The sequence below is a fragment of the Mytilus californianus genome, unplaced genomic scaffold (assembly GCF_021869535.1).
Source record: "Mytilus californianus isolate M0D057914Y unplaced genomic scaffold, xbMytCali1.0.p SCAF_2, whole genome shotgun sequence".
NCBI lineage: Eukaryota > Metazoa > Mollusca > Bivalvia > Mytilida > Mytilidae > Mytilus > Mytilus californianus.
This window is the reverse complement of record NW_026262668.1, coordinates 53,178,622-53,242,888: the sequence shown is the minus strand read 5'-3', so window position 1 is coordinate 53,242,888 and position 64,267 is coordinate 53,178,622. Positions and strand designations below refer to the sequence as shown.

Genomic DNA, 64,267 nt, shown 5'->3' with positions numbered 1-64,267 from the left:
TTATTTGGGAATTATTTTATTTTTTATTACAAAATAATTACCGACAGACATTCCGCAACGGTTAACCAAGCCACGATGGCGCCCAGAACAGAAGAGAAGACCTCAACACAAACATTAAGAAATCTCGGTTCAGTGCTTTCATTGGAAGCAAAAATCATTTACCAGGAAACTCCTGATAAGTAATCTTATTTATGGAATATAGCAGCAACTGGGAGATATATACGTATTTGTTGTGTTGTATATATACAGGTTACACTATAATAAACCATTTATTTATTCATTCATTCATATATATCCCAAATGTTGCTAGTGTATTGCTCATAAGAATGTAAAATTAACAACTGGAAAATTGAAGTAATTTATTAAAAGCAGTTATAATCTGCTTATTTCTAAACATATTATTAAAGTATAATTATATAAGCAAATATTGAAACCACACACACATAAAATTAACAAATTAATCATTATTAGAATTTAAGTCCTGTAAGTAAATTCGGTTATCACGGTGCGCTGTACCATATATGTTTTGTTTGGTTAATAATGAAGTTAAGTACCAGAATCTCATTGGTGGTTACTGAACCTTAAACTCTGACGTCACGGGCCTTTTTCAATTTGGATCCAAGGAGGAAGGCAGAAGACAATTCAGCTAAAATATAAAACCAAAAACCCACCCTCCCTCCCAGTAAATTGATTATTTTGTTAATATAACAAGTGTGAACACAGAGTTGTGTTATCTGATTAACCAATTTTTGTAATGACTTGTGCAGGGGTTGATTCTGCAGAGTGTCGGTAGGTGCACATGTCATTTAAATCAAAAATGTTGTTGTGTTGTTTGGTTTGCAAATGTGAACACTGTTTTACATCGAAAAGGAAAACAGATACTTAAGAAGCAATAATACACTAACAATGAAGGACATATCTCAGAAGAAACACTTGAACATTACCATAACTGATATTGTTCTGCAAATATGTTGTATATTTAATTGTCATGCCCTAAGAATCCTTTAAAATACCAAACTGAAATATAAAGGATTAAGATAAAATAAATGTTATCGAATCTTTGAAATATGAAATTTAATACAGGAAAAAAGCGTCAATACTTGAGAATATCAGTAAACAAATGCGTTACTGATACTGAGAATGCAATGAAAAATCAGCATTTTTTTCTGTCTTTTAAATATAATTAGAATTAGAAACTGCTTTGGTTTATGTTATCTTTTCAGGTTATGTTTGAGTTGACATTTCTGGACGCCTTCAAGTAGTTTGCGAATTGAACAGATGAAGAATTCCGATTGATGTAAAATGAACTGTCCTCAAAGAATGATTTACAAATATACTCGGATTTGCAGAATTCGCTGCACCAAAAAAACGTTTCGTTTTATAAATGGTTTCATTCACTACAGATGAACAATGTAAGGGTTTTGATCCATCACCTGTGTTCCCAAGGTGATCCAAATTGTTTTAATCTTATATTCAGTTACCACAAACTGTGGTAGTCATTTATATATATATTTGATAGTAAGGTTGCCATGATCAGCGATATGCCGGTAACCTCATATTTTCAGATATACAAGTGACAGTTAAATTGCCGGCGATCTGCGGCACATACATACATTTAAATTGAGATTACTTATATACAATATGTATAAATTAAATAATATTAAAGGCTGTGGCCAAATACTGCCAATCTGTAGTTGGGTTTTAACAAGCATCTGGGATAAATAAAAGTATGTTAGCTGACCGCTAGCTTGATGTCTAGCTATAAAAATAAAAGTATTTAAGGGCTTCAAGGAATTCAAAAAAGAGTTTACGAAAATAATTTTGTTCTGAATTTCCAACGACTACAATGTATCCCTCAATCAGTCAACTTTATCGTGTATAACTGGGGATAACAATTATTTTCGATGCATTGGCATTCCGCAAATAAAATTTCGCTTTCAACGAGATGACGTGAACAATCCATTAAAATAAAAATCGACCTATTCAAACTATTATTACAGGTCCATGTGCTGTTTCAAGACAAAATTAATCGATGTGTTGTTACAAAACAAGTTTTAATATATTCCTCAATCTTACACTATTAAGTCATACACATTATATTAAGGGGGTGGGGGTGGATGTCATTCACTATGGATAGTGAAGGCGACGAAGTCCTACAGCGGAATAACTTTTTATAAAGACAAAGACATTCTGAACATCATTTCTCAAAATAAAATAATAGTAAAAATAAAGGCATTGAGAGAATAACAAGTTGTTAACTTTGAAATATTTTTGCCCAATGTTTCATGGGTATGCAACAATATATAAATATCATGATGCATGAGTCTTATGTAGACGAAACGCGCATCTGGTGTAACAAATAATAGTAGCCTAGTATATGTGAAATCAATTTTCATGTTTTCAGAATCAAAAACCAGGAAAAAAATAAAGTCTTTGAATGAGTTCCAGTGAATATGTAAGGAATGTTATTGCCCAATATTGTGTCGAGAAGTTGATATCAAAGCTACATGTAACAAAACATAATGTAACGGATGCTTAATCGGCATACATGAATTAACTTGTAAAAGACAAGACGATATGAAAGAAGTCATATTTAAATATAAGCAGCAACTTATATCAATTTATATTATTTTTATTTAAATTTTCTTGTTTAATTTACAATCTATTTGGAACATTGCACTCGGCATTTAACATTAAATCATTAGAGAAACTAATTCTATTTACCCCGTTGAAAACAATATTCATCTAATCTCAATTATAGATAAACCAAAACTGGTTTTCTATGCTCGATTTCATCATCAACGAAGTGCTGTGGTAGAATGTAGATATCTTTCCTGTTTTTTTCTCTTTGACTAAACTCTCGTACAAAATTTTTTAAAAAGATATACCATGTCACTGCATATAGTTAATAAGGAAGTAAAGTGTTTCTTAAAGATAAAAAGAAGTTAATAACTCGAGAAAGACATAAAAAAAGGAAAGATGAGATAGTCCAAGGATTGAAAAGATTTATTGTCGCTTGAAATACAAAAGAAATGTACCTTAAGTACAATTCTCAATTGGTAACATGGTGATATAATTGACTTCAAATTAGGTAAATTTATCTGTTGAAAATGGCATTTTAATACCTTCTAGGTGGTCGAACATATTTTAACATATGACCTGAATTGTTCTTAATCTTTCATAATATTCATCAGTATATAGTTATCGAAATATTATCGTTTAGCCTTTACAGACTTTAGATGTGAAGATGAAGTAAAAATCAAGTACTGATATATTTTTTATAATGAATTTTAATATTAAAACTAAAAGTATCTGTAAATCCCTGACACCACCAGACGTTAATTAATAACTGTCAGTTACAAAACAGAAGGAAATAAATTTAAAAAGTATAAAAAAAATTGTAAACTGCATATGGATGTTTGAAAACACATAAAATCCTCGCGTTGTTGGTTAGAAAGGAGACAACGCTAAACACTGTATGTTTACAGTTTACAGTGAGAACAGAACTGAAATATTCAATGACATGGTTTCTTTGTGGTGGTAAGCTTCAAATGTACGTAGGAACGATTCTGTGCATTCGCCAATTTTTTTTTTAAAGTAATAACATTTTGAAACTAAAAGTACGCCAGAATAATCATGTATGTTTCACACTGTACACAGCTGATGTACTGGAGTCATCGTAGATCATATATCTTGATTTTTATATCATTGCATATAAAAAAAACGTGTTACTACTTTCCTTACCGATTGTGCCTATTATGACGTTTAAAAGGTGACGATTTTGTATATAATCTTTACGTAGATTACATCTCATTTTAACTGTATACTAAGTACAAGTATACTTATCCATTTTTCATAATTTTTCATATTTATTTTATAAAAAAAATAGTCACAAATATAGTATTAAAATCAGTCCGTTATTTATCCTTATGAATTAAGGAGATGTGTGTTGTTGAATCAATAAGACAGCAAACTGACGACATAAACAACCCAAAGACATCTAGAGGTCAACATTTAATCTTCAACAATAGACAGGTATCTATACATTATGCTCTAAATCGCCCTAGTCTTAAAAAAGATAAACAGGTAGAAATGACAATGTTTTTTTCACTAAGGACATGAACACGTAGAGGGTTAAACTATTTTTGACATATCAAATTCTAAACCATCCCCCTTTTAATCGGTGGACTAACAAAAGGAGGTTAGATGCAAGAATATTCAACAAAAGCCTGTTTACATATTTCACATAATGTTCACTGCATAGGAACCAATCGATTAGACGGGTTTTTGCGGTTCTGTTGTTTCTTTTGGTTGCTATGCTCTAAATTGTTTTATATTTTTTGTTTTTCCAAACTTAGTCTCAGGCGTACATAATAAATGTTATTCCAGAGACACGTATTGTGAGTACAGAAAACAGTATTATACGTAATTTTAATATCTTTTCTTTGACAACAAAATTAATGATAATACGATAAATAATCTTTTTGTATGCACGAGTTCCTGGAATGTTAAACAAGTTACCAATTCTCATTAAACTATTTCTTTGATATACATATGCTTAAAGAACTCATTTAGTTTCTCGTAAGTTTATATCCTACAATTTATTACAAAATGAAAATGAAAGAACGGAAAGTTAAGTACACTAACATCTTTAAAATGTGTAAAATGCATGTGAATTTCATTTGCAATTTCATTTCATATTTTGTGGAATTAAAAGAAAAAAAGACGATAAAGTGCTGTTTAAAGTCAACACGGAAAAACCATTTAAATGTTAAATAAATTGAGTGAATTTATCAAAAACACTTGAGATTCCTATATCTACAAGTGACGTATAATATTCGCTCATACTATATTAATTCTGATACCTGTATATACAACGCAAAGCTAAACGTTTGTTTCCACATTATCATAAATAAAAACGCGTGGCTAATTTTGAAAATTTTATCTGTAATCATAACTTCTTGCGACACGAACATGGGAACATTGCATATAATGAAAATTCGCACCATACCTCATATTTTGTTATTCATTTGGACTTTTACATATACAGAAGCATTTTTTCCTAACCCATACGGACAATATGTTGGTAAAGATGACTTTACCCACGCAGAAATAACAGAAATTGGAATTCTGAAAGCAGTAGCAGCCTTTTATGAAGAAACACCGCTTACTCCTGGAGGATCAACACCAAGCTCTGGTTCGTTGACGGGAATCCAAGACATTACTGCTAAGAAGCTATACGATAAGGTTTACGCAGGTAAAACATAATTTCAAAAATCTATGTTATCGGACTAGTTCTCTGGACCAGATAGATGAGTTATACATGTATCATTACCAACTGGATCAATTCCTACATAATATTTTTTTTTTCATTATTGTAAAAGGCCCATCTCTTTCTAACAAATAAAATTGAATAACATCCTATGAGGGAACGGCAAGTCAAAACAACATTCGCCTTTCATAGTTGCAGTTTTAAGCATATCTTTATCCAAACAGAAAAAGATAACATCATTTAATAACTTTAATGGTTAAAGCTTTTCATCATAATAATTCGTCTTGGATCAATTAGTAATATATGATTGCAAAAATTAAACCTTAAATAATTATATTACTACACTATGGTTTAAACAATTGTCCAAAATGTACTGATCCTATGAGGTATTAACACATATTAACTAGTGTCTCGATTTGTCTTTCTGAATATTGAGATATTGACTTTATCTAGTGTTCCGATATCTTTTGTTTGTAAATTCGATTTGATTTGATTTGATTTTTGGTGTTTTAACGCCACTTTTAAGCACCGCTTTTGGGCTATTTCGTGGCGGCCAGTTTTTATTGGTGGAGGAAGCCGGAGCGCCCGGAGAAAACCACCGACCTTCGATAGGAAAACTGACAATCCTAGTCAATTAAGATTGGAGTCGAGTGCACCCGCACGAGCGGGGTTCGAACTCACAACCTCAGTGTTGACTGGCTAGTGATTACAGTAGTAACTACTTAGACCACTCGGCCACCGAGACCCCCTGTAAATTCGAATATATATACGTTTGATTTTTACTAGTAATATTTTTCCTGTTTGCTTTCCGTTTGCTGTTTTGGTTATGATGGATTAAATTTTCAAACATATTTTAAAATTATAGACAACCATCTGACACACCATACGTGTACACTATAAAAAAAACTCGAAAATGCATATTCTCAAATTGTATAATTATTTATCCTTTTATTATACTAAGACTTATATTGTATAACATATGATTTAGTGATGGATATGAAATTAAATACGGAAAAAACATTAATAAATGTCACATTTTTATTTTTCAATCCATTTTCCTTATAAAATCTTATAACACATATGTTACCATACAAAATTATCAATTTTTACTTTTAAATAAATGATAAATGTACTTACATATCCGGTGTATACTTCCTGATACGGCATTATTCGGCCCTGTGTGTTATTTTAGCAGGACTCTAGTCTCAGTCTTCAATACATGATTTTTCTATTAGTTGTTATTGGCTTTGAACTAGCTGTCAGTAACTGCGAGTACTATCAGATCTGTACTTAGTGTCTTTTTTGTTGTGGGGATGTGTAAATACCCTGCCACGTCCGGTTTGTGTTTTTGTTACTTGTTTTTCTGCTTTGTATCGATCTGATGAGTTTAGCCCTTTTCAAGTGATTAGTTTGTTCATGTGTTATGCTGTTACACCACTGTCCCAGGTTTGGAGGGGGGGGGGGGGGGGGGGGTTGAACATAGTTTAGGTTGAAATAGTCCTCTGTTTAAATAGCTTTAGTTTTAGTTCACTGTTAAACATATTAACTTAAGTTGCAAAAGTATTCTGTTGTACATAGCTTTAGTTGTGAGAATTCTCAGTTTTTATAGGTCTTTACTTGCATGTGTATCTAGTTTATCTAGTATATATTCCTTTCTTTTTTTATCAACTTCGTCGTTCTTTGTGACCCGAATTTTAAGGTTCAATACCTATTTTCTTCTTTTGTGCTTTTTGACCCAATGTTGAAATAACTAATACGGTAGTTGACAAATTATCATGTGATCACTATGAAAAGAATTAGAATGAAAAGAAAATAGAAAGCTTTTGGAATCAGGTGGACTCATGCAACCTCAAGTAATTCACTTGAAACAATTTGAATGCATCAGCTAACATTTAAGGCAGTTTTGTGAATCTTTTACGAAAATTGATAAACAAATGAATGTTTTATGTAAGACGGAGATAATGAATTACAAATCACACGTAACAAATTAAGAATGTTGGGTTTTTTGCATGTGTTCTACTCATTACACCTTAATCATACAATGCAGCAGGTACATGTATCCAGCTCCAAAACCTGCACCATGTTTAAGTTATATTTCTATAATGTACTTATTTTGCTAGATTATTAGATACTATTTCATATCACGTATAAGTTCAGGTAAAAAGACAGGTAGGTAAAGTTATCGTCATTTCTGAAATTATCAAAAACAGTAGAGAAATTACTTCTCCCATGCGTGCTTGTACAAAATACACTGTATAGTTTAGGTTTCTGTACACTGCAAAATGAACTGAATTCTCATTTGACAGTAGATATTCAGTTGAACGTACTATGTATATGCTTACTATACCATTAAACACGAGCTTAAAAACATTGCACCAACATTTTATTAATTCCAATTTAAAGTGCCATGTCACCGTACGAATCTAAGATGATTGAGTTTGGAGTACCAAGTTATCATAACACATTTATTTGATTGTGAAGTAAACTTTGCTTTAAGATAACAATATTTGTATACTGTTCTTCAGCGGGTGGAATTTAAAGGAATTCGTGTGGGGTTTTCATGTTTTCACAGCCAGTAGCCTATCCCTTTTTCAAGTTAATTGGTTATATATACCGTACTTTTGTCGATAGGAAACCATCACCACATAAAATGGTAATGTCGGAATGTTTGAAAGTTTTTATCGCCCACTTCATTATTCTTAGAAAACGTTCATATATAAAAAAAATAAGGAGATGTGATATGATTGCCAATGAGACAACTATCCACCAAAGTTCAAATGAAGTGGATGTTAGCAATTATAGGCAACAGTGCGACCTTCAACATCGAGAAAAATCCTATAACGTATAGTCGGCTCTAAAAGGCCCCGACATGAAAAATATGAAACAATTCAATTGAGAAAACTGACGGCCTAATTTATAACAAAACAATTTACGAAAAAACAAATATGACAGACATGAACTAACGACAACCACTGACCTACAGGCTCCTGACTTGGATTTGTGTTTATAAGGTAGTTAACAAACTTGGCTTTAGCAAAATGATAATTAAAGTTAAATGTTGGGTTGTGAGATTATTTCTACTGTATAATTACTCTCATCGTAAAGTAATTGCATAACCTTCGATGAAAACATAAGTAGGTATTTACTTTCTTTGTTTGTTTTCAATTGTGACACCTTCCTCAAAGTATTGTTTTTGTTACGATGCAGACACAATCTAAAAAAATTAAATAGATTTTTTACTTTATACGACTTCCAAATCAATTAATGGCTATTCCTCAAAGGCGATATAACTAATCTATAAATATGAACATATCAAACCTTACTTCTCTGCAGAGGGAATCCACAAGCTGTCAATTCCAAAATATTTTTTTACCTGAAACATATGTGCTAGAAGTCTATAAGACAGGTTTTAGCGCCCTCAATGGTCATATTTTGTTTAAATAATTGAGTCTCATCTATGTTTTGTATGCATCAGGATTTCTATTCTTCATACGAGAAACAAAACAAAGCTATACAACATTTTGTCATAACCGAACATATTGATAACTACTGTAATTACATTAAGTTCTTGATTTGAAAAACATCATTTACCAGTCGTATCTCTTTTTCAAAAAATATCTGACTATCAGTTATAGTGGCCAGAAGATATTTTATTTGTGTACAGTTTATCCCTATAAATACTGTACTGAACAGAACTTAGTTTTTCAGTTTCATGTAAACATTTTGTATTTTATTTGGTACGGCGGTCTTGAATGAAATGTACTAGCTTTTTTCTTGCTTGCGAGTGTTTTAGTACTCTCCTTCTATGACTGACCATCAACTGATCACGAATTTAAATTTCAAAAAGTGTTTCGAAAGTACCATCCCACATAAAATACGGCAACTCTTTTCACAAAAATCTTTAAAAAAATACTCTTAAGTTATCAACATTTTTGTATATTTTTACGATCAATTCTAATTAAAATACTTTTAATTAGAATTGATCGTAAAAATATACACATTTTTGTATATTTTTACGATCAATTCTAATTAAAATACTTTTAATTAGAATTGATCGTAAAAATATACAAAAATGTTGATAACTTAAACTTTTAATTAGAATTGATCGTAAAAATATACAAAAATGTTGATAACTTAAGAGTATTTTTTTAAAGATACTTTTAATTAGAATTGATCGTAAAAATATACAAAAATGTTGATAACTTAAGAGTATTTTTTTAAAGATTTATTTGTGAAAAGACCAACATATAATTGCATGTATAAACAAAACTCATCAAAGATACCAGGCTTATAGTTTGGTATGCCAAATCGTTATTTCATTGAAAGACAAAACATTTTTACAGCTGATTCCTAAACATACACTTATAAAAATAAAAACAATTAAGTTATTACATATAGATCAGACATATCGTAGTATAACGTCAACAGAATTATTCGCAGAATATCATATTCATCAACTGTGAACAAAAGACATTGCTTTGATAAGAATGTCTAAATCCTGTTTGAAAAAGGAAGAAGATACAATGAGGACAATACCATATCAGAACAATTCCTGAAAGAAATCGGGGGCATATTTGAATGCGTTTAGTGTTTACAATTTCAACGAAATTTACATCCTCGATCATTTCTGGATAAAACCTTTTAAAATTGCATAGGACGACCTTAATTTGTTTGCCGCCATGTTTTTATTGGTGTTGTATACGTGCGCATGTGTAAAGATATTTGTTTACAGCTATTATATTAACTGAAAAGTACCTTTTTTTAATTTTAGGAATGCCTCCAACCCAATATCTATTGCATTCCATGAATTTCATGGTGTGTATGGAAATTATATTTTTATGAAAAAAATTGTGGATTTAACATTCAAAACTCATATCCAAATTATATCATATTTATAAACGAGCAGCCATGACGTGTGATAATCAGTTTCTCAGGAGGGCCCGCAGATTTCACGGAAGAATTTTCTTAACTTACATGTAAGCTATTTTGAATGGCTTTCATTAGTAGTTACAAATTCTCTGATTGACTTTTATGATCTGCACAACAGTTCTTCCTGCACTGCCAGACAGAGAAACATCATATTTCTACTCACAGAACATCAAACATCTCATTAATTCAAATTGGACAATGTTCTGCTTGTATGTGAAACATGTATAGTTTCGGATTTCTTAATTGGATATTGCCATATAATTTCTGGCTTCAAACTTCAGTATAGTTACTTATGATTTTCTTGACAAATATTGGCCTAAACATTTTGGAAGGCATGAAGTGCAGGTTGATCATTTATATCATATGTATGAGTTATAATCATTGTAGGCACAATGTTCTTTCTTGAATTTTGCGTTGGACCCATTTTAAAATGACTCATAATACAACGTACGGGTTTCATATTTCATATATAAGAGACAAGATCTGCTGATAACATCCCTGTTTTTTTTGGTTGTGGTACGTGTCATTTTGAGCCTCAGTTGCATTCTCTGTGTGAGTGCACCGTTTCATTTTCATCCGTTCACCAGTCGTTTGAATAAATTGAATATAGATTTTTATGTTTTCAAATTCAGGTTCAAGATCACCGAGGCGCTTACAGGATGCAATTGACAACATTGTCAGTTACAACAACAAAGTTGACCAGGATCACCACAACGTAGCAGCGTGGCATTTCAACGGCGAACAGATAGAACAAAGTAATAGTTTTGTCATTCTTTGGACATTACCTATCTATTATTTTTTTTATTCTCAATGTAAACACATTTACAACTGTTAGAAAATTACGCGTAATTTTGACAATTTCATCACATGCAATAAGGTTCCTTACTTCAGCTAATTCGAAAACATCTTACCTTTTTCTGTGATTAATCATCAATAAAAGGAGACGTGGTATTAACCTAAATATGAAAACAAGACCCAAACACACAGATTTTCCAAGCATGAATATCGCACGACTTTAAATAACGTGAAAGAATAGAACTGATAAGACAAAATTGGCGCAAATGTATGATTGTTTTACCGGCGCAAATGAAACCTATAGTTTTCTAAATGAAATGGCGCAGAAGTAGCATTGGTGCAAATAAGTTGTGGCGCAAATGGATTCATTTTTGACACAATGAGATATCGGCCGATATCCATAACTCAGACAAGATGTCTGATCTGGAATTTGTACATTGACATTTTGAGAAGTTAAAACTTCCTTATTGTGCAAATTAACCTTCGGTCTCAACGTTGTTATATATTATAATGAGCTGATCTTATGAAATATCGTTTACTTCGTAATTATCTACTAGTGGACTTTTAGTCCCCGATAAGATCACCAGTCTAGTAGCCAGTACTTCGACAAATGGCTTGAATATACGGTTAAAGTTTTGTAAATCATTTTGAATTAAAGAGTTATCTCCCTCGTGTATATTTCTGGTTCCAAGTCTTGGTCCGGCTATACTTTTGGTCCCTTTTGGTTTTATCAGCTCTCCAACGTTTGTTTCAAGCTTTGGACGTCAACGATGTTGCATCAGGTATAAAACAATTGGTGCCATTAATTTATATTGTAAATAAACTTTGTTTGAAAAGGTAGTGTTACATCAACAGATGAATTAAACATTATACATGTTTAGATATCCTTACGAATGTCACTCCTCTGTTTTACTCTTACTAGTGCATTGTAAATTTTGTAATGCAGTTGTTGTACTTTTTTTTTTATTTGTAGGTAACTTAAAGCTTCAGGGTATACGTACACAACTTCTATCGGAACTACACAAGCATAATCCTAATTATGAATTATCACGACAACTTATTGGGCAATTTTTACATATTTTACAAATGTTTTACTCAAATACCAACTGGATTGAAGAGAACGGCGCAAATAAATATCCCGCTGTCGGTGAGTGTTCTTTTTTTTTTTTTTATCCTATACTATCCTCTGTTTGTCATTATTGCATGTTAACGTCATTCTCAGTTTAAGAATATTTATAAAAGACGAGGGTGGGGGATGGACAAAAAGATGCAGATACCAGTTCATGGCAGATAATTGTCGAGTAATAATTAAAAGATCGAGATAAGGCTGAAATTTGACGCTTGTGCAATATACATCCTTAAACTTGTATTTTTTGTTCACAGTCATCTTCTCGTAATTCTTTTTTTGGTGACCTCATCACTTAATTTGACGTTTTATTTAAAAGAAGAGGGAGTGGTGTAAGGGCCTTGGATCGGACATCTTTTATTCTACTGGTCATGCAAGATTCGACGTTATACAAAATGGTCCGAGCTTGTCGGTAATAAGTCAAATCTGACAAAACAACGGAAACGTTTTCTCAAATATGTGTTAAAATATCGGACAAACAATTACCTTGCAGCATGATATAGACCATTAAAATAATTAATAATAGTTCATAATCATACAAATCTATGACATTCCCAACACATTTGTCGTGCGGAAGTTATATACGGAGTTAATCTTCAATTAGTACTTTAATATTATATGTATTTTTCTGCTTATAAATGTTTAAATATTATATTTTACAAAACTTTATGTTTTCAGGTATGACAGGAGTAACATTATTACCAACTGCAGGTTCCAACGACGACGCTTGTAAAAGTTGTTCGTATGTATTTATTCTTCTGTTTTTAACAATTTAGACGTAAAACTGTTTTCAATTAGAAAAGTTTCAAGTTTGGAAGAAAAATGCTCTATTCCATTATGTTTGAAACCAAACATTGGGAACCGCAAAGGTTAAACAGAAATAGAACTCAAAATAACACAGAATAATGAACGTATTGCCTTTGAATTTAACAAATTTGAAATACAATTTCTAAAGTACTGCAATCTTAAAGTAAAATTCTTGTATCCTATCCAGATTAAGTTAATTTTATTTAAGAATTGAATGTTTCTTATTTGTAATTCTATTAGGATGCAAAAGCGTTGATCGAAGCAAATTTTGTGGAAGGAATAAATATTAAAAATGTGCGCTCGATCAACGCTTTAACAACCCTATAAAATTAAAAAAAAAAAGCATTCAATTCTTATAATTCAAATTTAAGCTATAACCATATAATAAAGAGTTACATTTAGCTTTTCGTTTGTTTTTTTCAATCCATTGTTTTAACATTGCCACGGAAAGCACATGCAGTCATTTCTTTTGTATTTTATACGGAAATAAAATATGATATTGAAGTGCCTCGCGATTGTAGTCAGCCAATCAAAACTACGGATTGTAATGAAACATACATGTTATGTAATTATACGGAAATAAAATATGATAGTGGAGTGCCTCGTGATTGTAGTCAGCCAATCAAAACTACGGATTGTAATGAAACATACATGCAATGTAATAAGTAACAAATAAATAAACAGATATAATCTTGACTCTTTTATTTATACTTTAGTGCAGAAATGATCCATACCCTCTTGAACACTTTTAAGACACCTTGTAGCAAAATATATTTCTTTCTTTAAAGTTTTAAAATCTAAATATTCTTAATATCAAGATCTCGAAATGAGGCTAATTGGAAGTTTTGGAGTTTTGCATTAAACTCGAAACATCGAAGCCCTAAAGCAAATGTGTAAGTCCATTAATAAAGCTAAAGCACCAATATCTGAAAGACTAATTAATTTCTTGTGAAGGATTTGATGTAGTTGCGTCATACTTTTTGATTTTTCAAATCCAAAGGGTCCAAATAGTGGTATTATCATACATGTACCGTCATCTTTTAACAGAAAGTTACTTCGTCCTTTTGTCTATTTCTCAGTATCATTCTATGCTTTTGAAATAGTGACGAAATTATTATTTAAAAAAGTTACAAATTAGATTCCTTTCATGAATATTCTATCTAACATACACTGTTTGAATATAGTTTTTCAGACATATGAAAAATAGAATTTCTCACGACTAAATGAAATCTATGTGCACCAAAGTTTTTCCTTTTTAGAGGAGTTTGTGTATTCAATATAATCTTGCCGAAAAAGCAGTTTTTGACAAGCGGTTATAAATCAGGACAAGACATTCAAAAGCCATACAGTAAGTATATTATATGTTTATTTCAAAATGCAAGTGTTCTCCATTTAATTACTGAAATTACAAAACATAAACTAAAATTTAGAAAATAAAAAAGGTTCATAATTTTTGAAAATAGAGCTGCTAGTTTGCTAGCATACAAATGCTAGCGATATATGTTTGATAAGAAACTACCATCTTCGAAGCACCTGTGTTCACCCTTGTTTTTGGTGGGTTTCGTGTTGCTCAATCTTTAGTTTTCTGTGCAGTATTTTGTGAACAGTTGCTTGTCATTTAGACTTTTTTCTGTTGTTCACGGTGTTGCCTGTGGTTTCTGATTGCCCCATTGATATCTTAAACCCCTTTTAAGTCAATCAGAAAAAAATAATTTAAACAAAAGCAATACATTTCAAGTAAAAGTACATTATGTAGAAATTGCTCTAACTTCATGGGAATAGAATATCCGTGAACATATAAGTAAAACGAACAGGTACATCGACAGTGGAAACACCGTCTGCTTTAACAACAAAACACGTCTTAAGAATCATGTAGATTCGGTAGTGACGGATAAAAAGTCTTAGCATCGCTTGTGGTGTGTATTAATTGATTTACTCATGATGACGGACGTTAAACTTCTTAGCAACTTCTCTACGGATAACGGCCCCCGGTCTTCAAATTTTGCATTTTTCTAAAATCGCTACCTTTCAAAGACACAAACACTAAAAATAAACCTAATAAAAATTAAAATACTAAACCACAGCACTCTCTGAAATCAACTGCAGGTTTAGTTTTTGTTAGTCTAGTGACCGTTTAATACTTTACAATAATTGTTTGATCAGCTGCAGTCATGAATGTTTACGCACACTATGTAAATTTGCAGCCAAACGATAAAAAAACTTTTCTCCTTTGGGAAAATCCTGTAAAATCCTGACCTTTTTTTTGGTAAAATTATTATATGATTATGTTATTCAAAAGTTCTGATTATGTTATTCAAAAGTTCTTAGTGTAATTGTTGTACAATGTATGTTTCATAGTCATTTTGTCAAGTATTCATTACGGTTTGCTATAACGAAACACTGTTTACATAAAGATGTATGGTCGACATTAAACTTCAGCGGGAAATCATGCATGTATATTCAAGACTAAGACATGTTAATGATATATAAATACGATCTAAGTTTTGTCTTATACACTGAATCAAATTTTTTAACGTACCAATTCAAAGAGCAGAGAACGTGGCACTCACTCTACACGAGACACTACCACTTCCGAACAGACGTAGCTGCGAATGCAACTAGACACCATACAAAGCAAAACGGATGTCCCTTTTGCAACGAGTTTACTGCTAGACTAATGAAGACCTGATTGCAATATTTCCATATCCCTGTCAACTTGTGGTACGTGACGAGATCACTGAGGCGATTAAAAGGTGTCTAAAGTGTAATCCTTAATTTACATAGTCAAACTTAGTCATTTGAGATAGGAACAAAGAACAAAAAAATAATATTTGATACTATTGTAATAGTTCTTAACATTTGATATGTCATTTCTTTTGCTAGAGGACCCAAAAGCCAATACAAAGGGCAAATGTAGCCATGGAGGACCAACTGACAACACCACAACTACAAGCGCAGCGACGGGTGGAATAAATAAAGATTCAAAAGTCCCTGATAGGTCTCCGCATTTTTATAAACATACACAAGCAGCTCAAACAGCTATTGACCATACTGTGTACTTCTTTAACGACAACAGTAAGTTTAATTTAAGTCACCTACTTTTTTCCGCTAATACCTCTGCTGTAGGGCTCCAGTGCACATATATAGGGCGATCTTTTTGAAATCACTGTTGAAAGCTGTTGAAAGTTGATGATTCACGCTGAAATATGTCTTTGTATTTGAGTTAATATGTGTCTGTGTCATAAAATAGATATTTATCACCGTTGAACTATTTTTCACATGATGCTATATAACAAAAATATATTTATTCTATCTATGACATCTAGTGATGTCATAGATTTTAACGAACGTAATCAATGCATCACTGGTAAATTATTAAGTCAGGGATTTCGTTACCATAAATTACTTAAAACTTTTACTAAATTCTTTCAAAGATACAAAGATTTAATTAGTAAATTTGGCTGTACCTGTAGAAAACTTATTAAAAATTGTATTCACATCCTAAATTTTACGGTAATATTGTACTTAAAGTGCGGAAATCACTATGTGATCCGTGTAAACTCATCGAACCTTTAAACAAACTTATTAGTAAGGGTTATCGTACCAATGTTGTAATTAGATCTCTGAATATAGTTTACATTGGCACTAATATCGATTTTGTCATTAGCAAATTAAAACATAACTAAATTTGTATTTTCTTTTCAAACGGGATGTATAGAGACACACACACGTTCATTTTTATCTATAAAGAAGTCACTCCTTACTATCCTACTACCTGTCGATACATTTATTTTTGGCATTGCACTAGTCATGTCCTCTTTGACTGCTCATGACGTTAAAATACTAAATCCCTGGGATGAGTTTTTGTTGATTTCAGTCTCTGATGCATGATTTTTTATTATTTAATTGTTTTGGCCTTTAACTAGCTGCCAGTAACTGCGAGTACTCTCAAATCGTACTTTCTTGTTAATTTGACCTGTTGATACTAGTTGTAATGCTTTTTTGTTATTTAATGTTAACATGGATCTTGTCTATATACCAGCTTTGATTATTTGGAATTACTACAAATTTTCACTTCTTCGTACTATGAACATCAAAATTATTTCATTTCTCCTTAAATAATGTTCCTGCACCTGTACAGGAAATTTTATCTAGCACTAATTGTATAGTTTTATTGTTGATATTCACCCCATATGTACCAAGTGTTAAATTAGTTTTATTGAGATTAAAGAAATTTCTTGGTATTCCTAATCGGAAGATTTTATACACACAGAAGAAGAAGTATACTTAACAACAAAATTATTTTCATTTACCTGTGTATGATATGACGCAGGTTTTTTCAAAAGTGATGATTTTCTAAATATTGTTTAACATTTCACAGTGGTATCATACTTTAACTTTGTTTCAACCTGTTTATTTACTTTTGACCTTAGTTATTTATCCCTTATAATTTTTATTAACTATGTATTTGCATTCAGGTATCACAGATCAAAGTTATTCGTTCATTGTGTGTTAATTTACGTTTTTTGATTAAGTTAAGCCTTCCAATTGATATTTTATAGTGTGTCTTTCTTTGTGATGTTATATTATTGTTTCAGAAAAAGGGAGAAGGTTTGGTACCATTAAAACGTTTAATCTCGCTGCAAATGTTTGCACCTGTCCTAAGTCAGGAATCTGATGTACAGTAGTTGTCGTCTGTTTATGTAGTTCATACGTGTTTCTCGTTTCTCGTTTTTATATAGATTAGACCGTTGGTTTTCCCGTTTGAATGGTTTTATACTAATAATTTTTGGGGCCCTTTATAGCTTGCTTTTCGGTGTGAGCCAACGCTCCGTGTTGAAGGCCGTACCTTGACCTATAATGGTTTACTTTTATAAATTGTTACTTGGATGGAGAGTTGTCTCATTGGCACTCATACCACATCCTCCTATATCTATAAACAAATATGTGATTTTTTTCTGTAGCAAATGGGATACGGCATTTGATTAGTAAAGAAAAGTTCATGAATCTGCTACAATTAGACTCTAGTTACTCCTTAGTTTTTGTAATCGACACGAGTGGATCAATGGTTTCTGATTTACCAACGATCATACAAGAGTCAAAAAGTATTATACAGACTGCCAGTACAGTTTCCAATGCACCATCTAATTATATACTTGTTACGTTTAGTGATCCAGGTAAGTCTCTTTTCTGACCTCTGATATTATCAAAAATTGATTCAACATAGAATTAGAAAAATGGGAACAAATTTGAGAATTAACAAATTTCTTCGTTTTGCTAAATTCATTGAATTAATTAGTATTTCATTACATTCCAACTTTTAAAAAGCTTAAAGGGGCATTAGCTACAAAGTTGACAAAAAACAAAATATGTTTTTTTTTGTTTTTGTTTTTGTTTCAAAATTTATAAAAGCGGAATTGTGAAATAAAATTTCGCTATTCGCAGTCAGTTTTGGTTCAATCTTGTCTAAATAATCTAAAAAACATCGATAATGTATAATTGGTTTGAAAGTCAATAATTTAACTCATTTGAATCCGTATTCATGCGAACTTTAATCTAAATTAACCCTTAACTTGGATGAGCTACGCATGAGCTAATCATGTTAAGTTATTAAAAATAAAAGAATTTGGATAGACTTTTAAGTATGTTATAAATGAAATATGAAATTTTGAGTCAAATTGGTGAACATGAATTTGACAGCTAATACCCCTTTAACAGATGTAAGAAAAATTGCTTTGCTTAAGAGACAGTTATGTTAAGTTCGGTAAAGATGGCGTTAGTATTCAGATCACTTTAACCTAATCTACGAATACACCCAAACAAATGAATTGCAACCAGGAAAACTCCCTGAATACCGTATCATGTAAAACATTAACCCCAAGTTTAACATTCATCGAATTAAGCTGTTCTGTTTAATCCTTTTTTTGGTGTTTATGCTTTCTGTAAAAAAGATTTTTTGTCTTCGGCTTACCTTATCAGGGTTTCTCCAGAAACACTTTCAATTCTTGATTTTAATACGTTGAAAGCGACCGTCATATTACAAATCCGAGATATTTGTAAAATATCTGTAAGGAAAAAAAATTGGAATAAGATATTTGACTGGGTATTTTTGTTTGTGATATGCCTATCGTAACGATTCAAAGTTGTTTTTACAGTGACATCAGTAAATGTACAAAAGACTACAAAATCAGCAGATATTGCCAACTGGATTAATGGTATAAAGGCACAGGGCGGTAGTGGTAATGATTGTCCTGAATTTTCGTTATCTGCTATTGAGTCAGGTAAGGGATAAAATTAAGAGTATTTCTTTCATACAATTCAACATATCATTTTGAAATACACAAAATTAAAAATGATTTTCAAAAATAGTAGAGTAATGTCAATTTGAATGCATGTTTCGTTAATCGTTTTAATACCTAAGAAGTAATATATGTCTACTGTTCAATAGTATGACAAGATTGTCTTCTAAAAACCATATTTCCACAAAAAATCTAAGAAGTCAAGTTTTGTCATAAAAAGACCGACACTGCAAAATACAGGAACATTATGACAACCACAGGGCACATCGAAATAAATGTAACTTCACTTTGCAGGACAAATTACAAACGTAGATCAAGAAATTCGGGTTGTCTGAATAAAAAATTTCGATGAAAAAACTGGCCAAAAGAGTGGAAATGAAGTAATTCACATAAGAGAAGTTTCTCAAGAATAAATACACCGAACAGTTTCGTAAACGTTTACACCAATTTAGCGGGTTACTGTCTAGAAAATAAATTAACAAATAAATAACTTATTTATATCCTTGTTCCTTCGGAAGCACTGATGCATTAACAAATTGAAATACATATTATCAATCAATAAAATAGAGAATGGTAATGAGGAATGTGTTAAAGAGACAACAACCAGACCAAAGAGTAAAAAACAGCCGAAGGCCACCAATGGGTCTTCAACACAACGAGAAAATCCCGCACCCGGAGGCGGACTCCAGCTGGCCCCTAAACAAAAATATATACTAGTTCAGTGAAAATGGACGTCATACTAAACTCCTAAACATATAAATGAACTAAAATTAAAAAACATACAAGACTAACAAAGGCCAGAGGCTCCTGACTTTGGACAGGCACAAACATGCGGCGGGGTTAAACTTGTTTAGTGAGATCTCAACCCTCCCCTATACCTCTAGCCAATGTAGATTAAACAAACACACAGTAATACGCACAGTAAAACTCAGTTTAAAAGAGGTCCTAGTCCGATGTCAGAATAGGTAACAAAAGAAACTAAGCAAAGTGACAATGATACATGAATCAAAGGACTACTAGCAGTTACTGACATGCCAGCTCCAGACCTCAATTAAACTGACTGATTGATAGATTATGTCTTCATCATATGAAAATCAAGCACAATCCCTCCCGTTAGGGGTTTAGTATCATACCATCATAAAATATATGAGAAGAACATAACCCGTATCAAGCCTTTACTATAATTTTCTGAACATTTTATGTTGTTTTCAGCTGCGAATGCATCTTCTCCTGGGTCCATTATATACGTATTTACTGATTCTACGCCAAAAGATCCTTATAAACAAGAAAAGATCGATAGTCTTATAGCAGAAAACCATCTCCAAATATTCTTTACCGTCACGGGTACATGTTCAGCAACAAATCACAACGGTTTGAAGTATAGTGACAACTCAAAGCCAGCAATAGGTCAGTTTATCAAATATAAGGCGCGAAAACGTTGTTGTTATTATCCTTTGTGATATGTTTTTGGTAATTTGCGGACAAAACAATATCACAAGAACCATAAGAGCTGATGTTCCACACATAATGAACTATATACCATATTATAATAATACATGTTTGTTTTCCTTCCAAAAGAATAGCATTATATCTTTGCAGATTTACAATCAGTAGTTATTTGAAATTATTTCATTTGCATTTAATTCCTTCTTTAAAGTTTACAAACGCCTATTCTTAATCTATATGTTGAAGAAACGAATGAAACTGAAAGCAGTGGATTACATATCTTCCTATACATCCCAGTATCCATGCAAGGTAACTCCGTGCTTCAAAGACAGCAAAAAAACAAAAAAAAAACACTGCGATACATACATCGCTTTATACATGATTTTTCAGTTCTGAAATTAACTTTTTTCCAAAGAATTTTCAATGTATTCATGAAAGGTTAACCAAATAGCTATATGTATCGTGGTAACGAATTCAAAAAAAAAAAAGATTATATTGCCTTATTTTCTGAAAGCACAAAATTCAATGCTTATTTATATATTACAAGTGCCATTATCATTTGATAGAACTATGCAATATAAGCAAATTTGCATCAATAAAAGAATTCAGACACACACTCAAATGTGCTACATTGTACTGTAGGTCGAAAGAAAAGAGATGCCCTGGACAACTTTTATAATGAGCACAACGAAGATGCAGATGTAAGTATAAGATAAAATTCTCTTTTTTTTTATTTCAAGGATGGTAACTTGCTTAGTTGAATATCGTCAATACGCTTTGTCACACATGTTTGAATTATCATCTCTTCTGAAACAGTCAACGTACCATTTATGTATAATTTTAAACACCCAAGTATAAAATCCTGTTCTGTTATTCCTATACTAATATAATACTCGTAAAATGTTCCAAATTTAACATTATAGATATTCCGGTAACGTCGAATGCGATTTCGAAAAATTGTTTTGCAAAGACGTGTGGAATTGACGGCACACGTTATTTAATCAAAAGTGTCATTACATAAAATATTGTACCAAAAGTTGATCTGTAATTATCTCATTTGTCTTTGAATGATGCTTTATATCCCAATTATTCTAGGACCACGATCCATCTACGACCTCGGAAATTATGAAAAAAGTTGTAAGATTGTGGTGGTTGTTGTAAGGACGTGCCAAGGTCTTCATGATCGTGGAGGTCCACGACCAACTTTGAACATGCTCAAAACATTCGTAGTGCAGTCGTGGCCAAAACTAGTCGTAGTAGAAGCATAGGAAGGTCGTAGTAAGGACGTAGTAAGAACGGGATGGGCGATGAAGCATCGTATTGGAAACATGGTGCAATCGGGAAGCCAATGGAAAAGATTTCGCTGCGACCTTACTACGATTTCATTGCGACTATCCCGATTTCACTACGTCTATATTACGCTTCTACTACGATATTGATACGATTATACTACGATGAGGAAGACAATAATAATACGCTGCTACTACGAACTTGCCGTCCTTAGTACGACCTTACTACGATACTGCCACGTCCTAGCTACGATAATTGCACGACCTCATTCTGTTGATATAAAAAAAAAACGGATGCAATAAATTCTACCAGCAGTTCAATCATGGACACATGTAAGCAAACGAAGAGCGTAGTGGCAACGCAGTGGAAACGTAGTGGAGTAGTGGTTCGATCGTGTAAGTCTTTGTAAGGTCTTATTAGACGTAACACGAGCGTGACAAGATCGTAACTAGAACGTGTAACTATCGTAGCGGAATCGTTGCAGGATCTTATCAGGATCGTAGCAAGGTCGTTGTATGAACGTGAAAACTATGAAATATTGAATATTCAAGCCGACCATACCATGATCTCACCGCGATCTTATTCTTTTATAAATTGTAGTGAGATCTTCATGGTATTTGTCTAGTGTGACGGTGGCTTTACGTAAAATTGGAATATTACACATGAATTCAGGATGATGTCATTTTAATGTAATATGATTAAATATATCAAGTTTTTTGCAAGACCGAGTCTGACCAAGAACCTTCAAACGAACACGATAACAGCCTGTGGAAAGACATTTTATCTCATTCGGACACATCACTGTAAACTCAGAAATTTTTGCGTGAATTTATTATTGCGATTTTTGTAGAATGGACAAAAACGCGAGATTAATTATTGGGATTTCAGGACAAGCTGAATACAGATATATGTATCATATATCAGAATGCGAGTTTTTATTATTGCGATATCCACCCAGTCGCATGATTCGCAGCAATAAAAACCTCCAAAAAATTTCCCTGAATTTACAGTATTCTGACTGATGCTATTATTTCAAGTCTTTGGTTAGACCTTGCGATCAAATGTACGAATGTCTGCTTCCACGGAGGTGGTACTATTAAATGTACAAACACACCAAAACGTGTCCGGTAACTTTCACACCTTTCTATCTAGCTGATTACAATACTTTATATGCATTTGTTTATTTTAAAGATTCATTTTTGTTTTCAGGACGATAAGCAGTCTAACATTGTCCTGGTTGTAAAAGAAACACTTAATGTGTTAGAGCCACCTCGAATTCAGATTCCAGTTGACAATACCATTGAGGAAATTCACATCGACATAAAAGGCGACACTGCAATGCCCTATCCTTTGTTGCAAAAGCCTAGCAGTAAGTTGATATGTTGCTACAGTTGGGAGCAGTTTTAACCTCTGTTTAGGACAGTCAAATTAATCTGTCATAGAACTGTTCTAATTAGATCTGGAACATATTATAACCTAGAACTGTTCTATGGCAGAACTATCAGAGTCAGTTTTATGGTAGAAATGTCAAAACCTGAAGGATAGAACAGTGCTGATCTCTAATCACGATTTAGAGTTTTTCGGAAAACTTAGGATTTTCTTATCCAAAGGAATAGATTACCTTAGCCGTATTTGGCCCACCTTTTAGAATTTTGGGTCCTCAATGCTCTTCAACTTTGTACTTGTTTGGCTTTATAACTATTTTGATCTGAGCGTCACTGATGAGTCTTATGTAGACGAAACGCGCGTATGGCGTATTAAATTATAATCCTGGTTCCTTTGATAACTAATTAGAGCAGGGGCAGCTAGCTGGAATTTGCCTATCTTCGTATCTTCAGCTTCGTTTTGAACCAGGGCCATTAATGGCTGTTTGTATTGTTCAATCTGCAGCTCTATGAGTAATGTTTTCTCAACGGCTGTTTGTAATTCCTTTTTTGGGGGTATTTCTTGTAGATATGATTTTTATGATCTACTTAGTATTGCTACATTTTATGCGTTACAAGCACAAAAGTCGCCGATGCAAATACAATTTGAATTACTTCATATTAAAAACTATAAATATTTTTTTTCGATTTGCATAAATCAATGCAGTGAAATAAAAGTATTAAAGCAATCAGAAATTGTATAAACTGTATTCATTTGTAATCATGAAATTGGAATTTTTTTTTTAACTATTTGTCAAAATTGCATACTTTTTTTTGTCTTTGAAATGTACTTTTTAATCTATTATCTTGCAGAGGAATACGTTAATTTTGATGGACAAGATACATCAAAGACTAGATTGACAGATAACATGATTTCAATTACTATTCAGGTACAGTAATTTGAAGGATTACTATCATTATCTTATTTTATAGAACATTAGTTGATATAATGCAAACTATTTCATTGTGCCTGATTTAACAAGAGTATTTTGACAGAAATGGTTAGACGTGTGATTAAATTTACAGACTTACGTACGTGAGGAATTCTATGTATTAGACTGGAATCAATTTTTCTAAACTTTTATTTTTTTCGAAAAAATAAGGATTTTCTACTCCAGGAATAGATTACCTTTGCCATCTTTGGCAAAACCTTTCGGAATTTTGGGTCCTCAATGCTTTCAAACTTCGAATTTATTTAGTCCTTTAAACTTCTTGATTCGAGCACCACTGATGAGTCTTGTGTAGACGAAACGCCCGTCTGGCGTGTAAAATGTTAATTCTGATATCTATGATTACTTTATTTAGCTAATCACCGTTTTAAAAATGTAACAATAGTGCCTTTTCAATAAAATTGATAGGCGCTGTTGTATACAAGTTTTATTGGCACAAATGAAACATGAAGTTCTCAAAATCATGTGGCGCAAAGTTGTATTGACACATATAGATTGTGGTTCAAAATAATGCATTTTGTACTCAACGGATATCGACCGTTAATTATGAATGTCTTAGTTTTAAAAGATGTAAGAAAAGGTAAGGATAATATGCTTTCATTTGTGCCAAATTTAATGTAATATAAAACCATATCTTTATATTTAGAATCCTGAACCAGGAATATGGAACTTACTTCGATTTGATCATACGAATTGGGACATTGAAGTGACGGGACTAAGCAACCTAGATTTCGAGTACAAAATTTCCAAGGATGATACAAAAGGTAATTAGTCAACAACAACAATACTTTATTCTCTAAAAACCAATACAAATAAAGGAATAGAGAATCACAATCACGACCCCGAATTACGGTGGTATGCAGAAAAATGATAAATTCCTTAATTTATTGCTTTATATGATTTATGCTCTTTGAAGATAAATCATACCGGCAAGTGATTGGTATTCTGGTTAGGACTTACGTCATGAAGGTAAAACTAAACGCCACTTATGCATTTTTACAACACCTGTAGATCATAAGGCGATATATTATCTGTAAACAATCCAGATTTTCTAAACATACAAATGAAAGTGTCCACAACAACTCAATCTTTCGAAATTATAGGGATCGTTGATTTTTAAATCTTTATACTATAAGACTTCTAAATGGTTATTGTCAGACGAAAACGTTTGACAAAATGAACGGATTTTTGTTGTTGTTATTTTCCCTTTACCTGATGGTGATGTTCCTTTTTGATGTTTTATTTTAAGAATAAATATTTCTTTGTTGTTCAAAGTCTGTGTTGACACTGATGTCTCAGCATTTTCATCATTCAAAACTTTTACAAAACGACATATTGTGCCTGTATCAAGTCATGCTTTTTTTTATCATGTACTGTTCGTTGTTGTTTGTCTCCGTTTGTACGTTTTATTTTGGACGAGTTGAGCGTTGCAATATCCAATATTTTTGACGATTCAGGTTGTTCCTTTTATGTACCATATATATCGTAAATACGTCAAAATGATCTCCTGCCTTTTCGGATGAGGTTTAGGATCTAAAGGCCTGACATTACGATTTTAAAATATTTTGCGCAACAAAAAACCCAGGGGATATATCATTCTCTGCTTACGTTCAGATACAAAGTACTGTACATATGTAATGTTTTTACAATTACCATTATGACAGTCTTTATGTTCCAACCGTCGTAACCACAATCCCGTTCTCCTTTCACATAATGTGACCTACCGAATTAGAGATATCTCCGAAGCTGTCACCAAGGGAGTTCACTCTCAGTATGATAAATGATAATACACAAAGAGATGTTTTGAAATTTTTTAAAATTCTATTAATTATTTCTAAACAAGCATCAACACAGACATAACATAAAATGATTAATTTTTTTATCAGTAGAGGAACCAAGTGTTATGTGAAAATAATCATCCAGTCATTTTACATGCATCTAACATACGTCAGATAAGTCTATGGATAGAAAATGTAAAAGCTCTGTCGCCTTTTTTGACGCATCAAATGAGAACAAAGATTACAATTGAAATGTGAGACCAGATGTAAGCTGTACATGTTCAGTATAAACCTAGAGGTCTGCTTTTTTACAGAGAAATTTGTCATAGAAGTTACAACAGATTATAGAGACAAAGATATTGTGATGTACAGCTTAATTATTGGTTATCCAAGTGGCGATGTAGAGAAAGTTGGTCTCAACCGAACATCTGAGAATGTATATAATTGCTATGTAATGAAATACAAAAAGGTAATTAATGTTTGTTTTCCAATTTTCAAACTTATGCATACGTTAGATAGTTAATTGAACTTAACTACATAATTAAGGGATATGTATATTTATTTATGATAGTATTAAAAAACAGATTTAAGTCAGCAACAAAAAGGAAGGCGATAAGGTATATCACATAATTTTCATGACAATGATAATATGAGGGATAATTAACGAATTACAAATTGCAAAGCCTACAGTTAGGAAATGTAATCTTGTCAATTCACTTGACCATCTTTTTTTATCGGGAGATATCAAACTGCTAGCACATTTTTTTTTATCCTGTTGCGGTCTTCGTTTTAATGGAGAAATGACTCGTAAAAAAAGTAATTATTGTGAAAGTATTAAAAGTAAGTAACAGGGGTTGAAATTGACATGATTTACTAAAAGTGAAAGCGAAACATTTGAATATTTGGTTTCTGTTCATATGATGAATATTTATAGTTATGTAATTGACATACGCATGCTTTTCTACTTTCTTATAATAGGATTTCGTTCTTGCAATCGAAGGAATAGACGATCATGGCAATGTGTTTCAGAGATTTCATCATTCATATTCAGATTTTAGTGCCGCCTTTCTTGCATCAGACACAGGTTTGTTTTTATATTTGCATCTTATTGACACACATGAACACATTCAAGTATACAGAATACGTTGCAACAGATACTGATATTAGAAAAAAATTATAAACGGTAAACAAAATGTTGTAGTTTGGTTACAAAAGTAATACATATAATTTTAAATGTATCTTTTTATTAAAGAAAGGTATCAAGAATCTTCTACTATTAACCAATATTTACTTTAAAGTTTTTTGACATATTCTTGCTTCTTCGGAGTTATAAAAATCAACGGTTGAAATCCGTAACATTATTTCATTTTTTTATAACAGGACACTCTCGCCATCGCCGTGCAACTACTTGGGATCTAATGGATGTATATCGTCATTTAGGTTCAGTATCCGGTGGTCATGTGTTTCAAACTACCAAGGATCAAATTCCATATGTGGCGAATTTATTTAAGGTAAATTATGACTACGCGATTAACATGTTTTCATGATTACCCTGGCTTTATTTGGATTTCATGCCTTTCCCTTATATAAAACTCCAGTGTTTGTTTTTTCTGTACTTTCATGATCAAAAGACAAGCTGTTAAATTCGTTTTCGTCGATTTTACTCAAATACTCATATTTGATTAATAACATATTAAAACGTGTATCCAAATTACTAAAAGTTCAAATGAAACAATTAACAAAGAGTAAAATAACAAAAATACCGAGCTCCAAGGAAAAATCAAAACGGAAAGTCCTTTATCCAATGGCAAACTCAAAAGTTCAAACACATCAAACGAATGTAAAACAACTGTCATATTCCTGACTAAGTACAGGGAATGCATTGACTCGTTATAATGTATCAGCATTCCGTGCGAAATTTTTTAGTGGATCTAGTTTACCATCCAGATGAACTCCGAAAACCACTGATGGTAATACAACCCGATATAAACATTAACATAAATATAAATAAACAGGAAAGCATTCCCGGGGGCACCATCCATCAAATACAAAGCTAAAGTTGCAGACCTTTCAGGCACAGTTTATCATAAACGGTTTTGGACAGATCTGTTAAACACCGTTCGGTTTTTATGGTAAAAACGTTTTATATATTTTGCTTTCCAAAAGTGTTGAAGAAAGTATTGAAAGAACATGCACACGAAAATCAAACGGGTGTTATGTACTTTGACTTAAAGACTATTATATTATCACCATATGTATACCACCATTATATTTATCGAATGAGTAGACATGTCTTTCCATGTGAATTTTGAAGGCAGTTTAATTATAGTATGATGTTGATAAATTCTAGGTAAGTGATTTTTCGCATTGATATATTAAGAACGAAAGCGAGATATGTTTTTGCAATGAGTTTCATTTCTATTTGTTATATTTTCAGACTTATTTTCATATTTTGGGTATTTTCTGCGTAAAATTTGATAAAGGCATAACATTTTGAACATATCTGTTAACCTTTTTAAATTTTGTTTTTTTTTTGGCTGTAAAAACGTATTTTATTTTTTTCTTTCCAAAACATTTCACCAGAGGCGTATCAACACCTTCTGCACCTTTTATATTATTTATATAATTTAGAAGTATTTAATCAAGATACGATTTGCGTCAAAGGCACACAAATGTTTTGGTCATCAATAACTTAATATGTTGATGCAATAAATTAATTTTCAAGTATGAAACAGTGATTTTATAAGAGTGAGTGCCAAATGTTGAATTTGTCATTTATTGATGCTTTCTATTTCTTGTGTTGCTCGTGGGTATTAAAGACGCGTGATCTTTCCAGTAAAATTAATATTTTATATATTTTGTAAATATACCACAGCTAGTGAAAAGTAGCCATATATAATAAAAGCAATTGTAATAATCATGATAATCATATGAAAATAGTTTTAAGGTAATTTTCATTGTTATTAATAAATGTAATGTCAGTATTACAAATCTAATCTTGAATCAATCCTAATCCTATCTTATTTTTGGGAAATATTTTTACAAATTCAAATGTGACGTCACTTTGTGTGTTTTTAGAATTTCAAATGTGACGTCACTTTGTGCGTTGAGGCTTTGGCTAACTCGGCTGTGTATTTTTATGTGTTGGATTAAGTTGTTTTATGTAATGTATCCGTTTTTATTTTGTAGTTAGTCCCCACTTAGGTTTTATTATGTATATCTATTATACAGTCATTTTATAAAATTTACTGTTTGCAAAATTTTAAATTATTCTAAATAATAAGGATGTTCTTGTTCCAGGCAGAAAACGCTGGCCGTGTTGGGCGCAACTTTTTGGAAGTTTTGGTCCTCGGTGCTCTTCAGCTTTGTACTTGTTTTGGCTTTCAAACTTTTTTCATCTGAGCGTCACTGGTTAGTCTTGTGTGGACGAGACGCACGTCTGGCGTATTGGATTTTAAATCTGGTGCATTTTGTTAGCTATTATTCGTGTGTTTCTTTGTCCTATATGTTCTCCCATTTATTTGTATTGTAATCCTGTCATGTAATGTTGTCATTTTAATGTTATATTTAACATTGCCATAAAAGCGGGAGGTTTGGCATGCCACAAAATCAGGTTCAACCCACCATTTTTTTCTTAAAATGTCCTGTACCAAGTCAGGAAAATGGCCATTGTTATATTATAGCTCGTTTCTGTGTGTGTTACATTTTAATGTTGTGTTTTTGTTGTGTCGTTGTTCTCCTCTTATATTTGATGCGTTTCCCTCAGTTTTAGTTTGTAACCCGGATTTGTTTTTATCTCTATCGATTTATGAGTTTCGAACAGCGGTATACTACTGTTGCCTTTATTTAAGGATCCTGGATCAAAATATGACAGCCCCACAAATAAAACGGTTTGAAATTAAATGTTTCATCAATATAAAAAATAGACTTTAAAAGTTGTCTTATAAGCACTTGCTTTACAATAACGGTATGCTGTTTTTTTAAAGGTAAGGCAAAGGTCGGTTTTCTAAAACCATTGTTTTCCCAAAAAAAAACAATGTATGCTTTCTAAAAGTAGAACGAATTATTTATTTACTAAATTACATTTAATTATAAATGGCGTCACCATATTCTGCATCAATAATGCAAAAGGCAATTGGTGAATAGTGGTGTAGACTTGTATTGAAGAGCGTTTTGTTTAAATGCTAGAAGTGTAGCAAACTTATCCTAACTCTCAAATGTTTTGACATAGATGTTTTGTAATATAAATTAGAAACTGTTCCTTAGAAGATAATTCGTTTTGCCTAAGTATAGGGGGAAAAAACTTTCGACACATCCCTTTCTTAGATTTGGAAAGTAGTTTTTGAAAATAGGTTTCCTAATAACTTGATGTACATATTACATTGTCCATTATATTTTACTTAATTTTAGGAAGTGACAGTATACGACTCTCTCACCACGCATAGTTCAGAATCGGCCAAAAGTAATAAATGTGTATAAATAAGATTTGAATTTTTATCTCAAAATGGAAAATAAAAGTCAAGAAAGTAAACATATATATCCATTGTCTATGACTGACTTATCGGACGGTATAAGAACACACATTTAATTTTTTTACGACTAGGTGTACGATGCTAAATGGTTTGATTTTAGGAATCTATTTCCTTTTGCAATAGCTAGTAGGTGACTTCATGTACTTACCCTATTTGATTATACACGACAATTATATCCCTTCGAATACAATACAATGATAATCAAATACAAATCAAAATAGTTATGCAATTATTTAAGCTCGTAAGTCTCAGTTACGAAAAAAAATTCTTGGCAATTTCATATATCAACTCTGCCTTAATGACAAATTAATATGTCAGCATCACTGTTCCACAAATTAATTTTGATGACATACTTGAATTGACTTTATCATAATCTTGCTGCAGAGTTAAAAATTACGTGTTGCCATAGTACCTAAGAAATCATTATATTCTTAAGCTCGAAAACATATCATCGTCTCACGTTTTTATATTTTTATTTGTAGGCATCACTTTCAAAATCTGAAGTTTCTATCCTCAAGAACGTATTTCCAGGAGGGCCATCAACACCAAAGCAAATAGATATTGATATTGATGACAGTATATCTCAGTTTACACTAAAGATACACAGCAAAAACGATGTTCCTCATTTCAACCTTTTAAATTCAAATGGTAAGTCAACATTAATTACCATTGATGTCAATACGATCTGTGTTAATCGACAAACTAAGGTGAGTTAAAAACTAGAGGCTCTAAAGAACCTGTGTCGCTCACCTTTGTCTATGTGCATATTCAAAAAAGGACACTCTCCAACATTGAAGACGAGAATAGAATTCATGACAAAAATATCTGTTTTGTTGATCTTGTATTGCTGATCATTCAGTCTGTTTAGTTTCTCTCTATCATCTTAAGTTTTTTTCTCAAAACACAAAAGAGGGTAAAAAATTATCATTTAAGGGCAATCACTCCTATAAAGAGTGACAGTCTACTAACTATAACGGCAAAATTAGACTTGTTATCATTTTTGTGGTTTGAAGTGTCTATTTATCTATTATAATTTTTATCATACAAGGCAAAACGCAAAAAAAAAAAATGGTAAAAATCGTCATTAAAGAACAATAACTCCAAAAAGGAAATGTCGAACGATTTCCTACATTTGTCTTAATTGTAAATTTTGTCTTGCCAATCATTATTGCTTATTTAAGTTTTTATCTATCTATTATAATTTTAAAGATAAAACGCAAAAAAAAATGGTAAAAGTCGTCATCAAATGGCAATAAGTCTAAAAAAGAGTCGACTGACCATTTCGACCATCAGACTTATTTGAAGAACTTGTCTTGCTGATCATTTTTGCAATTTAAAGTTTCTCTCTATCTATTATAATTTTCAAGATAATAGACAGAAAAAGAACAAAAATTATAAAATTTGTCATTTAAGGGCAATAACTCCTATAAGAAGTCGTCTGACAGTTTTGACGAAAATAGACAATTTGTAGAGCTCAACATTCTGAACAATTTTGCCCCTGTCAGATTTTCTATATTTATAACGGTTTTCAAAATAATAGACAAAACTTGCATTTTACCTCTATGTTCTATTTATAGCCATGTTGGCCATCTTATTTGGCAGGCGGGATCATCAGACACATTTTTCAAACTAGATACACAAATAATGATTGTGGCTAAGTTTGGTTAAATTTGGTTCATTAGTTTCAGAGGAGAAGATTTTTGTAAAAATTAACGGACGACGACGGACGACGGACGCCAAGTCATAAGAAAAGCTCACTTGATTCTTTGGGCCTGCTGAGCTAAAAATGAATCGTTCCATGAAATTAGTAAATCTAAGTTATTTCTGTGTTTACATTTTTTTCATTGTTCACTTGTAGTATGTTTTCAAAGGGAACATAAATTCCGAATGTAAAAATCAGATGATGTTGTATGATTGCCAATGAGACAACTCTCTTCAAGACCTCAAAAGACGTAAAAGGAAACAACTATAGGTAACCTTACGGCTTTCAACCGATAGCAAAACTCATACCGCATATTAAGCTACAAAAGGCCCCGAAATGAGAAGTGTTAAATAATCCAAACGAGAAAATTAACGGTCTGGTTTATGTACAAACCAATAATAGAAAAAACAAATATGATATACCGCAACAAACGACAACCATTGAATTACAGGCTCCTGACTTGGGACAGGCACATACCGAATGTGAAGGGTCAAATTTGTATGCTGGCGTCAAACCCTCTCTCTAACCTGGTTCAATCCACCATTTTCTACATTTGAAAATGACTGTACCAAGTCAGGAATATGACAGTTGTTGCCCATTCGTTTGATGTGTTTTATCATTTGATTTTGTCATTTGATTAGGGACTTTCCGTTTTGAATTTTCCTCGGAGTTCAGTATTTTTGTGATTTTACTTTTTTCTGGTTACAGTTCAACATAAGAACAAACTATAAAAATCAGTTCAAAAGTGCTGAATTCATCAGATCGCTACAAAGCAGAAAAAACAAACACTAACACAGACCGGACGTGGCAGGGAACTTATACATCCCTCACAATAAAAAAGACAAAAAGTACAGATCTGAGAGTACACGCAGTTACTGATAGCTAGTTCAAAGCAACAACTAATAAAAATCATATATCAATCAATACACAACTTACAACCAAAGGATATATTGTAAAGACGTCATTAACAGTGTTTATCATAAATGTTTAGTAAACGAATTGTGTGAAACATTTTTAGCTAACTATACTTTTTGAAATCCTAGGGAATACACAGCCTATTGACAACAAGACAATTCACATGTACAACATTGGTACAACCTATATAAGTGTTGTTGTGGAGGTAAGTATCTCCGCAAAGAATTGTCATATGTTAACACGTGACAAATTATTTGTCACTGTGTTCTGTAAGTTATCCTCTGTGAGTTATAACGCTAACGCTTTGGGGCATAATTAAGTTTTCATGCTTTAAAGGTACATAAGTCCTTTTTTCGTAACAAATAACTCATACGTATGTCAGGGTGAAGTCCGACCGATACTTGAATTGAGTATAAATTAAGTTGCCTCTCTGTGTGCCACTTGTGAGAATTAAAACCCAAAATGTGTTGATAAAGACCAAATCTAATTACTGCAGTCATCACATGTCAATTTTTTTTCTTAAAATGTCCTGTACCAAGTCAGGAAAATGGCCATTGTTATATTATAGTTCGTTTCTGTGGGTGTTACATTTTAATGTTGTGTTTCTGTTGTGTCGTAGTTCTCCTCTTATATTTGATGTGTTTCCCTCAGTTTTAGTTTTTAACTCGGATTTGTTTTTTTCTCAATCGATTTATGAATTCGAACAGCGGTATACTACTGTTGCCTTTATTTGATAATGTATCCGTTCATTGTTCTAAATACTAAGGATTTTCTACCCCAGAAATATATTGCCTTATTTGGTAAAACTTTCAGAATTTTTGCTCCTCCATGCTCTTCAACTTCGTTTTTCATTTGACCTTTTAATTTTTTTTATTCGATCATCACTGATGAATCTTTTTAGACAAAAGTCGCCTTGTATCTTTGACAATTTTTTTTTAATTGTTTAGTTGTCACATTTTGTCATACAAAAATGTGGTGCTATCTGCATAATTCTGACACTTTCAGACATAATTTTTTTAAAAGTTAAACAGTTAAAATTTGATCTTGTCCTTTTTCCCTCTACCTGTCCGATTATCTCTTGTCGAATTCTATGTAATTTACAATAAATTTGACAAAAAACAAGAACTCATATCAAACTGATAAATTATAAAACTTCACTTCAGTGTGGAAAAACATGGTGCTATGTGCATGTTCCTGAATAACTCACCTTTCTAACCTTATAAATTTTATCAGTTTAATTTCAGATCTTGTCCGTTCGAAATTGTTTTGAAAAGAAGGTATTTTTTTAGAAATAGGAAAATATGATCAAGATGATTGACACAACGGCTACACGACTTGGATGGGCATTCATTGGTTTATTCATTTCAATGTCATATTAAAAATACGTTTGATATGGATAAATAATTTCTAATTATTTTACTTAATTCAATTTTTAAATTTTAGGATCGTGCATTCTTTATAGTTAGTGAATTCGTTTATCGATGTCAAATTGTAATATTCTTTACATCTTCAATCAAATAAAGTTCGTTTCAAAAGCATGTAATATCATTAATAAAGCATTGAATCAAACTTCTTTGTTGTTGAAAAAAAGTGCGTACACTTTACTTCCTTTTATAAAACTTCAAAGTACAAAAATGAGGGAGGTGTTTTTCTTAAATTTAAAATGAAATCTAAAAAGATTTGACACAGAAAATTTAAATAAAACAATATTCGTATTTGGAGGTGAATCCAGAAAACATTTCAAATATACCAAATTTATGTTTATTTTTATTTGAATGAGTGTGGTTTCGCTTGTAGGGTGATTGGTACATTGCAGAATACGCTTGCCCTGTCGATATTTCTCGTTTTACTCTGTTTGGAGTAATTTCCTTGGTTTTTAAAAAAATCTTTATTGGTTTAAAATGATTTCGACTAGCTAGTTTTGCCTCTTATTTAACTGTTCTGGGAAGGCTATTTTTGTTTTGTTGTTTTGTTAATATATTTTTTTCCAAACCTTTTGTCTCGAATGCAAATTTTGACCATAAATGTATTTGACTTTTCTTTTTATGTCCCTTCTAGTCATAAATTTCTATGTATTTATAAATCCCTGGTTGTCAAATGTTTAGGCATATCTAATGAAGGTCAATTCAGAAAAGCGCTTCGAAAGCTAAAACAATTGAAGGTGTTATTATCATTTACAAGATAACATATATTCCAAAACACGTGACGTATAATTGGGATAACAGGTTTGTGTAACTACCAGTTGGTTGGTGCGCTGCTGCTAAACTGCTTGTCGAGTGACATTGTCCATAAATATTTTTTTCTTATAAGCATGTATTTGATGATTCAATCTGACAGTAAATGTACAGTTTATAGATTAAACCGAAATTAAATTGGCAATTCTGCTGGAAAAGCTGCTCTCAGATGGTTTTCCCTTTACTGTTTTGGGCATTTCGATTCCTGTTTGGCTGTCCACAAGTTTTGATCCTTAAAATCATGCACACGGAAACCGCTTTACATTTTTCATATAAATAAGTAAAATACTAATTTTTTTCAACAGCATCCTAAAGCTGGCAGTTGGTCGTTACGTAAGAATGATATGAATGAGTGGGATGTTGAGGTTACAGCTCAAAGCACACTTGATTTTAACGCAAAGATAATGGCATACGATGCATCAAGTTTTTCCTACTATCAAATTCATGGAAGACCCATTCCAGGTAAGACTATTTTTATGTTTGTTTGTTTTCTGATAATACATGCATATGATTGTACTATCGATATCCATCGATGAGTATCAATAAAAGGAGTGTGAAGCAATCGAACAAAATACATAACTAAATAATCAGATATCAATATAAATTTTAGTTTTTGCAAAGACACAATTTTTAAACGTAGAAACCAACTTATCAATGACAGTACTGTGGCTTCGTTTATTTCCGTGGTTACCAATGTTTGCCAAAGTCAATAAAATACATGCCTATAGAAAATATGTTTGGTTACCAATGTTTGCCAAAGTCAATAAAATACAAGCCTATAGAAAATATGTCCTTTGCACTATACTTTTATTTTATTTAAATCAAGAAGAACGTTGTGAGACACTTGGTGAAAATATCTCTTCCCGTTTGAAAGTTGGGGTTTTTTTTGGGGAAAAGTATTGAACAATGAAATTTTGTGTTTTTACATGAAACATGCGAAGTCAAACTGAAATATCTCGAAAAGTAGGTCATGACGGTATATCCTTCCTTGCATATTTCGAAAATGCATAGACAAATTAAAGTTGTGTCAAAAGTTTAAGAAGGATTTTTTTGTATCGTATGCCTTTAAATTTGCTGTACACCTATATCCACGAAATCATTGAAAATTGGTACAATATTGATTCCATAGTATCAGGATCAGCTTACCATCTTTGTAGTAACATGTAGTGCTAAACTCGGGCATGTGAGTTCGGGTCTTCCTCGCCAAACTTGTTTGAATTATTAAACGACGCTAAAAGAGAGGCGAAAGATACCAAAGTGACATTCAAACTCAAACTCAAACCGTAATGGCAAAAAAAAGAAAAGAAGGAAAGATCAAAAGACCAAAAGACAAACAACAGTATACAAAACACAACATAGAAAACTAAAGACTGCGTAACACCAATCCCAACAGAATCAAGGGATGATCTCAGATCCTACTGAAGGTTAAAAATGAGGGAAAATGAGGACAGGATGATTGGAACATAGCCTCGATTCAGATTATTGTATCCGAGATGAGTGAAATGTTTTACTGCTGGCTGTTACCTATGCATTATAACGATACGAAATTAACAAAGTTGAGCTGAGAGCAGAGTTTATTTGTATGACAATCAATCATCGAACTATAGTATAGATAATAGACCTTACACATTTTGTTCCAATATGATTACAGATGTAATTTGGTCTTGTATACTTAGTAACTAGAATAGTCGTCTGATCGGAAAATTTACAGATTGTGTCCTTTTTCTCTAACGTAACATTTTTACTGTCATGGCTAATACGTCGTTCATCATGTTCATAGCATAAGACATTTATCCTGTTGATAAACCCAGTTGCGGTTCGTTTGAAGTTCTTTCTAGTACATCATGCTTTTATTTTGTTTGTTTCTTTTAAAAATCGTAAACTGGTTTTGGTAATTCAGTACACTACTGTTTCTTGTTTCCGATTAATTTCCTGCTAGTTTATAGTCAAATATAAGGTTAAAAACCTGTTAAGTGTCATTGGACTGCGGAGAGTATTTGTTTTAACATAGCTCCGTAAAAGATTTGTTTTTTTAAGGTAATAAATACACACACATTGAAGGAAAAATCTGTTATCGATAAGGGATTTTTTCTTTGTAGCTTATAAAAGTATAAACACGATTCCCGTGCACCAAAAAGCGGTTAACCTTTACAAACAATTTTTTGTTGTTGAAGCATTTATAATTTTGTTTTCATTTTGGTTTTCTGTATTTCTTTCAGATGAGAATGTAACCTTAGCAATTGAAATGAACGACAACAGCATAGGTGACCTAGATTTTGTTTCGCTACTGAATGTATATGGGAATGAAATATCACATTATTCATTGCAAAAGAGGAACAAAAGCAGCTCTCGAGGGTTTTATACAACTACTGTTATGATTCCACATCAGGTAATTGCTCAACATTGCCTTTCAGACATAATACACGAAAACCAATACCCCTGTGTTTGCATGCTTTATTTCTGAGTTTGAATATCCCTTTGGTATCTTTTGTTTCTCCTTTATATAATCTTTTTTATGTCCCACAATAGTTCTGAGCATTATGTTTTCAGCCCCGAGTTATCGTTAGACCGCTAGCACTTCCGTCCCGTATAAGGCTAAGACTTAAGATGGTTTTAATTTGTTGCTGTGATCACATCAACCTAAAGTTAATACATATGTTCATTATTATTAGAACTATTGATTTAAGATATATACCAAATTAGGGTTTTGATCCAGATTGCGCTCTTTCTTAAATATACAAATGTGGTAGTGTGAGCGCGGGAATAGTGGGCTATGAACACATATTCTTGTTATTGTAAAGTTTGCAAGAACATAGATAATGTAATTGTGCTTAAAATAAAATTTAAGGGCCCTCATGCAAACATTTTTGTATGGCTTCCTGAATTTTTTATCCGAGCGTAAGTGTCATCCCCACTGTATTCGGTATGACAAGTTTATTAAAATGTTGTTGTAGCAATGATATATTCAGCTTTTGCATTAATAAAACACAGTACTAAGCAAATTAAAAATAAAATCTTAAAGACTAAGCAACATCAATTAAGTATGACCGATTTCATAAAAAAAAAAAAATTGTGAGTGACTTGATCCAGTTTATACACCAACAAATTCCTTTACAAATGCGTTTAATCCTTATAATTCTTTTAAATCGGAGATAGGGAATTTAATTTCCCCACTTGTAGCCTCCATCACACGTAAATTGTATATTTTGTGTCATTGAATTGGCTTGGCGTATGAAAATATTTTTTGTTTAACGCAAAAAAGTTTACTCCATGAAACTTGCTGTCTGATAAAAATAAACTACAAAAATATCTTATTATCATTCTTATGAATGTTTTGTGTTTATTATTTAATTTAACGATGAACGCGAAGTGAAAATAAATATTTTTAACGTCAAGCCGGTTTGTGTTATTATCGCCGTCATCTTGTTTACTTTGGTTACAAAAAGTAGTTCCGTCAACGTCGTCTATCGATAAATAAATAATTTCAAGAGCCACTACCGGAAGCACTCTCGACCAATGATATAAACGTATTTCCTGATACGCAAATCATATAAGAATTATGAAGAAATAAAATGTTTTGGTTACTACATTTTCAGTATTTCAAATTGGCAGCTGTTGGGACAACAAAGTCTACAGGCAAAAATTTTGTACGGATGCATCGGGATGTTATAGAAATAGTTAACATAAAACTAGACCATTTACATGAAAAAGGTATGAACAATTGTTAATAGAAATGAAATAAATAGATTAACCATTAGATTAGTTAACGAAAATGCTTTAAGAGGCAAATAATTGATATAATAACGATTATAAACAAAGCAATTTGTATTATTTGTTTTTAAATAATGTATGAGATATCTCAATGAAAAATACATTTATATAAATGTTTAGCCCCTTCTTACAGTTTCGAACTTATGTCAATATTTATTGTATAAATTATAGTCATGACAATCAAACAACCTTAGAATAGATGCGGAAGATTTGAAAGGGATTTTCAAACTCATAAGTAAAAATAAACAGATAACGCCATGGTAAAACACGAATAAACGATGAAAGAAAAGGACAGTCTAGGAAACACGACATAAAAAAAAGCAACTCAAACTCCAACAAATACCAGGCTGAGCTCATTTGCTCTGGAATGGTAAGCAGATCTTGCTTTCATGCTACATCCGTCGTATTTCTCAATTTGTAATTACAAATTCAGTGAGGAGTCTAATTCGGTGATGTCACATTCAAGAAAAAGATGATGGGATTGTGGTTCCGACAATTGGGACATATATGTTGTCATCTATGAAAAAGATATATGTGAAACAGATATTCCAAAACGGTCAATCAACTCGTGATGGCGTCTGTAAATTTCTTCAAAGGGAAAATTTCATTTTTCTTAGTTGGATACCCTGGTTTTAATAGCTTCGTTGTAAGCAGCCACCCTCTATCAAGGAAATCATGATAGAAAACACAAGCTCTTGAATATCGTATCAGCTGGATATATACTCTATACACTTTTGCTACATAGTAATGGAAAGTTTTCAATTGGGAAGCTGAAATTATGTGGTATCCTTTATTACAAAATCACCCCTGCTTTTGATGGGGTTCGTGTTGTTCAGTCTTTAGTTTTCTGTATTTGTTTTTTTATACTGTTGTTTGTCTTTTGGTCTTTTTCTTTATATGCCATGGCGTTGTCAGTTTTGTCGACTTATGAATTTGAATGTTCTTTTGGTATCTTTCACCTCTCCTTTACAAGTTGTATGGGATAGATTTGTTAAACAAAGTAATCAAACTTTGTATTATTTAGTGATATTACATTATCTATATATCAGAACGTGAAATAAAAGTTTGATGCTAGCTTCTTTTCATTCTTTCTAAGAAACTCCTGAATGAAAAAAAAAATTAACAAGTCAGTTCAGCTCATTCCCCTAGGAATGCCGATTGTTTGTTGAAAAACACAGCCTCTAAACATAACAAATGATGCTTTTTGTTTTTATTAAATCTTATAGTTCCATTGTACCTTAATGAGGATCTGAATGTGACATTTGTCATAACAAATGCTGGAAGTCAGGATGAAGATGTTATAGTCACAATAAAAGACGACAAAACTTTTTCTGTCGGTATTAAATCTAGAACATTTCATCTGAAGGCATGGACAAACCAGACGAGTTATTTTACAATACACGGAGGCAAAACAAAAGGAGAAACCACGTAAGTTAGAGTTATGTTTCATTTGTATGCCTCGCTTAAAAAAGCATAGTTTCTGGTTTGTGCGTGCGTGTGTCCGTCCAGTATCATGTTAAAGTTTTGGTTTAATGTAGTTTTACTTTGATGTTGAGACTTGAAATTTAGTACACATGTTCCTTATGATGTGAAGGTTTTACATTATATCCCAATTAGCGTTTTTACCACGATTACACGGTTTACTAAACATGGAAATGTGATACTCCAAGCGTGGTATGGACACCTTTTTCTTTTATCATTTGTCAAATATATCGAAAACTGTTCAAGTATTTCCAATCTAAAATAAACAATTGAGTTCTTCAAACCACATTTATAATTTATATACTGGCATGACTTGATTTAAATGTGATTGAAACGGCAGAACATAAACAAGTTATGTAAGATTTCAAGATATGTTCTTCATATGCGTTATCTAAGGTGAAGTCATTACTATTCACATATTTATCTTTTAATCCCACGTTCAATCAAGGTGTACATGTTTGTAGTTAATTTTCAGGTAAACAGTATAATCAATTGGTACCTCTACTCATATTAATTCATTTATAAATTGGCTTTTCGGCTTTTATTCCCTATAACATGATATATGTTCGAGTTTTAGTTTGGGCAATACAACTGGTATCAAAAATTTTGCATAACTTTATTTGCCTATAAACGAATACTATCTCAGTTTTAATGAGAATAGAAATTGCCAAAAAAAAAACGCACCGAATTTGTTGTATTGTAAATGCTTCTCAGGTTTACATTAAAAGTAATACGTCGACCCAAAAGTAAATGAATTGATAGTCATTATAACATAAAAACGATTTTCGGACAACATGAAGATTTTTCTAAAATTTAGTGAATATCTGACTAATAGACGATCACGAATAAGATCCCCAATCCTCTTTTTTGTATAACTGCTTATCCGTACGAAATATTTGAGGTCAACACGTAATGCCAGTGGATTTATATTAGCGTTTGGTGCTTTATTGACTGTTGTTTGTCTTTTGGAATTTTCTATTGAACCTTGGTATCATAATATGTTTCTAAGTTTCAAATCTTTTGTTTTTCCTGTTTCCCTATAAGAGACGTACTCCTTACGACTGGTTTAATGTTTTTAATCAATGTGATTTTCCTGCAGAAGATCGGTGGGGTATTTTTTTTTGGCACTCCTGCTTCCGCCACCAATAAAAACTAACCGCCCCGATATAGCCAATAGTGCTGAAGGTGGCGTTAAATACCAACAATCAATCTTTATCAATGTTAATTTAGAAACAATAGATAAAAAAATTATAGAAATTTGTCTTCATATTATGGAAATCAATTAACATGATAATTACGCTTGCAATACGTTAGAAAACAAATAGGTTAGTCATATACATAATTCTAATACCTGATAAAAGCAAACCAAATAATTCCCGTGCGCACTAAACGCGTTACTTGAATAACTGTCATCAGGTAAAGCGCATAAAAACCAATAAGGCATTTAAAAAAAACCAACCAAAGGAGATTATGGTTGATTTGCATGTGGGAGTTGCGGCATTAGCTTTAGCACAATTAATTTTTTTTATGAACTAGTAATTAACAAAAATTATCAGCTAAAGGGGCATTAGCTACGATTGATACACAAAATTTTAATACGAATCTTTTTGTTTCAAGTATAAATTAAAGCCTAATTTTGAAATTATGTTTCGCTATCATCAGTTACATGTAGTTTGACCCAAATTTGTCAAAATAAGCTCAAAAACATCGCTGATGTATTATAAACATACAAGTGAACAATTCTACCTCATGTGAATCCGTATTCATGTGAACTTCAATTTAACCCCTTAGCTAGAGCTGAGTTACGCATGTACTAGGCGTGTTCAGCTATCAAAAGGAAAAGAATGTCAACATTGAAAGTGAAACAAGGTGAATTCGAACCATTTCATGACTGATCCGATCCACAAAATATCATTCAGTAACAGGTAAAAAGGATGATTAATCTATAACATAAAATCATACAGACCTACAAAAAATCCAATTGCACGTGGTCGCTGTCTATTTATATTTTTATGTATGTTTATATCGGGTTATATGACCGTCGGAGGTCATCTCAATGGTTAACTAGATGGCGTCTAGACTAAAATACACACGAAATATTGATATATATTATCGAGTCCATGCATGGTTAATTGTTTATTTTAGATTTATTGTAATTTGAATATACGTTTTAGTATGTTATAAATCAGATATGAGAATTTGAGTCAAATCGGTTAACATGAATTTGACAGCTAATGCCCCTTTAAACCTTTGCAGAATGCAAGAATTGCCATCTGGGCGGAAAGTACTTTTTGAAGATTACGATTTGTTTTTTTTTCAGTACTATCACACTAAATGCTAAACCAGCAGCTACGACAAGATCTCACAGCAAGTTTCAACAAATCATAACGTACCTGACAGTCGAAGAAAGGGTCGGTATAACAGATTTTTTTTTCAAGAGTACAATAAAGTAAATATCAAATGTATTAGGCCTATAGTTAGTGTTCAAAGTTAAAGTCTTAACCATTGACCAAAGGGGAAATTAAAGACAAATCAACAAGATTATATATGGCCCCGATAAGAAGTAAACAAAATGGCGAGACAATGTTGCATACGAGAGTTGCAAACTTAGTATAATCATAATTACAAATCGTGTAAAAATTACTTGGTGCATTTGAAAGACTCAGCAATTCATCGTTGTTTGTGTAAAAAACCTATGCAATTTTGTTATATAACGAATATTTTCGTTGGTTGCAACTTCAATATGAACATTTAATAGATTAAGTTATTTCTTTATCTCGTAAGATGTAAAAGGATAAGGCTAGCTTTTTTCGTGATATCTTGGAAGCCCATGTATGTAAAACGATAAAGTAAGTGTGCATATCAATTTGATAATTTAACAGTCATTACATTTACTTTTTACCTCTGTTCGGGTACGAAATACTACTAGCTTTTCACAGATGACCAAATTCATTTGTGCTGATTTTTGCCAAACATGCATTTATTGAAAAGCAACTCCATGGCCAATGTAAAGTATAGCCATCACTTGCTGTCTGTCTTGTCTGTTGTCGATAAAAAAAATAATCTAGACCTCTTTAACTACTTTGCCCATTGGAACCAAATTTGGCTACAATCCTGCTTTGGTTATCTGGTATACAAAATATGTCTATTGATTCCACTTGCCGTCAAATCTAACCACAGACGCTATATATATAGAACAAATGGATTCTTGAGAGTTGTTACTTATAACTTTAAAACCTTATACATTTATGACTGCAAAAAAATATTCAGAATGCAAAGGTATACCTACTGTTTCCTTTGACCAAAATAGTCAGATGATTCCTGATAGGAGTTATTGCCCGTAAATGACCATTTTCAACATTTTTTTCGTGTTTTGCTGTTATCTTTAACATGCTAATATATAGAGAGAAACTATAAACAGGAAACATGATCTGCAAGACAAGATGTATTATACAGTCAAATGACAAGAGTCATAAGTTATCTCCTTATATCCTTACCCTTATAAGACGATTGGCTGTTACAAATTTTGGAAATTATTCTAGATTAAGGAATATTCTCCCTTATCCGGTTTTGGCTGTACTTTTTGTCTTGATTTATAAGCTCTTGTTTTTTTTTAAAACTTTTAGATTTTTAAATATTTTGGTCTCGAGCATCACTGGAGAAACCTTTATTGTCGAAATGTTCATCTGGAACAGTTACTGTTATTGTTTTACTCATTTTTGTAGTTTTGGATATAATCTTAAAAACTATAATAGATAGGGAACAATTTTAAAAACAACAATGATCAGTATAACAAGATCTACAAATAAGTCAAATAGTCGAAATCACCAGTCAACTCATTAAAGAATGATCGTTCCTACAGGACAGTTTTTGTCCATTTTGGCGAAAACCATCATAAATGGAGAGAAATCGTACACAATCGCAACAAATAAAGGAAACGACCAAAATCGACTGCCAACTCCTTAAATGAGCTATCGTCTTTCAATGATAGTGTGTAGTCATTATTGGCTATTATCTTAAAAATCATAATAGATAGAGAGAAAAATATTCAGTGAAATTGATCAGCACGACCAGATCTTCAAATTAAGCAACATAGCCAAACTAAGATTTTCGCCCATTAGTTGGGGCATTTTTGACCGAGGCTGTAGAAAATAGATAAAAACTGTTTACAAGAAGAAACATAAGATCATTGATCATAATTGTCAGTCTAGTCCGTATAAGCTGTTCACTTACGATTTATACCCATTACTTTTTTGTGTTATTAGCTATAATGTTAAAACAACAATAATGATCACCATGACAAGATCTTCGAATAAGTTAAATGGACGAATTCATCAATCGATTCCTTATATGCTTTTTTGTCCTTAAATGTAATTTTAAACCAGTTTAGTGCTTTTTAAACGATATATTGAAAACTATAAAAGATTAACTGAAGCTTTGAACAGCAAAAATGATCAGAAACACAAGATCTACAAATAAGTCTATATGATTGAAATCGCAAATCGACGGCTTACAGAAGTTATGGCCTGAAACCCAAATTTTAAACAATTAATTTTATTTTATACACTTATCTTTCTTTCTGCATTTGAACAACATTGCCTTTAAGGGCGCTCAAATTGAAAAAGTCCTTGTTAATATGACCTATCACATGATTTTTACATGTCATAAGGGGTCCAAGTAATGGAGTAGGAAGTGCTTGATCGTCGGGAACATCTGAATTCATTTCGTAGTTTTAAGAAGTGTGTGAATATTATAATTTATTCTTCTGTCTAAATGGTTCACGGACTATGGGTTTTCGGTTCCCTTTTCTTACTCTCAAATGTAAATTTAAACGGCAAACAAAACTTATCTTACAATGGATCGTTTTTAATTTTTGGCTCAAAATTGATCATGAGAAATAATCGTGCTATTGGCTCTGAGTGGGAGGGGAGTACACAGAGACCTCCTATTTCCTGTTCTGCGAAGTACAGTGGAAGATCTGAAATAAGAACTGAAGGTTTGCTTTCAAAACACATGACTTTTATTGAAGAGATTCGTGGAAAACTCTATATTTATTTTATGTATGCTTTATTTTGTAGAAGGTTGACAAAATTCCACCTGTTTGTAACGTGACGACCACTTCTATTTCTTGCAACGATCCGTGTAAATGTAGTAAAATGAATGCTTTTGTCATAGCCGAGATATGGGATGAAGGTGAGGGGTTATCAGAAATAACAGCACCAAATACTCCACTTAATTCGCTACAAGTGCATGGTTTTTCGAAAGGACTCGTCAAAGCTAAAGGAAAAGTTTCAGCAACATTAATGTGAGTATATGATGTGTTTGAGCTTTAATTTTGAGTTGCCATTTGGTAAGGGATTTTCCATTTTGAATTTTCCTTGGAGTTCGGTATTTTTGTTATCTTACTTTTTTTTTGGGTATAAATTCAATATTCAATGCAAATCATCCCAATAACTTAATTGCATAAATTTGGAGTAAAGAATTAAGAAAAATATGCACTGTTTGTTATCTTTATACGAAAAATGAATAACCTTTTAGATCATATTCATGCTTTTAAGTCTTGAATGTACACAATAAAGAAAAGAAAACTACAGAAAACACACAAAAGGCACTTACATAAACATAATACAATTTAAAGCGAAATCACAATCAACTTCAAGGTGGCATTTAGATATAATTTGTTATTAAGAAAAATGAAAATTAACTTTTCTAACAGAGAAGGGTATTTGTTTTCTCTCAATCGTTTGTGACTTTTGAACACCGGTGTACTACTGTTGCCTTTATGCACCAGTTAAACTGTATTGAGCTGAAAAAAATCTATGTTGTATAGAATGATAGCTAACGCATAATATGTCAAATGTCTGATATCAATCTTATTTGACACACGTATACTATCTTGGTTTTAGATTTTCTTTTCAATTCTAGATGTGAAAATGTTGTTTTCTTGAAAAAAATACCAATTGATTCTTCAACAAAACTCATTTATAGTCCGCATTCCCCAATGATTTAGTTCTAATTTTCCATTTGTATTGCTACTTATAGGTCATCTAAGTGTGTATGCCTTAATCTGAAATGTACTCATTGTTTTGATCCCCGGTTAAATTTACGTGGTTATTTATTTGTTATATATACTATATTTGAAGTCCGTTTTGCAAAAAATGTTTTCACAAATGCTTCAGTTTTGTTGCAATTCCAATTTTTGAATGAAATATGTTACGCAGCATCGCAATAAACATAAACGTGTATTTTATATCTATATATTTGTATATTTGTAGCATCGACTGCTGTCGAAAAAATGTGACCATTGATGTAAAAGATTTGAAAAATCTTACAAGCTCATGTGACATACCAATAGATCCAACATATGACGCAATTAATCCTTGTACAACTACAACCACCACCACCACAACAACAACAACACCTGCATCAACATCAACAATATCTACATCAACAACAATGATCACCAAGGCAAGATTTGCAAATAAAGTCAAATAGTCGAAATCATCAGTCAACTAAATATATAAAATTGAGAATGGAAACGGGGAATGTGTCAAAGAGACAACCCGACCAACAGGCATAAAACAGCACAAGGCCACCAATGGGTCTTCAACACAGCGCGAAAATCCCGCACCCGGAGGCGGGTTTCAGCTGGCCCCTAAACGATAACGTATACTAGTTCAACGAAAATGGACGTCACACTTAACTCCAAAACATCTAAATGAACCAAAATTTAAAAAAAAATCATACAAGACTAACAAAGGCCAGAGGTTCCTATTCAACATGTTTAGTGAGATCTCAACCCTCCCCTATACCTCGTGCCAATGTTGAATAAACAAACACACAGCAATACGCACAGGTAAACTCAGTTAAAAAGAAGTCCGAGTCCGATGTTAGAATGGGTAACAGAAGAAACTAAGCAAAATGACAATGATGAACACAAATTAACAAAAGACTACTAGCAGTTACTGACATGCCAGCTCCAGACCTCAATTAAACTGATTGAAAGATTATGTCTTCATCATATGAAAATCAAGCCCAATCCCTCCCGTAAGGGGTTTAATATCATACCATCATAAAATATATGAGAAGAACATAACCGGTATCATGCCAACAATTGGTTTTAGAATAAATGTGTTTATTTCCGATGCAAAGACCCTATGAGTGAATCAATATTAATTCCAAAAAATACCATCTGTATGTATTGATACGGTCATTGCTATAAGCTAACTGTTTACAAGACTTTGAAATTTTGAAGAAAAAAAATAGGATTTTCTTCACCAGGAATAGATGACATTTGGTGTATTTGGCAAAATCTTTCGGAATTTAGGGTCTTCAAAGCTCTTCATCTTCGTATTTTCTATTTATTTTTTTATTCGAGCGTCACTGATGAGTCTTTTGTAGACGAAACGATATTCTGGCGTAGAAAAATTAATCCTGGCATCTATGATGTATTTATTGTCCTTTCACTACAATATTTGACCAATTTTGCGGAAACCATCGTTTAAAGAGCGAAAGCGGACAATGCAAAAGTGATCTGCAAAATAAGATAACAAACAAAGAAATTGACAGAAATCGCCCTTCAGTGATATTGTTTAGCCATTTTTGGCTATGACCATGAATATCAGTATAGATAGACTAGATCAACAAATTGATCAACGTAGCCAAACTAATCAATCAAAATCTTGTAGCAGTTTTTGCCCATCAATTAAGATTTTTAACCGTTATTTGGCGTTTTTTTGGCCAAAACTGTAGAAGATAGAGAAAAACTGTTAACGAGAAAAAATCTTCAGCAAAACATAAGATCATTGACCGAAATCGTCAGCTTACTCCTTATGAGAATTTTTGCTGTTCAATTACGATTTTTGCACAATTATATTTTTTGTGTTTTTGGCTATAATCTTAAAAACAGTAAACATGATCATCATTACAAGATTTTCGAATATCGACTCCTTATATGATTTATTGTCCCTAAACGGTTATTTTGTTTTACTAATTTTAGTATTTTTAACAATATTTTTTAAATTATAAAAGATAAAGATAAACTGAAGCTTTGAATGCAAAAATGATCAGGGACGCTCAAATTGGCAATGCAGAATTTGTTGTCGTTGTTGGTAGACTTATCACAAGATTGTTCCATGTCATAAAGGATCCAAGTAATTAAGTAGGAAGTGATTGATCAGCGGGAACATCTGAATTCATTTCAAAGCTTTGAGAAGTTCGTGTAGGATATAATCGACTCTTCTGTATAAAAGTTTCACGGTCTATTGTTTGTCTGTTCCATTTTCCTTCTTTAAAATGTGAAATTAAAAGACAAACCAACTTTTTCTTACGATGGATTATTTTTTAAATGTTTTGGCTATACAGTTATCATGAAGAAAAATCGTTCTTTTGACTCTGAGTGGGAGGGAAGAACGAAGACCTTCTGCTTTCTGTTCTGCAAATTTAAAAATGAAGGTTTTCTTTTAAAACACGTGATATTCTTCGAAGAGATTCGTGGTAAACAGAATATTTATTTTATGTTTGCTTTATTTTGCAGAAAATTGACACAATTCCACCTACTTGTAACGTGACGACCACTTCTATTTCTTGCAACGATCCGTGTAAATGTAGTACAATGAATGCGGTTGTCATAGCAGAGATGTGGGATGAAGGTGACGGGTTATCAGAAATAACAGCATCAAATGTTCCACTTAATTCGTTGCAAGTGCATGGTTTTTCAAAAGGACTGGTCAAAGCCAAAGGAAGAGTTACAGCAACACTAATGTAAATATGTTTGTATAAAATCAATTTATATGCAAATCATTTCAATAATTTAAATGCATATATTTAGAGGAAAGAATTAAAACAATATGCACTTTTCATATACCTATTTATATTACCACTTTAATTCTTTTTAGCCTTGCATTTTATACAACAAACTAAAGAAACTATAGAAAACACACAGAAGACATTTACATAAACATAATACAATTAGAAACGTCATCACAATCAACTTTGCAAAGTGAACTAATGTTAAATTTGTTTTTTTGAAAAATGAAAATCAAATTTTTTAACAGGCAAGGGAGTTAGAAATTGTATTTTAAAACAGAACAAATCTATGTTATATGGACTGATAGCTAACGTATAATATTTCAAATGCCGGATATTAATGTTATTTGACAGACGTTAAGTTTGTTTTTAAAATATTAGATGTGAAAAAGGTTGCTTTCTTAGGAAAAAAAACCAGACGATTCTGTAACTTAACTCATCATTTATCAGTTCGTATTCCCCAATGATTTAGTTGTAATTTTCATCTTTATTGCCACTAATTGGTCATCTAAGTATGTTGCCTTAAATGGTTCTGCAATATACTTAGATGTTAAGTTTTGGTCCCAACTTAAAGTTAAGTGGTTTGTTATTGTTATATACACTATATTCAAATTACGATGAAACAAATTTTCCCCTAAATAACCATGAAATCATTTTATTTGAAAAGTTCACAGTTTCGCAAGAGTTGCCTGGGAAAAGTATCCGAAATTCTGACTCACATTTTTGCTTGAATTGTGTTTCAATTCCTATTTTAAAATATAACATCTTACGCAGCATCGCAATAAACATTACATCGTATCTATATCTATACATTTTTATATTTGTAGCATTGACTGCTGTCGAAAAAATGTGACTATTGATGTAAAAGATTTGAAAAATCTTACAAGCTCATGTGACATACCAATAGATCCAACATATGACGCAATTAATCCTTGTACAACTACAACCACCACTTCCACCACAACAACAACACCACCTGCATCAACATCAACAATGTCTACATCAACAGCAAAGATCACCAAGGCAAGATTTGCAAATTAGTCGAAATCATCAACTGTTTAAAGAAAGATTGTCCTTTCATGACACCTTTTGTTCATTATTGCGAAAAACAATTGTTAATATAAAGATAATGTACACTGGAAAAATGATCTGCAAAATAAGATCAACAAATAAAATAATGAAATCGACCGAAATCTACAGTCAATTTCTTTTAGGAATTGTCGCCCTTCAATGATAATTTTTAGCCATTATTGGCTCTAATCTAAAAAATTGTAATAGATAGACAATATAAAAAAAAGATCAAAATACCCAAACTACTGAATCAACATCTTATATGAGTTCTTGTCCATCAATTAAGATTTTTACCCATTTTTTGGCGTTTTTTTTTTTGGCTGAAACTGTTGAAAAATAGAAAATTGTTAATGAGAAAAATTAACAACTAAAATTATATCATTGACCAAAAGTCCAAAGTCTACTCCTAATGGGAACTTTCGCTGTATAGTTACGATTTTTACACAATTATATTTTTTGTGTTTTTGGCTATAATCTTAAAAACAACAAAAATGAATAGCATGACAATATTTTCGAATATCGACTCCTTATATGAGATATTATCCCTAAACGGTGATTTTGTTTATTAATTTTAGTATTTTCAACAATATTTTGAAAACTATAAAAGATAAAGATAAACTGAAGCTTTAAATGCAAAAATGATCAGGGCCGCTCAAACTGGCAATACAGAATGTGTTGTTGTTCCTTATCACAATATAAAAATAAGGAGATGTGGTATGATTGCCAATGAGATAACTATCCACCAAAGTTCAAATGAAGATTGTCATATGTCATTAATGGTCCAAGTAATTAAGTAGGAAGTGATTGATCAGCGGAAACATCTGAACTCATTTCAAAGCTTTAAGAAGTTCGTGTAGGATATAACTGACTCCTCTGTGTAAATGTGTCACGGTCTTTTGTTTGTCTATTCTGTTTTCATTCTCTAAAATTTAACGACAAACAAACTTTATCTTACGATGGATTATTCTATTTTTAATTTTCGGCTAAAGATTTATCACGAAAAACAATTGTGGTTTTCACTCTGAATTGGAGGGGAGTGCAAAGACCTTCTGCTTTCTGTTCTGCAAACTACAGTGAAAAGTAAAATAACAAAAATACCGAATTCCAAGGTAAATTAAAAACGGAAATTCCCTTATCAAATGGCAAAATCAAAAGCTCAAAAACATCAAACGAATGGAAAACAACTATCATATTCCTAACTTGGTACAATAGCTGAATTCATAAATACAGGTTTTTATTCAAAACACGTGATATTCGTTGAAAAGATTCATGGTAATTACAATATTTATTTTATGCTTGCTTTATTTTGTAGAAGGTTGACAAAATTCCACCTGTTTGTAACGTGACGACCGCTTCTATCTCTTGCAACGATCCATGTAAATGTAGTAAAATGAATGCTTTTGTCATAGCAGAGTTATGGGATGAAGGTGATGGGTTATCAGAAATAACAGCACCAAACTCTCCACCTAATTCGCTGCAAGTGCATGGTTTTTTGAAAGGACTGGTCAAAGCCAAAGGAAGAGTTACAGCAACATTAATGTAAATATATGGTTGTTTAAAACAAATATTCAATGCAAATCATCTCAATAATTGAAATGCATAAATGTAAATATATGGTTGTTTAAAACAAATATTCAATGCAAATCATCTCAATAATTGAAATGCATAAATGTAGAGTACAGAATTAAAATAATATACACTAAACCGTTTTTTTCTTATACCAATAATGATATACCTAGCAGACCACTTTAGCCTTGCATTTCATACAACAGACTTAAGACACTATAGAAAACACACAAAAGACATTTACATAAACATAATACAATTAGAAGCGGTATCACAATCAACTTTGCAAAGTTACAATAACATAAACTTGTCAACTTTTTCTAACAGGCAGGGGCACTAGTAATGTTGTCTTGGAACAGAAAAAATATATTTTCTTTATAGTTTACGTGATTGGGTATCTGTTATTTGAAGACTGTGTTGCCAATTTTTGCCTAATAACCATGCAAATGTTTTATTTAAACAGTTTATATTTTCGAAAGAATTGCCTGGGAAAAGTATAAGAAGTTCTGACTCACTGTTTTGCTTCAATTGTGTTGCAATTCAAATTTTTGAATAATATATGTAAAGCGGCATCGCAATGGACATAACATTGTATTAATATCTATACATTTGTATATTTGTAGCATTGACTGCTGTCGAAAAAATGTGACAATTTATGTAAAGGATTTGAAAAATCTCACAAGCTCATGTGACATACCAATTGATCCAACATATGACGCAATTAATCCTTGTACAACTACAACCACCACCACCACTACCACATTGACACCTACGTCTACATTGACTTTTTTGTCTAGAAAAACAACCTTTCTTATGGCAACGACTTCACTCAAATTGTCCGCAGGATCAAGTTCTCTAGTAACGTCAACACCAAATCAAACGACAAAACAGTCAGGAAAGGCCGGTAATACAACAACCACAACGACGCAAAATCCATCATCTTCTAAGGTAAAATATACATCGTTCGTTAGAAATATAGATATTGTATATATTGTTTCATGTACATTACTATTATTGTTTTTTTATTACTATTTTTAGGTGTTTATAAAACATATTACATTTACGTATATGCTTAAGGAATTATTGTTAAGGATTTTTTTAACGTCTTGCCTATTTTTTAAAAAGTATTTCTTTTCAGACATATTAGATTTCCCACCATACCACGGATAAAATATTCATGTTTCATTCAAAAATATTGAATAAGAAAAACAATCGTCATGCCATTTCGCAATTGATAATCCTATAGATTTTTTTCAGACAGTTAAATTCTAAGTATTTTATCCGTGGTATACTAAAGTATTAGCTCTTTTTTAATAAATTATTTTCATGTGTTTGCAGGAAGAAAATTCTAGTTCTTTATCTGATGGTGCTACTTACGGAATTGCTGCTGCAGTTGGTGCCGTGACCCTGGCTGTAATCATAGGAGGTATTGCGCTCATTACGAAAAAACTTACAGCAGTATCACCAAAGAAACCAGAGGACGATTGAACTTAAATATATTTTGTTAAGTTATTTATTTATTTTGTTATTGTTGTTTGTATTTTCGTTAATAATAAAAATAAAACAGCTGACTAGAAAAGTTTAATAGAAATCATGTAAAAGGCTATTTTCTTGAATTTTTGTATTTTTATTGTACTATTTTCCTTTCATTATTTGTCATGGAGTTTTTTTTAATGTGCCAAGAAATAGATCTTATCAAATTTATCATATTTATCTGTGTATTGTTCCATTATAATCACCTCAGCGCATATGGCTTTTCTATTGCTACGTAATTGAGCGACATACAATAAAAGTCTTAAATATGCACGAAATATTGGTCGCTGCACGTTAAGTAAGCAACATTCAATAAATCAATTTAATAAAAAGTAATTCTGTAATAATATGTATTAAAATAGTGCTTGTTTGTCGACCGGTTAAAATGTAGATGTCTACTGGTTTCTTGTGTCGTCAGTTGTTGTCTCAATGCCGTATACCAAATAAGTCCTTAAAAACTTATATAATATATATACAATCCAAGTATGCTTAAAGTATAAAATAAAAAGTGTGTTCAACTGACAAAAAGAAAACTTTTATTCTTAAATCGAAGAAAAAGATAAAAATCGAAATGGAAATAACTGGATATAGAATATCAGCCCGAACAAAAATCTATTGCATGGTGATAATCGAAGCATATCAGAAGATAGTTACTTAAACATTTACATAATGTAAGGTAAAATGTTATCATTACATATGTTGCAATACTCTGAATTCGTTTGATGTTAGCTAATTTTTCACATGCTTTTGTGTTTGAAAGGGAAATGTTGAAATAAACCATATCAAAAACAATGTTATTATACGGCACTAATTTTCCTATCAATAATTAAAGATATAACAATTTTCTCCTTATGTATGGAGATCACCGGCCTTCGGAGACAACTTTACATGCATGTAGTTTTTCATTCTTGACATTTTTTTAATTGTATGTATATAACTTGCAGTGTGTAAAACCAATTTTGATAATCATTTGAATTAGATTTTTTGAAATAAAATATACGAAATGTGGCATGAACATGGTCAAATCCTATCTGCAACCTTACGACCTGACATCTGATTTAAAACGACCTGTGACCATTAAAATGTTCAGACCTTAGTGTAAAGGGTTAAAAGTGACCTAGATGTACTCTACTGGAACCCGATATACAGCCAATTTGTTTATTTGGTTTGTTTCACATTTAGCAAAATAACTATACAGTTAATCATCAGCGTTAATCATGAACGGTTGATATTTTCTTGACAACGGAGAAGTGTTACTTTATTTATTATCGTCTTTCCGTGTACAATGAATGAAGTTTATATACTAATAGGTTGTTAATTGTTACTATAAGCAGAACATATAAGATAGTCTTGAATTGAAATTGTACATGCTTTAGGAAGTCCCCCTCCAATTTATGTATCATCAATGAACATATTATCTTTTGGAACATCTAAAGTAATATACACATTATATTTTTTTCAAATAAAATATTGCTACCCTTGAAAGATGAATCTGTTGGAAAAGAAATATAAATCACTTATTACGAAACTGCAGTTATGTATATGTATTCAAGTTGCCTGTGACTTTATAGTAAGCGAAAAAATAATGTAAAATATTTTTTTATATTTATTTTGTGTAAGATAAAGTTTGTCGATTTTGTTACCATAGAGTAATTTCCTTTTATACAATGTCTTTCATTAGTCTATTAACTGTGATGTAATAAATCTGTAATAAACATATCTTTTTGCTAATTTCGTATTCATATTTTTTTCCTGGAAAGACAAAAAGAAACTGTATCTACAAGTGGGATTGGAGAGAAACTAATATGAATTTGCTACAAACAAAATTTAACCACGAAAAAAGCATAACTGATTAATCATTAAAACAAAATGACGTATCAATCAGATATGAAAATTGGAGATTCGGTGTGATTGCAAATGAAACAAATATTCACCAGAGTCCAAATGACGTAGATGTAAGCAAGTACAGGTCATCGCACGGCCTCCAACAATGACCAAAATCCATACAATAAAGTCAGCTATGAAAGGCCACGACATGACAAAACGTAAATCAATTAAAACGAGATAACCAATTGATGACAAAACTATAAACGAAAAACAATTATGACAGACAGCAACCAACGACAACCATTGAATTACAGGCTCCTGATTTTTGACAGGTAAATGCATAATGTGTATGAATATCAATTGCACATATGCATTCACAAAAGGGCTTTTGAATTCGTGACATAAAGGAGATGTGGAGTATACATCATTAAGATAACAGCCCTAAAATAGTTCTGCTTCACGTTAGTGTACAATTTTGTTGTAGTTATATTGTTTGGAGTATTATAAATCACAAAATTATAAGTACAGGGAATAAGATAGTCATGCTTTATTGCTGTCTTTTGGAAAAGTCCATTATTACTCCAACTCAATTTATACGTCAATATATTCAATTCAGACAAAAAAAAAATCGTTGACGTTTCCGAATTCTGAGTATAACAGGCTGCATGGTCTGGGATATCTCATGTTTTTATTCATATTCAAATGAAGTTAGTATATAGTTGCTATAGTAACTCAGTGCAACGTATTGGAATTAGACTCATCTTGTCTGTCATTGAGTACTAAAATGTCAATTTAGATACAAATTGTATGACTCCAGTGATCAGGCATTATCTATACAATGTTGAATATACGTCATATAGACAGCAACCCTACGGCATATTTTTAATAACCAAACGACATCAAAATGACAACATACATTCTTTAACAATGGACAGGTGTCTAATTTAAACAATATAATAAGTATTCAATGACCACAAATATAATTCAGTTGTGAATAAACAAATCATAAACTATCAAAGATCTGTCAAAACAGATGAGATTTCTTGTGTTTTCTTTATTACTGAACGTTTATTGATATAATGACAGTTACAAATCAAACTAATGGAGAAAAAAAAAGAGCGAGTTAAAATAAAACAAATTTCAAAACCAAAGATCATAAACTCCAGAATCCATTATGCAATGAGCCGATTGATTTATAAGGGTTTTCATTGTTATGTTATAAAATGCCTGTTCATAGATATCTTGTCGTCTAAACCACTGAAATTTCAGTACCTTTTATATACCATTATGCACCGTCTATTCGAAATTTAGTCTTATTGATGATTGAGGTTTCCCATAGCAAAATATTGACTTTGTCATATATATGTTAAAATTGGGAGAGGTGAATAATGCATTTTATTGTTCTGCTCACAGTTTTTCTATTTGATTCTTATAAATTTTAATGTTGCTATGATGACGTGTTTAATATTTATGGAATATCTGTCACCGATGTCCTCTAATATGTTCTTTCAGATTCATAATCCCGTCCTCCTGTCGTTTCTTTGTGACTTGACACTTTATTCTGCTTATTTCCAGACACATCATGAGCAACACAACTGATGCTAAGGATTCACTCTCGGTTTATAGGATGTTTGTATTTTTCTTTTAGTCACGTTATTGTCCTCAGTTTTATTTTTCTATATTTGCCTCTTTATATTTTTTTAATCTGCTTTCACTCTGTATTAAAGTTTAAGTAGGTACACGAAATGCTATAATTTACGATTTAAAATATACCGTATCATTTGAACTTGGAAACTTACAATGTTTTATAAAAGACTGCGAGTGTTCATGTTGTAATAACATTTCTTACTAGTGTCACCTAACGCAACAGGCATTGTTTATACAATATATTCACAGATATAACATTTTATAAACGTGATTTATTAGTTCATTAATACGAAAATAATTAAAGTTCTCTCTTTATACTAAAGATACTATAAATTCCGATGAAGTTCAATTTTCTTCTATTTTTGCTTATCTTTATCAAAAGACCAAATGAGTGAAAAAGTATATTCTAACAAAACGCATTTGACTAGCAGGTCGAACAACTGATGTTATTTACTTCAATTTAGGACAGACTCTTGAATTTTAAAGAGTCGAAATAGGTTGAATGGATCATATAAACCCGAAGGAAAATATAAAACAAGCCCAAACGAAAATATACAAACAAGTCTAAATTGAAAACAACGTTCAAACCTATGAATGCGTTGAATAAAAACCGCAATTTTTATACGTGTGCATGCAAAACAAATTTCTTGGTAGACGGGTCTAAATACAGCACAAACAACATTTTTCCAAAAGACCAAATGAGTGAAAAAGTATATTCTAATAAAACGCATTTGACTAGCAGGTCGAACAACTGATGTTCTTAAACCCTGCTGACTGCCATTGGCGATTGCCAAATAAACGTATCACAATCTGTAACAAAATAGATCTTATTATTAGTTTATTACCAAAAAGAAAACAATAAACATGCGGAAAAGATGGTATACCGCAAACATGAGGTGCAAAAATTTGTACACCATATCCGGATTTCAACAATTAATGTCTCTTCAGTGATGTTAGGAATCGAAACGTATTTAGAAGGCCATATAATTTACCTCAATTTAGGATAGACTCTTGAATTTTGAAAGAGTCAAAATAGGATGAACGGATCATAAAAACCCGAAGGCAAATATAATACAAGACCAAACGAAAATGTAACTTTTTATTTCTTGATCGATTTTTACCAAATAAACCACAATCAAAACAAATTGTCTTGGTTTAAGATTTTTAGTGCTTCCGCACGACTGCTCGATAATTTATATTTAATCGTGATAAGTACTTAGTCTGTTGGGAGGATGTCGGCGAATATCATCTTCATCATAAACCTCCACAACCAGTGCCGTGCCTTTGATATTAATAAGGGAAATACAGGGGGCTCAGTGGGCAATATTCTTTACCTTAATTACTTTATCTATGGCTATTATATCAATGGTGGGACTGATGTGAAAATATATTATATAAGTCTTAAGATTTGCACAACGGTACTAATATAAGATGGTATACGAAGATAATGTTATAAAATCGTGTTGACAAATATTTTGGCTTAACAAATAGCCTTCGTCAGTGTCAATAAATTTAACAATACTAATTGTATGTTAAAAAAAGCTCAATAATGTTACATATTTATAACAAGCCTAAAAAGGTACAACATCACCAAAAAAAATAAAAATAAATCATGAACAAATGTTAAATTTTTCGGATAACTAATATACTTCATCAGTAAGATGTCAAATGAATCTTATCTTTATATGTAGTAGTCAAACTGAAATAAAAGTCTTGATCGTTATACAAATTATCACGAATCAAAACGCTGGTAAATTTTTTCAAAATTGGTATTTGGGAGGAGGAATAAATTCATTAAAACTGTAAGAGTCCTGTACGGAAGCCTGAGGTACAGGAAACAAGTGATGGCAGGAAAATGAGTGACTCATTCTATGTTATTTCAATAATGCCCTATGGGGAAACTGTCCTTAACTTTCTTATCCAAAACCTTTCCCGAGCAAGTCTAACCAACCCTCGTTGTGGTCTATATATATAATTGTTCATCTGTATTGCAGTTTATTCAAAAGTCTGACCCAATTGCAATTTGTTTCGTCAATTTAAACTATTTTAACTGTACTGAAATTTGACCAAACTTCCATAGAAGAATCAGTTAAGTCATTTATGTTAGTATTGCAAAAACACAAAAATAATAACGTTCATCATGGTACTATACATGTCATTCGTTGTTCATTTAAATACCCTTCTGAGCGAGATCGGTGTAGACCAATAAAGTAGCCGATGTATTTTAAATGTAATTTCATGTTATTTACTTAATTTAGTATGTAACGTGTTGCGTTGTGTTGAATATAATATATGTTAATTCATTATCATTTTGATGTCAATAGTTACTGCACAAAATTAAAACAGGTTTTTTATTTATATATGTTGTCAAGTAAAAATTCGGTGTAGACGTGTTTATTTTGGTGATCGTCTATACAAATTAATTACATATTAATCTAGATATCATCTGCAACACTTATATAGCAGCTTCTTCAGTATATTTTTAATTTAACATTTATTAATTCCGTTACTATAATTGCTACGAAGAGTTATTAAGGTACACAACAATCACTACTAACTTTGTTTATCTTTACGCTTAAAGCAATCAATATCAATTTATAATTTATAAAAGTTTGCCATTTTCTTTTAGGGAGAAGTATAACAAAATACTCCAAGGTAAATTAAAAAAGGGGGAGGTCTATAAAAACTGAAAAAAGCAAACGTGAACATTTATCAACCAATGGAACGAATTGAAATCAGCCGTCATATTCCTGACTTGGTACAATTGTTCTATCACGTATTTGTTTATATTACGCCCAATAAGATTACATATATGAATTAATACTAATAAGTAAAGTTTATCATTCCCAGAGCAAAAGAAGACACAATGGTGCACATGGTCTTCCTCTCTTTGTTGTTATTCCACCAAGTACCGCTTATTATGGGAACGTTTGGAAAAGATCAGATGATACAGATTAAATAAGTCAGGAATGACTTTGCATGAAAATTTTGCGAATACAGTAATACTGGATCATTTTCTAGCTTCATGCGTGCAACTCCAGTTACAAGAGTTTTCAGTTTTATAAAAGCAATAGCTACTATCGTAGACGTTGTTCTCAATATTTTCGGAACAAACGAAACCTCAGAATTGCAGGAAATCAAAAAGTTATATCATGAAATGACTGAGCGTTTTAATAGCGTTGATATAAAACTTAAAGATCTTGCCAGTCAAATAAAATGGACAACCACTGAAATTCAATTTGGTCTAGTGGAACAGAATATAAACTCAAATTTTGAATAGATACAACACAATTATAATCTGCTTTTGACCATAAAAGATATCGAAAAGAAACGTTTTATGGCATCATTTAAGTTTTGAGTACGGTGAAAACTATTATCAAACTCATCAAGTTGAATGGACAGCTAGAAAACAAAATGTTACCAACCTCATGCAGTCTGTCGACCAAGAGGTGGTAAGTAAGTGGTATGATCAGGCTAGTATTGATACTGATGATTTATCCGTGAAGCATTATGGACTGAGTAATCACAATTTTTCATTCATCCTTTATAATTTTCTTCAGGAAAAATACAATTGGCGAGATTGGCTTGTAATAGTGTACAATCCTATTTGGGGAACAAAAGCGCATATATATATAAACCACGTTTGTGACGGGTACCAAAAATATGGAGTACACGGAAGAAATTTGGCTATAGCTACCGTTGATAAATCTAAACCAGCAATAAATATGAAAGAATCGGCAGAAATCATTATGAAAGTAAGTTATTCGACATGTTCTTGGCGGTCAATAGAGACAAATACCGTTTACAACGCAATTGACGTAAAAACTAAAACATGCAGTTTGTACGCTTCTGTAGGCGTTATATAATCGAATGAGAATGTATGGTTCCAAGGGCCCTCGGAAAGGTTACTCCATACACCGCTGAGATATGGAAGGCATACTGTTTACGTTTTTGGTTGACGAAGCTATAAATACATCGGTGACACTTTTTTTTGTATTTATTTAATTCATGGAAAACAATATCAGCAATAATAAACTTGATACGGTGGAATTTAAATATCAAAGGAATCTAAATAAATAAAATACTTATAAAATTTTCAATATTTTGACAGAAATCAATACAATTAAAATGCTATTCATTCCTAAATATTTATTTTTTTAATTAAGGTTGATTACAGTATCGATAGCATATTTAAAATATTTGTATATCATAATCTAATTTTATCTTAAGTGTTGTTTATCAGAGTGGTACATTTAGATACGATCAATTTAAACTCATTAATTATTTGAATAAACTTATTCTTAAATGATATCAAAATCTTTTAATATTGTTTTTATCGGTTCTCATATTGGTTTTGTTTTTGATGTTTAGGTATACAGAAATGAAAACTAATAGTCCTACATCCTATCGATACTTTGTACGTATGTTTTGGAATTACATTATATCATGCATTTCTCATACTTTTGATGCCGTCCTTACATTAAGTCCGTTTGATGCGTAATTTTTGCTGCTTTATTTTAGAGAACATGATATATTTATTAGTTGTTATTGGCCTTGAGCTACCTTTCAGGAATTGCGAGTACTCTTAGATTGGAACTTTATATCTTTTGTCTTTAGGTGATTTATTTGTTTGTGCTTCCTGCAAATCTGATGAGTCAAACTATTTACAATTGATTTTTAGTTTGTTCTTATGTTGTGCATTTACACCATTGTCCCATGTTATGGGATGATCAAGAGCTCACAAATATGTTTAACCCCGCCAAATTTTATATGTGCCTATCAGAAACCTTTATTAAGTTATTTCCGTTAGTAGCAGTCTGTCATTTGTGTTTTTTCGTTTATTGCTGTGTCATAAAACAGGCTGTTCGTTTTTCGTTTGAATTGTTTTAAATTTTGTCATGTCGTGGCGTTTTAAAGCTCACTATACAGTATATAGGTTTTGTTCATTGTTGAAGGCCGTATGGTGACTCATAGTTGCTTAAATCCACTTCATTTGTAATATAGTAGATGTGTCTAATTGGCATTCATACCGCATCGCCTTGTTTTATATTATTGAACAAACCTGATATGTATTCCACAGTCATTACATTCTATAAAATTTGAGCTTTGAGTTGGAGTGCTTCTTTGTGTACAGGGATCTCAATATCCTGTAGTATATTAACACATAGGTAAATCGACTCTAGATTTTCAGATTCATTGCATATTCATCGTGTGAACGGAGAAAAAAAGAAGTATCTTTTTGAACAGCTATATCATTGTCTAGAGGGTTTTTTGCCCCCAAAAAAGAACGGTCGAGAGAAGGTATACTTTTCTGAGTCGTTAGGCAAAGTTTTTTTTTCAAAACTCAGCCCCACCCCTCCCTTCCTCCTCCTCCTCCCCCCGAAAATTTAATATGCATTTAATAACCCAGAAAAATTTATAGAGATGGGTTTATTAAACATTCAACCTTTTATTCCACTATTCTTTACGTATTCTTCAAGATGTATAAAAAAATAACCGCGTTGAATAAAGCACTCAAATGATCAAGAGTCTCCGTGAAGGGCAAAATTAGGCTGGTCCTCTCCCTTGCAACATTCGGATAGCTATGTAAAACTAGCTAGAGCCAAATAGTCAAATGATCAGGAAACAAGTTAGAAAAAAGGTAAACTAAAATACCGAACTCCAAGGCAAATTCAAAAGCGGAAGTCAATAAAAATTGACAAAATCAAACGCTTTCAATTAACGGAATAAGTGAAAAATAACTGACATATTCCTGCCTTGGTATAGGCAATTTTTGAAGAAAGTGGTAGCTTAACCTAGTTTTAAAAATAGCTAAACCTCGCACTTGTATGGAAGTTGTTTACAGTTTCGTTATATTGACAAAAATGGATGAGCAACCCAAACAGGTTAATGTGACAATAATTAGGATCAAGCAGCCAAAACTGTGTAAACATATGATACATCAAAAACATGCATGTATGTAGAAAGGCAGATAAAGACAAACAGGATAAAACAAGAGATTTCTCACCTTAATTGCCTCATGAATCCGGTCGTATTATGGAAAGATATATTATGTTCAGGAAGGGTATTTGCAAAACGTAATAGTCGCGAGATGGAAAATTTAAGCAAAAATAAGCATGCAAGAATTTAATCACATATTAAAGTAATCATAGGACAGGTTTTGTTTAATTATATTTTCCTTTAAAAATGAATCTTAAGACAATGTTATACAAAACCCAACTGTACATCAAACAAACCATACACATAATTGATCAAAGTTATACAAATAAAAAGCACATGGCGCGCCTTTTCTTTAGATTGCTCGTGATGTTTTTTGCGGTGAAAATCAGTTGTTAATATTTTCTTCATCTGAAGACGCTGTTTTATTCAATATTCATTCATACGAGGCTGTAAAGGAAGATCATTTCAATAAGCGAGGGACTTGTAGCAAGTCTGTCATGACGTCACACAAGAGTGAACACAATTTTTGCTGATAAACAAAAAGAGGTCAAAGATAACCGACATTTAAGAACCATATTCTTCCACTGCATGCATATCGTGAGGTACAATATTTCTCTATACTATCGACAAAAAGGCTTGGTTTAAGAAAAGGCAAAATTCATTGGGTATGTGATAAACTAGTCCGAAATTGATCTGACATCTGCAACAACCCCAGCAAGTCCTAAAAAGGCCGTCAGACGCCAGCACAATCTTTAAAAGGTCGTCCGACGTGTCATGTTTTAGGACTTGCTTGAGTCGTGGCTAATCAAACAATAGATCAATCTGGTAAGCTCGCTCCCAGAATTTATCAATCGGAATGAAGGAATGGAAATGAAATACATCTGTAAATGAAACTAAAGGCTCTCAAGAGTCCGTGTCGATCACCTGTATCTATTGTGGTTTTGGAAATCATGTAAAATAAGTTTAAAATCATATAGATACCTTAATACTGATTGATGCCAAGTTTGGTTTAATTTGACCCAGTAGTTATATTAAACGCAGAAGAAATTTGAAAAAAAATTATCAATAAATTGCAGAAAATAACTGTAACCCTCTTACTGCGGGACATATATGTCTTCCTCTG

At 31.9% G+C, this 64,267-nt stretch overlaps 3 protein-coding genes and 1 pseudogene across 3 annotated transcripts; all 4 read left to right on the top strand.

Moving 5' to 3' along the window:
- The first annotated feature begins 4,974 nt into the window (after nt 1-4,974).
- Nucleotides 4,975-23,509, top strand: LOC127728988 (von Willebrand factor A domain-containing protein 7-like). The gene is made up of 8 exons (XM_052236563.1): nt 4,975-5,257; nt 10,834-10,956; nt 11,970-12,143; nt 12,801-12,864; nt 14,189-14,277; nt 15,813-16,004; nt 17,894-18,106; nt 23,445-23,509. The coding sequence occupies exons 1-8, from the start codon at nt 4,975-4,977 to the stop codon at nt 23,507-23,509; spliced, it is 1,203 nt and encodes a 400-aa protein (XP_052092523.1).
- A 12,307-nt stretch (nt 23,510-35,816) lies between these two features.
- On the top strand, nt 35,817-47,247 carry LOC127728987 (uncharacterized). The gene is made up of 7 exons (XM_052236562.1): nt 35,817-35,961; nt 37,719-37,888; nt 39,096-39,210; nt 40,497-40,698; nt 43,073-43,163; nt 45,831-46,057; nt 47,028-47,247. Exons 1-7 carry the CDS (start codon nt 35,844-35,846, stop codon nt 47,245-47,247), a joined length of 1,143 nt encoding a protein of 380 aa, XP_052092522.1. The 5' UTR covers nt 35,817-35,843.
- Nucleotides 47,248-51,957: 4,710 nt separating this feature from the next.
- Nucleotides 51,958-55,450, top strand: LOC127730023 (protein let-653-like). Its single transcript, XM_052238072.1, has 3 exons — nt 51,958-52,170; nt 52,821-53,145; nt 53,536-55,450. The coding sequence occupies exons 1-3, from the start codon at nt 52,022-52,024 to the stop codon at nt 53,683-53,685; spliced, it is 624 nt and encodes a 207-aa protein (XP_052094032.1). The 5' UTR covers nt 51,958-52,021; the 3' UTR covers nt 53,686-55,450.
- An 8,282-nt stretch (nt 55,451-63,732) lies between these two features.
- The window catches only part of LOC127728986 (probable phytanoyl-CoA dioxygenase), a 9,073-nt pseudogene continuing 8,538 nt past the window's right edge, over nt 63,733-64,267 (top strand).

Excerpts from the sequence above, each read along its gene's own strand:
- LOC127728988 (XM_052236563.1), top strand. The coding sequence starts at position 4,975 with ATGGGAACATTGCATATAATGAAAATTCGCACCATACCTCATATTTTG. Across the intron at positions 5,258-10,833 it reads ATACGATAAGGTTTACGCAG|GTTCAAGATCACCGAGGCGC; the intron begins GTAAAACATAAT and ends TTTCAAATTCAG. Across the intron at positions 12,144-12,800 it reads AAATAAATATCCCGCTGTCG|GTATGACAGGAGTAACATTA; the intron begins GTGAGTGTTCTT and ends TTATGTTTTCAG.
- LOC127728987 (XM_052236562.1), top strand. The coding sequence starts at position 35,844 with ATGAATGAGTGGGATGTTGAGGTTACAGCTCAAAGCACACTTGATTTT. Across the intron at positions 39,211-40,496 it reads AGACCATTTACATGAAAAAG|TTCCATTGTACCTTAATGAG; the intron begins GTATGAACAATT and ends TAAATCTTATAG. Across the intron at positions 43,164-45,830 it reads ACCTGACAGTCGAAGAAAGG|AAGGTTGACAAAATTCCACC; the intron begins GTCGGTATAACA and ends TTTATTTTGTAG.
- LOC127730023 (XM_052238072.1), top strand. The coding sequence starts at position 52,022 with ATGAATGCTTTTGTCATAGCAGAGTTATGGGATGAAGGTGATGGGTTA. Across the intron at positions 52,171-52,820 it reads AGAGTTACAGCAACATTAAT|CATTGACTGCTGTCGAAAAA; the intron begins GTAAATATATGG and ends GTATATTTGTAG. Across the intron at positions 53,146-53,535 it reads AAAATCCATCATCTTCTAAG|GAAGAAAATTCTAGTTCTTT; the intron begins GTAAAATATACA and ends ATGTGTTTGCAG.